The sequence below is a fragment of the Oratosquilla oratoria genome, chromosome 13 (genome assembly GCF_046742065.1).
Source record: "Oratosquilla oratoria isolate Oo_2021 chromosome 13, ASM4674206v1, whole genome shotgun sequence".
Lineage (NCBI taxonomy): Eukaryota > Metazoa > Arthropoda > Malacostraca > Stomatopoda > Squillidae > Oratosquilla > Oratosquilla oratoria.
The window spans coordinates 37341677-37413765 of record NC_134789.1 but is presented as its reverse complement, the minus strand read 5'-3'; the positions used below and the strand labels follow the sequence as shown (position 1 = coordinate 37413765).

Here is a 72089-nt window from a genome sequence, read left to right as displayed (position 1 = left end):
TATCTAGCAATTGGAACTTAGAGGATGCAACTAACAACATTTGTAACGTCATAAAGACACTGGCCAGGAGAGTAGCAGCATCTGTCAGTATTTATACTTATCTACCCTCAACCACCTTTGTTCCTCTTAACAAAAATCCAGGATATAAACCTACTGATATTGGCAAAACCCTAAAAAGAAAATTGTAGGGAAAGTGCACAATGGAAATAGCCAAAGACGTCAAGGATAGCACCAGTCACTGAACAGGGACAGAGGTAAATGTCTATACAATGAAGATCTATGGAGACGTGGACTATGAAACAGTTCTACTCATCGATTCATCTCCTCGCTTCTCACCAACCACCACTTAGTGCACACCTCTGTCACCCACGAGGCCTATCCAGGCATTTCTGTTCATGAAACTGCCCTGCCGGTTCTGAGGTTTCGCGTGCGCAGCTCCTGACGCAAGCACTGTTGACATTCTTATCCGGCTTGTCGCAGAGGCTGCCTTTGTTGTTGGTGTTCACCAGAGGGGACCAAGTGGAGGTAACGGTAGGACTTCTCCCCCTTCCCCCATTCTTCACTTCCGTCAACCGAAAGACAGTAATACATAACGCACAGGTTAAATGTCCTAGCTGAGCACACATACGAGATCCCCAACAACCTGCGTGTGAATGGTGTCCTCAGGCAAAACGTTGACTTTCGATCTAAAGAAGGAACAACTCGAGATGACTGTGACTATGGCATCTGAGGAAACAGGAACTTTATGACGCCTTAGCTCTAAGGAACAATTGGTCTCTAGAGGACTTACCAAATGAGTAGATATGAGGGACAAGTGTTGGCGCTGGTAATGCAGTGGCGTGCATAAGAGGAGATTCGTCTGCATAAAGTTACAATTACACTAGTCAACGGAATGGTTGGATTCCAACGATTAGGTTGGATTTTGTCCAAGGGTGGAGGATTTGGTTACATACATACATATACCAAGGCTTTTTCCCCCTTACCAGGGAGGTAGCCAAAAAGGACAAGGCATAAAATCACTCCCACCCATTCCATCCCCGAAAACACTCCACACCCCTCCACCCTCCCTCCCATCTTAGCACCTCCTAGATGACGGGCATCCCTGCACCCTGTCCACTGCCCTGGGTCAGAAGCAGTGTCGCAAAGGCAAAGGATTTGGTTACTATTACACTAAAATCTCCCAACCTTGGACGAAATCCAACTGAATGTTTGTAACCCAACCATTCTGTTGACTAGTGTAACCATAGCTTAAGACACAAAGAAGTAAAGTACACCGCTGCTGAAAGAAGCAGGTACAGATGTTTGAGTAGAGCCGCACATGTCACTGAGCGGAGATGTATATTTATATTCCATTATCAACGCCTCTAAATGCAAATATCAATGCTGGGGTATTTATTTCATATGGGACAACAAATCTTCTTTGATGTTAAACTCTCCAATATAAAAGTTAAATGCTCCTGGGGGAATTCCACTTGAGGATCTACACAAGAAAACGAAGCAGAGGAAATAAGGCATACAGAGAGAGGATCTAGAACGCGGCCCAAAGCCGTTTCACTTTCTATTAATATTATTACTGACTGATGATGGGCACCCGCATGAAGTTATCCCATAAGACGGTCATCAGACAGGTTTGTCTTCCTGCTGTCCATTTCTAAAGTCCACCAACACCCTCACCTCTATCCAGAAATGCAAAACCACAAGGAGCTGGCATTTGGTCTCCGGACTAAACCCGAGATCCATCTATCAACTTCCACCATTTTCCCATTTTTTTTCACAAGAATTGACAAATGGAATGGTGGCTATCTCCCTTCTACCAACCAGTAACATAGATACAGTTCCACCCTCATACAACATAAATGGTGTTTTTTTTTTGTTTTTTTTTTAGGAATCTATTGGAAAGTGTTAAGACCATTGCCAGTCATTGCGGGTTTGAGTGTTTCCCCGTCATAGACTCCCGAGACAATAATTGAATTAAATAGTGCCCCATAATGAGTGTGTACTTATCTTTTGAATAATGCTGGTAGCATTTGTAGGCATTTTTCTTCAACCATGTTATTTTTCATATCAATCTTTAGTCTCATATGTATGTTGATTTTTACTGATTTTTCATATTTATTTCCCCCAACAGTCGTTTTTCTTCAAAATTCTGTACAGTTCCCAGGTGCCCAAGCTTTGCTGCCAGGCTCTCCTTCTACAGTGAAACAATTCAATTACTGTACAACTGCTACAACTACAGATATGGCCAAAGAAAGCTTGTAGACCATGCCACCAGTCTCAACATCAACTTCTCATCAGTGCACAGGGATTTAGGCTTTTGTTAACAATTCTGGATATCTTCAGTGTTGAAGAACTTTTTTGTTCCTATGGAGGAACTCATAGTTGACAGTCATACTTCTCACACTTTATTTCATCTATTCTGTCCATTGGTTTATTATTATCATCTATTTAAGTAACATTACATGGTATAAAATGTTCTTGTTTGAAAAACTATAATTTCTTGTCATTTCATCTAAATGATAGCTTTTGAAAGTGGCTATGAAAGATACTAAGGGAATGACGAATGAATGAGAAGAAAATAAGGCTATTACGAGAGGATATAAATGAAACACTGAAAAAATACAGTATGATACCAGAATTAGATGTCTGTCATGTGGAACATCTAATAAAGAGTAGAATAGCAATAGTGGAGTGGGTGGTGAGGTTGTTCAATGTGTGTTTCTGGGAAGGGAGAGTTCTGTTTGTTGAAGGTGCCAGTAAGGGACCAAGATTAGATGGATGTTTGTACAATACCTGAGAAAGGATGGAGTAACGATAGCATGGTGGTTGGTAAGGTTTCTCAGCATGAAAGGGTCTTCAGTGATTGAAGGAATGAATAAACAGTCCCACTATACAAGAGGAAATGAAATAAGAATGAAAAAAGTAGTGAAAGTTGTTAGTTAGGTTTATGGATATGTGCTGATTGAGAAAATTAAGGGATAAACAGGGAAGTGATTACGGAAGAACATTGTGTATTTAAAAAAGAAAAAGGCTCCCTGGATCAAGTTTTTGTGGTAAAATGGGTGTATGAAAAGTATTTATCTAAACCTAAGGATATATTTTGGGCATTTATTGACTTGTAGAAAGCATATGACTGGACTAATACAGAAGTGTTATGAAAATTTTTATGAGGATATTTGTTGAAAGTGTTAAAAAAAAATTGCATGAGAAGTACAGCATGTTTGAGGGTTGAGAATGGAAAGAGTAATTTGAGTTGAATGCAAGATTGCAACGGGGTTCTGTAATGATGCCATGGTTGTCTATTGTGTATATGGATGAATTGATAAATGAAAGAGTGTTAGGTAGATATATGGAATTAGTGGGTGAGAATGGAAGAATATGAGAAACAGATATTTATTTCTTATGGATGGTACTGCACTCGTAGCTGATTCTAAGGAGAGACTGAAACAGCTAGTGACTGAGAAAAGAAAATTAGGAGTGAATGTGCATAAAAGTAAAGTTATGAATTGTGCAAGGAATATTGGTGGTGGCAGATTGAATACGAGTACTAATGGTAAGATATATAATGAAGTGAAGAGTTTTAAGTTACCTGGGGTCACATGTTGTGGTGAAATGAGTGCATGTGGGTGTCAGTCGTTAAGTAAAAAATACCAAACAAATGTCTGGGTGTAATGAAAAGTGTGGTGGATAATATATATGTATGAATGCAAAGAGTGGGTTGTATAAATGATTGTGTTTAAAGTGCTGTACATATCAGAAACTTGGAACGTAACAGAGGTGGAAAAGAACAGATTGAATCTACTGAATACAAGGTATTTAAAGCCGGGTCCACATTTGTTGCATTTCCACGTATTGTATCATCTTTGTGTACCACCTAGTGATATGATATGGTGCAACAGGGTACTGTACCCACTTGTTGTGTATCCATATACAGCAGGCAGATACGCAACAAGTGGGTACAACACCCTGTTGCACCATATCGTATCACTAGGTGGTATGCAAAGATGATACAATATGTGGAAATGCAACAAGTGTGGACCTGGCTTAAGAATTAGGAAAAGTGTTTCAAGAATGGATAGAGTGAGGTGAGATGTGTAGGTGAGACAGAGAATAAGTTTTAGAAGAAGGCTGTCTGATAGGGTGGACCATAATGTTCAAGTGATTTGAGTACATGGAAAGAATGAATAAGGACATAGACATGACCAATCATCTTGATTACTGATCTGTACTTGATAGTATTTCAATCTATTTTCTAATTACATTTCCTTTTCTTCTAGGGCGCTTATTAAGTTCCATCACTCTTACTTGAACTTGAGTTTTATAACTCGTTAACTAATATTCAAACCTGATGATGTTCTCTGAAGAGTTACACAAATTCAGTATTGTATGTGAATCATTGAATTTTGAGACTCAGTCACTGATACAGTACTGTCATGTCCATGACCCCAGTGAACCTCTAGAACTTTGCACTAACATATTACAACTAATTAGACTTTCAGATTCTAAGAACTTTCAGCAGTCAACTACTTGGCACTAGTCTATGATATCTCCGTCCTACTCTTATCTAAGATCTTTGACTTGTTTCATTCTTACTGTTTTCTGCTAAATGGAGGTTTTCAATAATAATAATAATGAGCGCCTTCAGTTTTTTGGCCTTGATACCTTCACTTCTCCCTGTACTTCAGTGAAATAATAGGTCCATATGTTGGTGCAATTTTATTTTCACCCTCCAGGCTGAGGTATTTTAAATATCATGTCTTAGTTCAAGTCACATTTTGAAATTCTGTGAAATGTTTGAAACACCCATTGCCACAAGGAACCACCATAGCAGCTGTGGCAAAATTGATTTCATATCATTAAAAGGGACACAGTGAATTTTTAACAGGCTATAATGGAATAATAGTGATCCATAACCAAGGCAAATCAAGTACTGTTCAAACAAGAAATTTTGACTTTACCTATGGTAGTATAACTCCGGTTTTTGTAATAAATTGCTTCATCTATCTGTAAGAGCCTGTCAATTGTGGTTCACAATTTGTAAAACATGTCATTGGCTACATATGATTATAACAATAAGACACCGATAATTTAGAAAACATATTCAACAATTGAGTGTTGATTGGTTTGCAAGATGTGGTTACCCCATCAGGTGGTAAAGGAGTTTATGATCATAAACGTTTCTCGAGATTCACTAACTGGAAGCATGCAGTCCCACAGTAGTCAGTAGTGGCCCATGGCCCCTCCCTTAGATCTCTGCAAGGAGAAACGTTAGATTGTTGCCTATGTTTATTTATGTAAATCTATGTCACTATTTAGTAAGAGGAGGAAAGCAGTCTCTGACTACCTTGGGGTCATCCCTCCAGATAAAGGTGAAGGTGTTGATGGGTTCTTAAATTAAAGACAGGCAGCAGGAAGATGGGTCTATGATATCCATCTCACTGGACCATCATGTGCAGGTACTCATCTATGGTCTCAGTGAGGGCATTCCCATAGCTAAATGAAAATACTTGTTTTACAGCCAGAATAGGTGCATAAGATGACATAACCTAAGACAATGATCAACCTTGGATTAAACTCATGGTGTGTCACTAGGGAGCTTATTTTTTAATTTGCCTTGTACCTAACAACTGGAATTGGATTCCTGTTATCAATGACTGTCACTTGACTTGATATTCCAAGTACACATTGGAAATGTGATGGCTATGGTCACAGACATGTGTCTACTAATGCAAACTTCTGATGTTTGCATATACTTGTGTATATGACAAGAGCAAAATATGATCTCACACTTTATGAAAATTATAATTTATAATTTACTCTTTATTCTTCTTTTCTTGGAATGAGACAGTGTGTTTGATCAAGGCAAGAAGACACTGGAAGTGGATGGCACATGACAATCTAAGGGTAAAATGACCAAAGTTAAACTTTCTTGATTTTCATCATCCTTGATGCACGTTCATAATGGTGGTTCCCATCTTTCTGCCACCAATAACAGTATTTCATGCCCACCATTGCTTTTTATTTAATTTCAACCAATACCATATGTGTATTATCAGCCATGACTGTCCTTCAAAAAATATCTTTCTCCCTTCCATCTCTACCTTGATATTGATAATATTTGTACTTAAAAGTGTTGTCCCAAGTTTGACTGGAAACCCATAGCCCAATAGTCAACAATCCTTGGGTTCTCCTTCTCCCATATTTTACCATGAAATACTGGACTATTCTGGAATTCTATTATTCTGGGTCTTTCCATGCCACTGGCTGGTAGGAGGACGAAGATGGGAGTAGTGACTGGAAATGTGGTTGAAGTTGACTGAAGGAAATCTTGGTCCAGTTGGATGTGGAAAGGTTGATGGGATTTAAAGATGGATGGAGGTGTTATATGATTCACTCCAAAATCCATCTTACAAAACCACCACATACATGTACCCATCTTTGGTCTTGCTTCGATAATTGGAATTCAAACATTGAAGACATGTGTAAAGCCCTCCTGAAAAACAATGTATCATGGAGTAATGTAGTAAAGGAAATGTGATTTGGATAGTTTTCACTCCTAAATTAAAAGATCTTTATATATGAATTCTTGTTTTATCTTCCCTCTCCCTCTCTTTGTTTTTCTATTTGGTGCAATTTTACTTTCCTTAAGACCTGGGCTGGGTTTCTGGTCTTAACTTTTTTCTTTTCACTAAATCCAGAATGTATACTGATGAAATGTCCTGTAATAAAAATATATGCAACCTATGAACATCTTTTTGCCAATTAGGGTTCCTCTAGTATAGAATGATATGATTTCCCGCCTTCCAGTCACTGAATGAGTTTGAGCTTCTGAAATAATTAAGCAGTTGTACTTTATCAAGGTAAACAACCTTTCCATTAATGTTTATGATTACTGTTCTTCAAATATATATGTACATATATTTTACTGGAATAATATAGCTAATTCAAAAGACAAGCTTAGAAAGCATATATGGAGGAGTTTTCTCTTGCTTCTAGTTTTTGTGTGATATATTGTATGCATGTTTTTGAATACGGAAGGAAATGGCACGAAGGAAGAAGTTATAATGTTTCTGCTTTTTGAAATCTTTGTGTTTCCCTCCTGACTGCTTAAGACTCAGAAGCCAGTTGTCGATTTCATTGTTTATTTAGATATTCTCAAGGTTAGACAATGATCATTAGATAAAGTATCTTTCAAATTGCCAAAGCATCCTATTTCTGCGACACCTTGGGGTTACAAAATTGTGTTAGTGTTAGCACAAGTGTATCAACCAGATCTGACTTACTATGTGGTTTTGTTTCCAAGTGTGGCAATAAATGTTAATAGTGACCTGTACAAACTGCTCCCAATAAAAGCAAATTTTACCCAATATTTTAGTTTTGTTTTCTCTTTTTTCCCAGTATACAAAATTGACCCTTAATAGTTGTTTAGGTTATGTTTCTAGCTGGTAGCATGAGTTCTGTGCAACTTCCTAAGTTCACAAATTCCTGATGCTTATCTTTGTTACTCACAACTTTCGTAAGCTATCTGTTAATATATATATATATGCAGACAAACCACTGGGAAAATGAAAGAGATGAGACCGAGCGCTTTCGTCTATTCAGACATTTTCAAGGTATAGATACATAAAAGAGACAAGTATATATATTCAGAAGGTTAAGGTGGATCTCTCCCAGTGCCATATGTATCACGCGTTCAAGTGATTTCTTCTGCATATATATATATATATATATATATATATATATATATATATATATATATATATATATATATATATATATATCATATATACCTATATAAACAGACACTGAATGGTCCCCTGTACACAGATATTCATCTTATCAACCACATTAACTTATTTCCATTTTAATTCCTTGCAAACACAATCAATACTAACAGGAGTATGTAGATTGATGGATGCTTATTAAAACTGAGACACCATCAGACTGGACTCAAACCTAGCCGATACATAACAAATGGGCAGTGACTTAACCAACTCAGCCATCAAGAGAAATATAAGAAGAACAATTTCTAATATATGTATGCTCAAGTTACATACGTATACACAAAATTTATACTCAACCCATCTCTGCCATGAACAGCTATTGGTAGTATGTACACAAGAGGGATTTTATTAACAGATACTGAACATAGATATTCATCTTATCAACCACATTAACTTATTTCCATCTTAATTCCTTGCAAACACAATCAAGACTAAAAGGAGTAGGTAGTTCGATGGAAGCATATTCGGAAACTGAGACGCTGTCAGGCTGAGGACTCGAACCTAGCCGATACATAACAAATGGGCAATGATTTAACCAACTAAGCTGAGTTGGTTAAATCACTGCCCATTAACTTGTAACTTAAGCATAATTTCTAATAAATGCCCATTAACTTATAAGTTAAGCATAATTTCTAATAAATGTATGCTCGTTACATACGTATGAATGAATTTTGTACTCAACCCATCACTACCATGATTAGCCATCCTACGCACACAAGTGGGATTTTATTAACAGATACTGAATGGTCACCAATACACATATATTCACCTTATCAACAACATTAACATTCTATTTTTTTTCTTCTTAAGAAGTGCACACCTACTCTGTATAGCATTAGAAAATTATATATAAATTTTGTAAATTATAATACATCAACGCAATATACGTTTTTCTTGGAGAAAATCAATCAGAAAACGTTGCTAAAGGCGATACACAAACGAACGGAGTCGCGGCGACTCCTTGAGACGCCATCTTTGATTTGATAGATTCGGAGGTTGAGGACGATGACGACAATTCTGATGACCTCTAGAATTACAGGTACCATATTACTAAGTGCAGGTTAGGTTAGAATAGAGAAATGTATCATATTTCTTCGACCTCCGCATCTACCAAATAATCGTTGGCGTATCAAGTAGTCGCAGCGGCTATGTTCGAGTATAGTTTTTCAGATTTTTTCTGTTATTGATTTCCGCCTATAAAAATTAATATTACGTTGATGTATTACAATTTACAACATTAATATTAATTTTTCTATTGCTATATCGCGTAGGTGTGCCTTTTAAAATTTTACCTTTTGATTCCTTGCAAACACGATCGAGACTAACAGGGTTATATACCTCGATAGAAACTTGTTCAGAAACAAAGACGGCATCATGCTGAGGACTCGAACCTAGCCGATCCGAAACAAATGGGCAATGATGACGTCACTTGGAGTGGGAGAACATCCGATACACAACATCGTCATCGTCAAACTGACATTGACGGGACCAAGATCTAAGAATATAAGGTTAACCACTTCCGACCGAATTTCGAGGGAGTTGGCGCAGCGGGCCCGTGAACGTCACCTGGCTGTTCAAAGTGGGGTTCGCGGGCCCTATAGCTGTCAGTTGAAGCTGGCGCGTCATTCGTGAATGTCGTTACCTTCGCTCGCACCGCTCCACGCAATTAGTTATATTCTGACAAATATTATATAAAATATATATATATATAAATATATATAAGATATTATAGTTCCTGTCTATATATATGAATATATAATATATATGATATATAATATATATATAATATATAACATATTATAGTTCCTGTCTTCCTTGGCGTTTCACATTTTTCTTCAGTGTTTCACAAAGAGAAAACGGACCCAGCCTAATGACGTCAGAAGCTGCGCAGAAGAATTCAAACGGTCTGACCTGTATATTTAGACCTTGGACGGGACTAGATATCGTTGCAGCTACATTCGGCAGTGTATTCCCTTTTAGCATTTTTTTTATTTCCACCAATAAAGACGTATATTACTTTTATGTATTATAATTTACAGAATTAATATTTAATTTTCTATTGCTATGTCGCGTAGGTGTGCACTTTAAAAAAAGTACCCTACTTTGTTTAAAAAAAGTATCCTACTTTTATATATGCAAGTAGGTTTGTGATTTGTGTACACATTAAACACAATATAAATATATCTTTAAATTGGAAACATTATTAAGCATGAAATATTACAAATTGAAAAAGAACAATAAAACCCACCTTTTCAGCGGATCTTAGCTTGCAGGGTCAGTGAGGAGGGAGGAGGAAAGGATAACTTGCTATGTCGACACTATGGATACCTATTCTCTTCTTGAACTTGTCGAACCACCCGTTATCACCCACAAATTGCTTATCATTTATCCAGACAAGCAACCGCTTCCCTACCTGTTCCCTCACCTTAGGTTGTTGCTTGCTGAAAACTTTTACCCTTTTCAACTTGTTACGGACAAGATCAACAATGCGAGCGCCATTGACGTGCCTCTCGCTAATCATCAATTCGATCGTGATTGCCTCCTTGTTTTTCTCTGCTTTCTTAGCATCCATACTGAACTGGTACGAGTACAATGTCACTGACAAAGCAATAACACACACACGAAAACACAAACACAGCGAATTACTTTCACGTTCGCATCTTTTTGTAAACACTGCGTGACAGGCAAGAAAGCAAGCCAGAAGAAAATTTCCGCCGAAACGCGTTCGTATCCAGGAACGAGGTTTGTATTTTTCGTTCGGGCGACGATTCATAACTTGATTTCGTTCGCGTGCGGAGGGGTTCGCAAATGGAAATTGCACTGTATTTGGCACTTTTGAGAACCCTGAAGAATTGCGAGATATCTTTAAACGTGAAATTCTGAAAGCTGCCATGGAGTACATATTACTGCTGTTTGAAGGGGTAATAGAATGGCGTTCCAATTGCCATGGATTGGAATGGTACCATATTTCCAAGAGCCTGAAGAGGCAGTTATAAGCGCAATTGGGCAGTTGTTGTTAGGATAATTTATATCCTTTCCTGGGTTGGGGAAGGGGATAATGCACGGTTGTAGGCTGGCCCAAGCCAGGGAGGGGACGGGCAGTAAAGAGAAGTACTATAATACATTATTTTGTGATATGCCTTAGACACTTATAATCCCTCACGAGGTACATTGTTTCCCTTTAAATACATTGATCTAGAGTACCCAATGAAGGGACCTGTAGTTTGTGGGAGCAGTGCAGTGTATTGGTGGGGGTAGTTAAACAATTTAAACATTTCAGAAGTGGGGGCCCATTTGTTCCCCAAAGGCGACCATGGAGAGAAGCCATTTAGGCTGCGTTTACACCAAGCGAATCGAATCGATTCATGAAGAATCAACACTGTTCATGAATCGTGTTGATTCACTAGGCGAATCGAGTAAATTCAAATAATGGCGATTCACGTGGTGTAAACGGTTACATTGAAACTAGTGTGGCGAATCAACACGATTCATGAATTGTGTTGATTCTTCAACTGAATCGATTAGATTCGCTTGGTGTAAACACAGCCTTAATGGTTTCTCTCAAGGCGGTTGGGATGGTGCTTTCCGTCCATATTTAGGTTGAAGAGGTTATGTAAAGGATGCCAAGGTTGGGTATAAGTGTCGTATGCCATAGTGTATATTATCTAGACCTGGAGCAATTGTCTGGTCCTCCTGACCATTGATATTTTAGATTTAATATGCATAAATTAAATGGGCGTGTAGGTCACTGTTTGGTGGTGAAAGGCTATAGGTTGGTCTGTATTGTAAAGTAACAGGGAGTGGCTTGTTTATAGTAAAGATGTTAGTTTGCCTCGTGGAATTGCGGTGATATCTCCCCAAAGGAAGTGACTTGAACTGGTCTCCATGTAGAAGATATGAGTAGGGGTGGGTAGATAAGGTCTGAAAGCGTTTCTAAAGTAATGTTTCCTAATGGGAGAGGTATAGAGTGGATAGTTATTGGGCAATGAAGGATTAGTTCAGCCGCAGTGGCTTGAAGAGGGGTGTGGACTGTAAATAGTGATGAGATGCCTGGACAGATAAATATTACTTTATGTCCTCATTTGGCATGGGTAAGAGATGCAGGGATAGGTAAGATATATAACCTTTTGTGTGTGTGTGTGTGAGCATGTTCCTAGTTGTTTTTCCTGTAAAGAGATAGTCAGGGGCCGTATACACAAAACTTGTTAGCACTAACAAATAGCTGTTAAGGGTAACAAATTCCTGTTAAGGCTAACATTTAGCTGTTAAGCACTAACAGTGATACAGAAAACTTGTTAGGGCCTTAAAAGTACTGTTAAGATAAAAGTGCTGAGGAGGACTATTAAGATCTTAACAAGTTCCTGTTAGTAGAGAAGATGGCGGAGCAACAACAACTAAAAAGATGACTGCGAGTTTATCGACAGCGACGGGACATATTTAACGAGTACAATGATGACGAACTCATCAAACGCTTCAGAATGAACCGTGCTGGTATAATAAAAATGGCTGATTTAGTGAGGGACAAACTTCAATCCCGAACAGAACGGAATCGACCACTGAGTCCTGAGACGAAGGTGGCAATTACCCTATGATATTTAGCCACAGGTAAAATGCAGCAGTGACGAATTTGGGACCTCGCAAGCATCAATCAGCCGTGTCATTATTCAAACAATTGATGCACTATCAGAACCAGATATTGTAACTCAGTTTGTAAAATTCCTATTGACTCGCCAAGAAGTGCAAGTAAAACAAGCAGAGTTCATGGAAAACTGTAGGTTTCCCGGTGTTGTGGGTACCATAGATGGCACAAACATTAGAATTGGGGCTCCAAGTGTCGATGAACATTTATATGTAAACAGAAAACAATACCATAGCATCAACGTGCTTTGTCATGCCTCCCTCTTATCCTTGTGGTTTAAACTTGGCTTGAATCGCCCATTTATTATTATTTTTTCTCCATAATCACGTTGATCAAGAGGAGTGTTTCCTCTTGTGACCAGTTTGGCTTCCTTTTCTTTTTCTGTGTTTCTTCTGCCATGTCTATGTCCTCTGAAATTATTGTTGAGTCTTCTGTCGGAAGATTTGTCTGTGGCACGGCCGCCTGTACAATGCGCCTTCGTCCAAAAATATCTGTCGTTGGTTAATAAGTACTTCTAAAAACCCATACATACGATATCTATGTGCTATCATGATACTTTATTAATAAATTCTGAACAACTGCATTAATAACACTGTTTTATGTGTGCAATTTTTGATAATACGTCCATTTACATGTTCATAAGCTGCTAACTTCAGCGCTGTTTAGCGGTACTTGACAAACAACTGTTTGCTAGCTAACAGTTGTTAGTTAAGCATTGGTGTATAACTTTTAGTGGTTTTCTGTTAGCTAGCAGAGATTGTTAAGGCTAACAAAAAAGTTTTGTGTATATGGCCCCTGGTTTGCATTGCTGGAGAAGGATGCAATAGTTCTTCAATTTGGTATGGGTCCTTGGCACTTCCATTGTACAATGGAGTGCATTGTTGTCTGCATTGGTATGGTATGGTTGTTGATTTGGGTTGTGGGACTTCACCAGGGATGTGTTATGTAGCCATGGTTGTTCATTGTGCACGTGGATGGGGTGGTGCAAGAGGTAAATGCAAGGGTAATGGGCAGGGGGTTGGAGGTAGAGAAAATGGAGAAAAATGGGAGAACCCAGTTGTTATTTACTGACAACACTGCACTTGTAGCAGGAATATAGGAGGGATTAAGAAAGTTAGTGATGGAGTTTGGGAAGGTGTGCAAGAGGAAAATGTGGAAGGTAAATGTGGGTAAAAGTAAAGTGGTGAGATGTTCAAGGGGAGGGGATGGCAGCAATTTGGAAGTGAATATCACAGAAGAGAGGCTGGAGGAAGTGAATAGCTTTATATACTTGGGAGTGCATGTGGTGGGAAAGGGAGTGGAGGCTGAGGTAGAATGTAGATTGAGAGAAACAAGTAAATGCCTTGGGGGGTTAAAAAGTGTAATGAGAAATGGACATTTGGAAATGGATGCTAAAAGGAGATTGTATGAAGGGTGATTGTGCGTACAGCATTGCACAGGGCAGAAACATGGAATATAAGAAAGAGTTTAAATGTATTTGAGATGAAATGTCTGAGAAGTATGATAGGGGTGACTAGGCTGAATAAATTGAGAAACAAGGTGAGGAGGAGAGCAGGGGAGAAAAGTTGGGGGATAGGGTTGATGAAAGAGTGTTGGGATGGTTTGGGCACATGGAAAGAATGAGTGAAGAAAGATTAGAAAAAAATTGTGTGAAAGACAGAGGTGGATGGAGGAAACAGGAGTGATTGACCAAGGATGAGATGGATGGATGGGGCAAAAGGGGTATTGAAAAAAGAGGAATGTCTGTAGAGGAAAGAAGGGAGAAGGCAGAGGATAGGTGTGTTTGTTTATTATTTAACTATATGTTTGTTTATTATTTAACTACGCCTATGCATTTATTTATGTATTTTGTTATTTACATTATTATAGTTTTTATTTATTATTATGATTTTTTTCGCATTCGACCTAGATATGGATCAAAAGGTCTCCTGCCGGCATGCTCCGCCTTTGTAATCCTTTGTGAGTGGAGAATGGTTGTGTATGGATGATGCTGTGATGCATGGAAGGGAGTGGGTGGGGGTAGGGAGTGGTTATGTGTGAATGATATTTTGACTCAGCCTAAAGGGATTTCTTCCCATCTCTTTTTCTGCATGAGGGGACAGAGAGGGGGGGTCACCTATTAAATGAAGCAACTTTGCTGTGGATGTTCTGTGTCTTGCTGGATTGCTTCTGACTCGGGGCAGAGGGCCAGATGCATTGATGACCAGTCATCCAGGAGCCAAGAAAAGAGGGAGGGAGGGAGGGTGGGGTGGTAAATGGCAGTGGAGTGGGTGAGGATGTAATGATGGGAGGAATTATACCTTTTTGATTTTGTTTACCTCCCTTGTAAGGAGGAAAAAGCCTTTGGTATATGTATGTACCAATGGAGGCTGGTGATTAGTTGCTGCAGTCAGGGATTCATTAATGTATTTGACTGTTCCTTGGAAAAGGAAGGAAGGTGGAGTCTGAGCTTGACAAATATTCATTCATTCCAGCTGGGTCTGGTGGAGGGTATGTTATGTGTGGAGGCTTTCATATGGTCTCGTGTCAGTAAGTATGGATAGCACTGGGGTAAAATGAATTTCTGCTCCCACCTCCAGTCACGAGGCTGCATGTGCTCTGATGGGTATTGTGGATGAAGATTTACCTTGGCTCTTAGAGAGGGAACGATGTGATGGTGCTTTTGGGATGGGGACTTTACTAGCGTGGTATAGTAGATATACCCCATTATTTCTATGGTTACGGAGCTGATGACTCAAACCGCAAGAGGCAGTTCCCCTCCTAGACCATGGGGACCACGGGGACAGCTACAAAGCCCTCTGTAAAGGGGCACCATTCTAGCCTCCCGATAGGGGGGAGTTTGTGATGTTAAACCATATCATCGTAATTTCTATGGTTTCTTTTGGGGAGCTGGGTATTTTCCTAGGGAGGTTAAGGTTGTTGGTGGTGGGGTGGGCAAGGGGAACTGGGGGAATAGGTTTGTGGGTGGGAGATGTGGTGGACTTAAAGGGATGAGCCGTATAGGTTCTTCTTGATTCACCAGTCTTGGATCACATGTTGGATTTGTGATCAACAACTATTACAGTGAGTCCTCCAGTAAATTCAGTTACGGTATTTGGTAATTACTACCCTCGATTCTATTTACGGTAAGAAAAATTCACAGATATGGTATCCGCTAGATATTTTGAAGAGAAGAGAACAGGGAGAAGGTACGTCTGCCGTATCCTATTATTACATGTTATAATGGGTTCGGTATGTGGTAATTTCAATTTGTGGTAAGGTTTTCAGGAATGCATATGTACCGTATAATGAGGACTTACTGTACCCTCTTGGATGAGAGTTCAGAGTTCCAGAGATTATCATCTCCTGCCCCCAACTCTGTCATACACTATTAATGGCAGGACTTTCATTAATAAAAAGGGAATAGAAATATTATTCTAATTAAAGGAAAAGTATTAAGTGTACTGTCAGTCAGTCACTATCTCGCACTTAACATGGTAATAATTATAATTGATCCCAGAGGGCACCAAGGTATGTGTCTAAGTAGCAGTTAGATATTCTTAACCACTTCCATACGGTGACGCCTACGTAGGCGGCATGAGGAGCAAGTGGGTACTCGATGATGCCGACGTCGCCATCTTGATTATATTTATTGTAGTCGTACCTACGTAACTTTCATTCTCTCTAAACTGGCTTCATCATATTTTCTATGGTTATCAAAATACACAGGTGAAAGAGAACAAACGATTGAGCACTGACTTTATTTTTTATAATGCTATTATTATGATGCAACATCTCACGTCGGACAGCTAATGCTGCCAGACGTGCGATGTGCCCCAGAGTGAAGAGGTTAAAAAAGGAAAATCTTGTCACCTCCCATAAGGTACAAGGTGGTGTGGCAGTAATTTCCCATCCTCTGCAGAGATGATCCTAACGCCCAGTTACAGGGGATAGTAATACTGTCAGTCACTCACATGCCTTGTTTCAAATAGGGCCACCATATGAAGGTAGCACATTAACAATCAGAAGACCAAGACTATATAAATCTAAGTATAAGCACTCCCTCTTTGCCTCCTAGTTCAGGATTCCTCACATACATAAAGGCCCTAATCCCAATTATACAGGAATTGCAAAATCAGACATGAACTCCCTGTGGAATAAAAATAATAAAAGTTCTTAGTCCTCCTATTCCACTCCATTTAGTTCCCTTTTATGACATACAGGTGGAATACAATGGGAGTCTTTGTCCTCCACCACAAGACTGCATGAAGGAGACGTAGGAGACGGGAGTTAATGAGAGTTTCTCCTTTCCTATATACTAGAATTATGTACATACATACATGTACCAAAGGCTTTTTCCCCCTACATGGGGGGTACCCAAAAAGAAAAGGCATAGAAACCACTCCATTTCCTATATATTCCACTCTCCTCCTTCCCTCTATCTTGGCACCTCCTGGATGACAGGACATCCCTGCATCCTGTTCACTGCCCTGGGCCAGAAGCAGTGTCGTAAGACACAGCACATTCACAGCAAGGCTGCTTCATAAATTTGGTGACCCCCCTCTCTGTCCCCTCATGCAGAAAAGGAGATGGGGAGAAATCCCTTCAGGCTGCGTCAAATTTTTTCTCATCCATACTTCCTCACCCCCCATCTCCCCCTCATGAATCACAGCATCATCCATACACAACCCTTCTCCATTCACCCCTATCTTCTGTCCTCTCCCGTACTTCCTCCACTTCCTATATACTAGAATTAGGTAATCAGTTAAATCATAGACGATTACTTGTACAGTATACTCTGCATAGCCATTGAATTTCAAGCTTACAAAACTTATTGATTTGTATAAGGAAAATAACACTGTCAATTGGTAAACTAGTCAAATATTTAATGGGAACAATAACAATCATTCTGAATTTACAAAAGTACCATTCACATATTAGCATTTAGAGACGACTAGGTCTTGGTAGTGGCTGGAACTGCCAGTGAATAGAGTCGTGTGAAGGAAGTACAATGCTTCAAATTACTATTGCATTCAAGGAAAGGGGAGTTGACTGCCATGCTCAAATGCAATCAAAAGATTTCAAACTCACGGGAATGAAATTAATTACACGCGTTACTATAGTGAAAATAGTTTGTAGACACAAGTCAATGAAGCACTTATACATTACAGCTAAAAATATTTAATATGAATAAATACAACTTAATGCATTACTAAATATAAGTGCAGCTTATCTTTAAATGAAAACCTCAAACTTTGAAGACCCATAAGTAGCCACCACTGCCTGTGCCCAATATAAATTGTATTTGTTCAAAATTGCTCCTCTCACCTACTTCCAAAGCTAAAGAAATTCATCCATGTTTCAAGATCTGAATATATGTGAACAGAACAATATGAAACTGTGACCTAAATCAAATGTAATAATGAGTCACCAAACCTTCAATAACTATTACTTGTTTATACCAAAAACCCCATTATCACCCATTAAGGCAAAAATTACAATGTAGAGGATACTATTGAAACTGATTAATAAGGCCTTAATTCCACAAATGACAATGCTGTTCTCCCTACAAATGGGTTTATGCACACAATAATCCAACACGACATCCAATTCCAAACCTAAACATTTCACAACCATTTCCAACATCCTACAAAATCCACTTAGCTCCTAAACACATATACAAATGTATATGTATTGCAGCCTTCTTATCTAAATAATACAAACAGTACCTTCACCTCCGTATACATATCGAGCATCCTCACTTATCAAGCACAACTTTAGCCTTTCTTGTACACATTTCACATCTGCACCGCTATTGGGTTTGGACTTTCAAATCCAAACATAAAATATCATCAATGTACACATCTTAAATACTAATTGGTTATCTTACACCTTTATTTGGTGTGGCTTATAATGATGTCTGCCTCCATATTTCTAAAAGAAATAATATTTCTCCAGTGGCATCACCTTAGTATGTCCATATCATTTTCGATGACTGAAACCTTCTTATGCTTTCCATTACCTTCTTAATTTCAATTACCTTCCTATTCATGATGTCATGGTTAATTCTAACAAGGAACTACATCTTCAATTGTCATGCTCGTACAACAAAAAATGGACTCCGCAGTCTGATTGCTCTTTTAGCATTCGGACACTTTCAGTCTGATTGCTCTTTTAGCATTCGGACACTTTCAGTCCGATTGCTCTTTTAGCATTCGGACACTTTGTGTTCATGGTTTTGTCAAAGCAAAATACAACCTATTCCATGACTTACTATAGTTGTGAGAACAGGAGTACAGAAATTATGGCAAGCACCTGTATCACGTCATCTTTTCAATTTTTCTCACAACCGACTTTATACTACCAAATTGAACACATTCTTATATTCATAATGACTGAGTTACCATCACCACAAACGTAAATCTTTTATCTCCTGAGCAAAGCCAACTGAATGGGATTCAAGACATTCCTTTCAAAACTGACTTTGAATCTAAATATGCTACTCTATTTCAAAATATAAAGCTTACTTAATGACAAGAATTATAAATGCAATTATAAATGATGGAACAAATTAAAACTGGCCCAAACCTATTTCTTATACCAAAAGGTGATTGATTAATATTACAGAAAAAGGATGAAAACAAACAACACTGAAAATCCTGCCTGATAAAAAGCATGGTTGAAGGAAAGATGAAATGCTGGGATGAAAAATTAAGTACAAACTGAATGATGAGGCTACTAGTGTGAGAATCTTTCTAAGAATCACAGAATGAGAGATTAATGCTATGACTTTACAAAAGTTAATAAAAGGAAATAATGAAATACAAAAGGACCTTCTACCCAACTTGTTAGCACCTAGCAATCCTCCAGACATTTTCCGTCTATAACCTTACTTTCCTTGCCCAGTTTACAGGGCATCAAACCATCAAATACTCTATCTTACAATAACAAACTGTTTGCCATGCCCGTGTATGAAACAACAAACAATTTGGTAAAAACGAGAAATTTAATTAGATTGTTTGTGATCAGCTATCCTAAACTCTTGGCTCTGCATAGGTTTCTGTGTTTTCATATGTCTCTAATTAGCTACCAGTACCTGTGATGGGCATGTATGAGTGGTGGTCCTGTGTGATAGCAGTCTAAGATAATTGCCACCTCAGCTCCTTCAAAATCCAAAACATCCTCGCTTCTTTTCAGAGGTACAGTCCCAAGGGGATAATATAATTTCTGGACTTGGCCTAAGATCTCAATCAGCTTCAACCACATTTCCTCCACCTTTTTACATAAGGAGAGTTGAAAACCAAAAACAACTCCCCTTCTGCTACTACAAACCAATGACACAGAAACATCCCCGCACCAACAGTCCAATATTTTCTCCCAGAGAACTCTACGGAAGGGCCTGAGGACTGTTACCAGCTGCTGTGGGGCCACAAGTTTCATCAGTGAAACTCGAGGGAACAATTATTTCAATCATCAATTTATTACCGATAAACATTTTGTGTTTCACATTGCACAAGAGCGAATTTTCAATTCAACAGATGTATTTGAGCTTGGAGAGATCTGTCCATCAGTATTCACCACTGAAGCCAAGCTCTACATGTGCTTACAAATTGAAATGATTAAAAAAAATCAAATGAACTTGCTATGGTTGTTCAAGATTAAAATCAGAGATAAAACAGGAAGGCTGAGTGATATGTTTCAAAGAACTCAGAAATTGATGGCATGTTATATGTAATCTACCCTTTCACAACTCTCATCCATGAATACCAAACTGTACATCTAAAATCCAAACATAAGTTGATGTAAATGTACATGTTCCAGCCTTAACATTTGTATAAACACCCGTCTTATGTAGAAAAGGTTTTAAGAAACTTTTGATATCAACCTCCTTAAACTCTACGTAGTGATAAGCAAAGGTTCAGACTATTTTCCCTCGAGTGATATCTCTCAAATGAAAACAATAAAGTTTGCTCGCACTAAGTAATCAACCGAGTTTTACCGATTAATTTTGAAATGGCATGTCTCAAATTCTGTATTGCCCATGAATTCTCTTACTTACTTTTAAATCACTTATTATTCCTTGCATCAAAATGAATTATTTCTTATATTTATAGCCTTAAAGAATACACATTTCCATGAAAAATTTATCAAATCAATTCCTCGTAATCTTCAATCAAAGACACATTGTGAAGCAAACACAGTGTTCCATGATACTGCTTAATTGATAAGTTCTACATAATTTGCCGGAAACAGTCCAAAGATTCCATTAGGACCAATGCCCTGCCACCATCCTTCATCAATCTGATCAATGTTAGTGATGATATCACCTGGGTCAAAGGTTATCTCTGTTTCATCAGCTGGAAATAGAAAAAGAGAAAAAAATATTTAATGATACAGTACTAATGATATTTTATAACAATAATACTTCATAATTCCTGGAGGCCATAGGTCTTCTGCAAGAGAGTTCAGGGGCAATGGATTGACTGACTGGTTTATAATACCACTGCTACATCCAAAGCCTCCATATCCTCTATGTTAAGATTATAAATAAATATATGCATATTTGTGATATGTATTATGGAGGAAAAAAGGTAATGAAATGAAAATAAATATTGGAGTCAAAAACGTATCGAGACGTACGAATGTTGATGATGCAAAGTGAATGGTTTCGAATAAGTGAATTGGCAACACTGAAATTGGGAAACAAGTTAGTTATGAACGAATGAGGATTGGAAGCAGAAAGAGACAGTGTGAACTTGGGATATTATGAAGAATATAAAGAAAAATATATGACCTGGCCAGGCATTAGTTTATGAAGAAGTGAGCTAAGGTATATGTGAATTTACTCAACTCGCTCTCCAGCTCCTTTCACTTCTTGTCAATCTTCTTATCCTTGTCAAGCATCTACCTGCCTTGATAGAAAGGACCTATTAAAGTGGGACAGAGGAAAAACAAGAGGACATACAATGAAACTCAAAAAAAGATAACTACAGAAGAGACCCGAAAAAGAACAGCTTTCCACACCGTGATAGATATATGGAACAAATTGGATGAAAAAATAGTGTGTGCAAACACAATACAAGAATTTAAGAAAAAGTTTGATCTTGTGAGATACAAAAAAAGGTCACCACGAGCATAGCTCCCCTTCCTGTATAATACAACTAGGGTAAATACATCCACTTTCTTCAACCTATGCTTTGCTTCCTCCACCCTCTTTACACCTCTCATACGCTTCCTCACAATCACTTTTTGGTGCTATGTTTATGGAGGATCTGTACTGTATTCTTCTCCCTCCACCACAGATATACAGTGAGTCCTCCTTATACGGTAATTCTTTATCCGATAAATTCACAGTTACGGTATTTGTTAATTACTACCCTCGATTCTATTTACAGTAAGAAAAATTCACTGATACAGTATCCATTTGTGTTTTGAAGAGGAAAGAACAGGGAGAAGGTACGTCTGCCATATCCTATTATTACATGTTATAATGGTGGTATATGGTAATTTCAATTTGCGGTAAGGTTTTCAGGAATGCATATGTACTGTATAATGAGGACTTACTGTATAAGCTAAGTAATTAAGACTTCTTCTACTCTATAGTCATGGTGAGACAGTAATTTTCTGTGACAGAGGCAGAGAGCTAGAAAGCTAGTGAGACACATCAGAAAAGAAAGATAAAACTGATGAAGACAAGAGGTAAAGATACGAGGGTCATTCAAAAATTTCTGAGCCCCCCCTTCACAAAATTTTAATCAGAAGATTTATTACAAAAACTTTATTTGTCACTTTCAATATATTCTCCATTCTTGGTTATGACGGCTTCCCAGCGCTGAGGAAGTTTGGGAACACCATTTCCCAGGCCTTCACGTTGGATGGTCTTCAGGCGGTTGGAAACGGCGATGTTTATCTCCTCTTCGTCCTGAAATCGTTGACCACGCAGCGGCTCTTTGAGGATTGCAAACAGGTGGAAGTCACATGGAGAGAGGTCTGGGTCTCATCCCCGGTTACTATTCTGTCCAAGAAAGCATCTCCTTCCCTCCTGAACCGTCGAAGATGCGCACGAGCCAGTGTGATGCGGCAGGCCTTCTGCTCGTCGGTGAGGAGGTGTGGAACCCACCGCGCACACTTCTTCCGCTTCTGCAGTTTGTTGTGGAGGATATCCCAAACGTTTCCTTCAGATATCCCAACCTCCAAGCTGATCTCCTGAACTGTCAGATGCCGATCTTCTGCTAAAAGCTCCTGCACCAGCGCCACATTGTCGTCTGTGGTCGCTGTTCTTGGTCGTCCACTTCTGGGGGCATCCGAGACTTCTGCTTCTCCTTCACGAAACTTCACCGCCCAACGCTTCACAGTGGAAAGGCCAGGTGCAGATTCTTCACCAAGAACTTGGGCAAGTTCTGCGTGGATGGCAGAAGCAGATTTGCCCAGAAGAACCGAAAATTTGATGATCGTACGTACTTCTTCCTTTGAGAAGCTCATATTTCCGAAATGGAACAAAGTGTGTTGATTAAGGTCGTCTTTATACTAGTAAATGATGAGTATATTTAACAAAATTCAGCTCAATGTTACATTACACATATACAATCAGGACCTATAAGTTTGATCAAGATTTGTTCACTGTGGCAAATTTTATGAAGGGGGGCTCAGAACTTTTTGAATGACCCTCGTAGCATTCTCCCAAGTATTGTATACTTAACATGCAGATCTGTATAAGATAGCTAATTACATAATATTCTCCAGTTGTCATACTTAGTGTGTAGCAAAGAACTACGCAATAAAATTGAGGATAATCGTAACTAGCAACAGAAAGCAATACAAACTCTTACCAGCCTGGTAATCATAAAGGGCGGTAGCGCATAAGCCATGTTCTGGTAGGAGTTGGTACTGCACACCCTGGGAGGAAGGATACAACAATACTACGATTAGCAAGACTACTTACAGGATGTTCTATGAAGCTTCCAATATATACATATTTCTTATACAATATAAATACATATATACATACATACATACCAAAAGGCCCTCTCTTCCTTATGAGGGAGTGGCAGTCAAAACACACCCATCCAATCCCCATACTTTACTTATCCAAAAACCCATTCATTTTTTTCCCCATCTCAGTTCCTCGTGAATAAAAGATCATCTCTATCACCCAATACACTGCTTGCTACCAGTGGAGCAAGACAATGTACCTCCACAGCATGGCACAACAGATAAAGCTGGTTCATTCTTTCAGCTTCATTACACGGAAATCCATCCCCACTCATCCACTACAATGATGTATGAGGCAGACAAGAAGAAAACCATTTGGGCCACATCTTTTCCTCCCATTCACAACTGACCAATTCACATACATCTTTTGCCTTTTCCTTTCCTTGCTTGTCAGATATTCCCCTTGCATCCAATGTCCCTTTAATCCAATCCATCACTTTGTTCTTGATCTTCTCCTCAAGTTTACTCCATCCACTTCTGCCTTCCACACTTTTGCTACTCTTTCTTCACGCAATCAGTATGTCCAAACCATCCTAGCATTTTTTTTATCCATCTCTTCTGCCAGCTCTCTTTCCACGCATTCCCTCCACATTTCTTACTATATCCATCCCCCAGTGCCCTCACCACACTTCTTGATCACTTCAAATGAAACACATTTAGGCTTTTCCTTTTTGCCTCCTTCATATTTTAAGCCTCTACTTCATACAGTGCTGTAGGTACAATCACATCCTCACAAACATCACTACATTTATCTTCTTTCCAAAGCTTTTAGCATACTCGTTTAAATAAATCCAAAAAGCTACCCCTCTTTACTTGTCTCACTATCAGGACTGTATGCATACATACATACATACATATACCAAGGCTTTTTCCCCCTTACAAGGGAGGTAGCCAAAAAGGGAAAGGCACAAAAACACTCCCACCCATTTCCACCCAAAAGAACTGTATGCACTAACAAAAAACCATATTTCCCATCTCAAATTCATTTTTGTCAACATTATCCTCAAAGACGCTTCCCTCCACTCACCATGTGCTCACATATCTTATCAGTTACTACTAGTGCCATTCCTTCCTTTCCTCAACCCCACATCACTTCTGACATTCTACCCACCACATCCTCAAACTCAAATTCACCCCTTCCTTTCAACTTAGTTTCACTCAATACTAACACATCCAACTTTCTTCTCACAAACACACCATCTATCTCTTCCCTTTTACTCTCATCTGTACCACATCTACACAGATTTAAGTATCCTCTTATGTTTATAATAATATATACACCATATGGACTTTTCTCCCCTCTAAAGGGGGTGGCCAAATCAAAACACACACCCACTCATCGAAAACCCTATCAGTTTCATGTCAAAGAGGAAATCAGCATACCATACACACACACACACATATACACATATATGTATATGTGTGTGTGTATATGTATATATATATATGTATATATATATATATATATGTATGTGTCATACTAACATGTAACAAAAATAAAAAAATAAAATAAAAATAATTCTTTCATTAAAGAAAGAGCAATTCCCATAAGCTTTGCTTCACGCTCTCCCTTTTCAATAAGTAATTTTGTAAATTTTTTTGTATATATGTATGTATAAATTGTATTTTATTTTGTTGAATAAACAACTAGTTAATGATAGATATTCTACAACTGTAGTAAAACAGATATGTAGACAAGTCTAGAATAAATAAAAACATACATATACCTCAAAGCCTTTCCCCCTTCAAAGAATACAATCATACTACACCCATCCAAAAAATAATTTGTTGTCCCTCCTGTCTTAGTTTCTCATACATGATCATCCCTATCCCTTGCCTCATGTCAGAGGCAGTGCAGCAAATAGAATATGCATTACTATATGATCATCAATTCTTCCATTTCACAGAACAGACTTTAATATAAACAATAATCATAAACAATCCAATCCATTGAAAACATGGACATCTGTATGATTGGTTAAAGTAGAGATTTACACTTAAATTCTTACTATTTAAAGCAGCAGAGAGCACAATGAATAAAAGAAATAAGCATTTTTAGGAATGACTGGGATTTCACTCCACAACTGTCAAAATTTTTTGTTAAAAGATTGCATGCATTGTTTGGCTGGATGACAGCATAGATAACTGAAGTAGGTTGGCAATAAAGCATTTATAAGAGGTAAAATATATGGGTTAAAACAATCACTACGAGACTAGATACAATATAAAGAAAATGGAATATTAATAGGTACATACATATATATACCAAGGGCTTTTTCCCCCTTACAAGGGAGGTAGCCAAAATCAAAGGCATATTCACTCCCACCCATCACCCTTTCCTCCCTAATTTCAGCTCCCCATGGATGATGGCTCATCCCTGTATCCCGCCCACTGCCCTGGGTCAAAAGCAATGCAGCAAGACACAGCACATCCACAGCAAGGCCACTTCACTCAATTGGTGACCCTTTCTCTGTCCCCTCATGCAGAGAAAGAGAAGACAGGGAGAAATCCCTTCAGGCTGCATCAAATATCATTCACATATAACCATTCCCTAGCCTCCCCCACCCCCATCCACTCCCTTCCATTAATCAGGAGTATCATCCATACACTGCCATTCTCCACCAACTAGAACGAAATTACTAAAATGGAACAGCCACAGTAGGATTGTGGTCATATATAATGGAGGAAAAAAAAAAAAAAAGTATACGAGGGGCTTGTGCCAGGAAGCAGTTTGATGTAGCCAAAGCTGTCACCTTTGCCCTATGTGCTCAGGCTGTCAGGGCATGCAGTGGTTACTGGCTGCTGTTGGGTCCAATACCAAATTGGTACAACACACAGCGAGATCCATCCAATCACCCACAGTGGCACGCAAGTTCACGTGGTAAATGGTTGTCAAAAAAAGGCTTAAAACTCGAGGACTAACTATAAAAACCCATGTTGTTTGGAAAGCATAAATTCTGAGAAAGTATCTATGTACCAAGGGACTTTTCATCCTTATTTTGGGGGTAGTCAGCCAAGGCCCCACTCCCCCCCACCTGAGAAAATATAAATTACTTTAAGTATCTTCACAATTTTGCTGAATAACGAAAATTATCAAGTGGAAAAAGAAACTAGTTAACCTCAACATGACAACACTATACATTTTGTCATGTCCAAAGACAGGTGATTCTTTGAAGTTGGGGAACATTTTGCACCATGAAAGGTTCTCAATCAGGTAAAACTACTTTCACACCATTCTGGGCTTTCAGCTGCATTAAAATCCTCATTTTTAGCCCAAGCAATGTGCATAAACACCACTGTATTGAAGGGGTATGAATAAAGTAGGTTATCTACATTTATCAATATTTTGGGATATGCCAATTAATTGGCACTTTTTTCGTGAATTGGCAGCACCAAGAATTGCCATTTACTTAATCGGCAATATTTTACCTATGCCAATTCTATATATATATATATATATATAAAGCAGATTCTTGCCGATGCCGATTCACCAAAACAATGCCAATTCTTGCCAATTCATTGGCACACCCCTACCAATATTTATGCTTTCCAAGCAAACAATTTGATCAACCTTGAAGACAGGAGTCTGTTTTAAGTAAGCAATCTAAAGATCCTTTCAATCCTTTAAAAAGATAAATGAGCAATTGCAAAAATATCCCGTACCTTTATGGAAACATGCACATCCAAGCAGAAATCTCTACCAGTAATTGAAATAAAAATTTCTATAAAATTCATATGTACAAAATTACTGATCTACCTGGGGTAAAAAAAAAATGTAAATATCACTAAGATTTCAGCAATTACACTTCAACCTAAAATTTGGAGCAAACCCCTTGTACGTTCTAATTTTACACAAAGACACCTCGGTGAAAATCATACGTACATACATACATATACCGAAGCCTTTTTTCCCCCTACACGGGGGTGGGGGTAGCCAAAAAGAAAAATGCATAGAAACCACTCCCACCCATTTCATACGTAACTTACGAATACCTGTAAATGTACATTTCCCAAGAGCAGGACATAAATATTTCACTTACATCTACTTCAAAAGTCATCGCACCAGGAGGAGTCGTAGCAGAGTTAGCATTGCTTGACACAATGGTTGGCTCATAGAGGGTCTCCTTCTCTGTGTTGTGGGGGGGGTTGGAAGAGAGAGCCTCCTTCTCCACAATGTGAGTGGTGGTGGTGGTAGTTGTGGAGGTAGAAAGGGGATCCTTCTCCATGGCGTGGGTAGTGGAGGAAGAGATTATAGTGGGCTGATAAATATTAGCCCCTGTAGTTGGCTCAGGATTACTAAGGCCATTTGAATAGCCATTCTGTAAGAGAGACTCCATCTTGAGAAAGACAGGGCAGGGTTGAAGGAGAGAAAAATAAAGAGACTAGTATGAAAAGAGAAAACAAATGTGGGTGGAGATGAGGAAGAAAACAGAAAATGGGAAAAAGAAATAGGAGACAGATAGAATATTGTACTGTATTTTGTTGTCAATTACAAGCCCTTCTATTCTTGGAGACATCATAATGATGAAGTGGGGTTATGTAAATTTATCCCCAAGTGTGTGTTTACCTAGTTTAGTTGTATTATATGGGAGGAAGCTCGCTGGCTGGGCGGGTTAGGGGGTCATTGCCTGTTGGCAAAGGTCGAGGGGATGGCGGTTCGAATCCTGCCATCGGCAAAGTTGAAAAAAGGGCGTGGTTCATTAAATTCCACGCTACAAAGCCCTCTGTGAGGGCCACCGTCCTAGCCTTCTGGTAGGGGGGAGTTTGTGACGTTAAACCAAACCATCACATTATATGGGAAGGGGAGCTATGCTCTTAGTGACCCATCTTTGTATCTCGCAACATCTAGTTTGTCCTTAAATTCTTGTATGGTGTTTGCACACACTATTGTTTCATCTAATTTGTTCCAGACATTCACCACTCTGTGTGAAAAACTTTTATTTTTTCAGATCTCTTCTATAAATCTCCTTTTGATTTCTTTTCATGTCCCCTTGTTTTTCTTTTATCCCACTTTGATAAGTCTTCTTAGTCAAGGACTTCCATGTCTTTCATGATTCTGTAAATGACCAATAGATCACCTCTATTTCTTCTTTGTTCCAGGGTTAGTAGTTCCAGTTTAAACAATCTTTGTTTGTATGTCAATTTTGAAAGTGTTGGGGCCATTTTTGTCGCTCTTTGGATTCTCTCTATTTTCCTTGTATTCTTTTTTGTACTGAGTGTCCATAGTGTCGCTGCATACTCCAGTCTTGGTCTTATCAGTGTGACTAGTAATGTCTTTACCATTTCTTCATCTAAGTAATTAAAAGCCACCTTTATTGATCTTAACAAATTGTAGGTTTCTTGGACTATTATGCTTATCTGCTTGTCTGGGGACATGTCTTTGGTGATGATTACTCCTAGGTCCTTTTCGGAACTAACTTTCTTTACTTCCTTTGCATCCATTTTATGTTGTCCTGTTATTCATTTTTTTACTTTTTCCAAATTCCATTATACTACATTTCTTAATGTTAAAGTCCACTTCCAGCTTTTGACTCCATTCCCAGACCTTGTTCTGATCTGTGTGTGTGTGTGAGAGAGAGATAGAATGAGAAAGAGACAGACAATGGGAGAGAAAGAATGATAAGAGATAACAAGATACTGAGAAAAAATGAAAGATAAATGAGAGACAGAGAATAAAAATGAAAGATAGAGTGAGTGAGAGAGAGAAACTGACTGCCTGCTCTGGCTCGAGTTCTGATACTCTTATAGTTTGCTATCAAGTTGACTCTTGATTTAATAAAATGAAAAGAATGTAGAGAAGATAGCAAACTAAAGCATAAGCACAAAAAATACTCTAGTCTATTAAGTGGTGCAAAAGCATTTTAATTCTTTTGTAGGTGCAAAGATAAATTCTTGAATACTTAATTCTACGTTAATATCTTTGGTTCTACAGTTCTAACAATGATCTCATGTCTTCACATAAACCTCCCAATACCGTGATCTGCCCTTAACATGTGCAAAATGGTTTGCAGTAATACTGTCCTCCCAATAATTTGCTATCAAGCTTAGGTGGTGAAGCACAAGCATTAAGCAAGATATAAAATGCATGAAGTCAAACAAACACTTTCGACAATTCTACCCACACACATTGACCAAAAACATCAAATGGTAATCCTTTCAAAAGTAAAACAAAGAAAACATAAATAAAGCCATAAGCATGACATAATGCACAAGCAAGGCAGGGCAGAACCAAAAATAAGTCACTCCAACGTACAGTCACTAGCGGAGGAGGGTTGACTGGGAGGGCAGGTATGACTTCTGGGTCATCAGACAGGACATCAGGAGCAGTGGTGATACCAGGAGGAATTGCGGGTGTGGGCACAGGATCAGGATCTGGTGATAACTTGGGAGAGGGAACATGTGCAGGAGTAGAGGGTGTCGTTTCTTCCCAGTCTTGCTCTTCCGTCTCGTCTTCCGAGTTCCGCTTTGGAAGGCCTTCCTTCATCAGGTTACGAATATAACCTGTTTCCACCTTTGACTAAGAGTGGCACATGCAACACACAAACTTAAAATCACAACAGGAAAAAATATGAAAAACCAAAATCATGTTGGAAAATAAAACAAACAAAAAATACTATATCTAAAAGGTTAACGGAATTTACAAGCATATCAAGCTATTGAAATAATATAACAAATGCAGTGGAATCAAAATGGCATGCTAATTTTTCAACCCTTTCAGTGAGGTGATATACTTTACATATATATATTCTGAATTAATGAAGATTCTATTCTGCTGATGAGCTTGTGATGTTAAACTATATTACATCCTCAGTGGAGCAAAATCATCTGGCATGAGTACGAATCAAGATCAAAGAAGTATGTCATCATGCCGAAAGGATTAAAAATCTATTTCTAGTCTATGACAAAAAATCCTTTTTTAATATCTGTTTTAGTATAATAACAGTATGCATCTACTCAATGTCACCAATATTACCCCTTTGCATATGGTCAAATTATTACCAAACTTCCATAAAAAAGAACTATCATAAATGCTATCACATGAAAGATAGCTTGCTACTTGTTAGTGAATTTAATTTCCATACAGCAAATGTTGGAATTAGTTGAGAATTGTAAAAAATAAACAAGTCCAAATCCTAAAATTTTACTTGCTTGAACTACTATACCCCTTCAGTGCTGTAAGTAACATGCCTAATTCTGTGAATTTACCTCAATGTAATATGCAGAACTAGAGTTGTACTCATTAGGTCCTGTCTCTTTTTCTCTATCATGTGTTTATGCATATGTGCTGCATACCTGCACAAATCTATATCATGTTTAACTTTTGCTAACACACAATCCATGTCCTTTACACTAACTACCTGGTGATGTATTGAGTCTAACGGCTGTGTTGGAGGCTGTTTGGAAGGCGGAGCTGGTGGTGAAGACTGTGGCAGGTTGCTTTCAACAGGTGGCGTTCCAAAGTTTTCGTTCACTTTGTAATCAATAACCGAGGCACCACCTGTAAGTCAAATTGATCAACTTATCAATTCTTTTATTGTTTTAATATACATGCAATTTTCCTGAAAATGATGTATTCTAAGTAGCCTGGATAAGTGGCAGAGCTTGTGTGAGGGTCAAGATTGGAGAGAGTTTGTGGTGAAGGTAAAGATTCACCACAGTTGTGTGATGTCATCATGACTGTTCAACATGGATGGGTTGGTGTGGGAGGTCAACTTGAGAGTTCTTGACAAGATAGATAGATAGATAGTTAAGGTTTATTCAACAATATAAAATACAATTTATACATACATATATACAAAATTTCTACAAAATTAGTTGTTGAAAAGGGAGAGCGAGAAGCAAAGCTTATGGGGAGTTGCTCTCCCTTTAAGGATTTTTTTTTTTTTTTTTTATTAATTTTTGTTACATGTTAGTATGATATATACATACACACAAGTATATATATACACACATACATACATACACATATACACACACACACACACAAGGATCTGGAATTGGTGAAAGGGGAGGTAAATAGGAGGTGAGCCAGATAATGTTTGTGGATGACAATGCACTTGTGGCTGTGTCAGAGGGTAGGTTCAATTAGGTGGTGAAAGTTTCAATATGAGAGAAGAGAAAACTAGTAAATGTAGTCAAAAATAAGGTGATGATATGTACAAGGAATGATGATGATGGCATGATGAATGCAAGTCAGAAGGAAAAGAGCCTGGAGGAATTGGAGAAATTAAAGTACAGGGTGTTCCATAATCATCTGACCTATACTCATTTAAATTATTTCAGCAATCACAGAAGACATAATGGTACTGTTTGTGTTTGATGAAAAAAGTGGTAAAACTTTGTTGGTTTGTAAATTTGATAGTTTAGTTAGTGAAATGACAACTTCACAAGTAAAAAGCAACATGTAATGGCCAATCTAGGCCAGATCCTTTCCATAAGTTGAGCACAACTGTCATGCACAATATGGAAGATCATTATGACAGAACTTCATCAAAGAGGTACAAGGTCCTAAAAGAAACTGGGTGTGTTTTGAAAAAGAAAAGCAGACAGCCAAGTGTATACTGTTGAACAAGTATGTGAATCATCTGACTTTCTCAGATACATGGAAGGAGATTGTCAGTAAACACAATTATTATTTGAAGATGAAGAAGAAGAAGAAAAAAATAATAATAGTAATAAAATATATATATATATAATATATATATATATATATATATATATATATATATATATATATATATATATATACAGTATATATATATATATAAATGAAATAATAATAATTAAGTGATTAAATGAAGCAGCTTTGCTATGGATATACTGTGTCTTGCTGCATTGTTTCTGAACCAGGGCAGTGGGCAGGATACAGGGATGACCCATCATCCATGAGGAGCTAAGATAAGAGGGGTGGGATGGGTGGGAGTGGGTACATGACTTTGATTTGGCTACCTCCCTTATAAGAGGGAAAAAGTTCTTGGTATATGGATTTTTTTTCCAGATAATCTTTGTCATCCTATGTGACAGCATATCTTTAGCACAGGTTGGTTTAGGTCTATCAACGGGTTTGAGTTCTTGCAGCACCTACAATTTATAAGCACAAATTTTCAGTCTTTTATATAACATCCTGTGTACAGCAGTTGTTAGTAGTCTGAGGTCTCAAGATGTCTGTTACATTGATTTTCTTAAGCTTCACTGAATTCATGAACTTCTTCAATAATATCTGAACTTGGACTTGATCAATCTGAGCTTTTGTTTCAAAAAAATTTCAGTCTCTTTAAAAGCCTTGCGCCACTGCCTGATGCTGTTCTCTCTTGGTGGTTTCCTTCCCTATATTTTGTGATAGTTGTGCATTTAGCATTTTGCTATGTGTATTTACACAATTGTAGAGTACAGGAAAGGAGCAATGCTTGTGGGTTCTATCTCTTCCTCTTCAATTATCATGCCTAACTTTGAATTAATGAGTATATAGAGATACAACAATACATACATATACCAAAGGCTTTTTCCCCCTTACATGGGGGGTAGCCAAAAAGAAAAAGGCATAGAAATCACTCCCACCCATTTCATTTCCCATATATTCCACTCCCCTCCACCCTCCTATCTTGGCACCTCCTGGATGACAGGTCATCCCTGCATCCTGTCCACTGCCCTGGGTCAGAAGCAGTGTCACAAGACACAGCACATCCACAGCAAGGCCGCTTCATAAATTCGGCTACCCCCCTCTCTGTCCCCTCATGAAGAAAAGGAGGAGATGGGGAAAAATCCCTTCGGGCCGTGTCAATACATAAAAATAATGCAAATAAAATTAAACAATTAAAACAAATACCTCTTGCTGGTGGTGTTGATGGGTGAGGAGCTGCCAATTCATCTCCAACTGGCGGCCAACGTGCACCAACACCTTTAGTAGGTACACTGCTGTTGGCTTTAGTCCCCTTCTCTTCGCTGAAGGATTCAATCACAAAAATGAATAATGTTATCACTTTTACACTTCAACTAATATAAAAAATGTATCTCATATAATTCTGCAAAAATGAACAGGTACACTATAAATAAACAAACAGATAATACATTACTATACTAGTTTGTTACAACAAGAAAAGTTAAACAAATGGATAAATGCTAAGGAGGTTTAATTTACTTTTAGTAGTTTTACAGATGTATATATATACATATACTAAAAGCCCATTTCTCCCTTACAAGAGAGATGGCTGATTCAAAGCCACTCTACACTCAACCCTAACCAATTCAAAAAACTCGTGCATTGTCCTTCCCATCTTAGTTTCCCCAGGAATGAAAGATCTGTTTAGGGCAGTGTTTCTCGACCAGATCTGTTTAGGGCAGCGTTTCTCAACCAGGGTTCCCTGGAACCCTAAGGTTCCGCAAAAGGTCCCTAAGGGTTCCGCAAGAACAAGTGAGGTAAGCTAATGCACTTTTGATTTTTAATTTAATTTCATATGTAATTATAAATGCACGACATATTCTTGGTTATTGTAATAATGTAATACAGACATCATCCTATCTAACCTATTATTACAATGAAAATAAAATGAGAAAGATATGGTATACGTGTTTTTTTGCTGCGCTTGGGGTTCTTTGAGACACGCAATTTATCTTAAAGGTTCCGCAAGGGTAAAAAGGTTGAGAAACGCTAGTTTAGCGTCAGAGGCAATACGGCAGAGTTTGACACTACATATTGGTTTACCCCATCTCTTCATTACCTGGCGACACCACATCCCTTCTTCATCCACACATATCCATGTACCAAAATGCCCTTACCCCTTGTAAAGGGATGGCCAAGTCACATCACACACACACACAGCCCACAACCATCCCCAAACCCAACCCGAAATTTATTCATTGTCCCTCCTATCTTAGCTCCTTATGAATGAAGGCTCATCCTATCTCTTACAACACTGCTGCTCTGGTCAAAGGCAGTAAGACAAAGCACCTCCAAAGCAGGGCACAACAGCTGAAGTTGATTTACTCCAACTACTTCATTACACAGAAAGAAAGAAAGAAAGATAAAAAAAAAAAAAAAAAAAAAAAAAAAAAAAAAAAAAACATATACCAAGGCTTTTTCCCCCTTACAAGGGAGGTAGCCAAAAAGGAAAAGGCATAAAATCATTCCCACCCATTCCATCCCTGAATACACTCCACATCCCTCCACCCTCCCTCTTATCTTAGCACCTCCTGGATGACGGGTCATCCCTGCACCTTGTCCACTGCCCGTCAGAAGCAGTGTCATAAGACACAGCACATCCACAGCATGGCCGCTTCATTAAATCGGCGACCCCCCCCCCTCTCCGTCCCCCCATGCATAAAAGGAGAAGACGGGGAGAAATCCCTTCGGGCTGCGTCAAATTTTGCTCACACATACTACCTCACCCCTCATCCCCCCGCCCATTCCACCTCATGCATCACAACATCATCCATATACAACCATTCTCCATTCACCCCTGTCTTCTGTCCTCTCCCGTCCTTCCTCAACAGACACTCCCATCTTCCCCAAAGCCCCCTTCACCCCATCCATCCACTCAAGAAATATATGGAGCAGACAAGAAGAAATCCTTTTACAATCACCCGCCATTCACATTTATCTTTTGCCCTCTCCCTTCCTTGCTTAACAGACATTCCTCTCCCATCCAATGCCCCCTTCATCCCATCCATCAACCTCATTCATGGTCTTCTACCCAAGTTCCCTCCATCCATTTCTGCTTCCCACATTCTTTCTGTTCATTCTTCCTCAACCATTCTTTCTGTATACCCATGTCATCCCAACACTCTTTGGTTTATCCTATCTGTACCACAGCTCTCTGCTTAACTGATATTTCTAACTCTAAACATGCCTGTAACCACCACCATACTTGTAATACTTGTCTTTTTTTATACGAAAAATAAACAAGTCATCTATAGTATGGAACAATGATTCTGATATACAAAACTTCATTAAACCATTGATCAAACTTAATTTCCACAATCTCATTCAGTTTTCCTTCTATTACAAATACAATTCATACAAACTCATACAACCCATGACTTACCCATTGAAATTAATGGGATTAAATTCCTTCAACTTTCTAGGGGGAGGACGGGTTTTTTCTACAGATGGCTGACCGGAGTGTGTGGCTCCCGATTCAAACAAGGCCCTGGCACTGTGGGTTGCGTGTCCGATAAGCGCTTCTGCCTCCTACAACACAAAAAAAGGACAACATATATATGAAAAAATGCCTAATGTATCAAATATACATACATATAACATAGGCTTTATCCCCCTTACACAGAGGCTAGCCTAGCCATATCAAAATAATATAAAAAGTGTTATTTTTAAGGTGTTCAGTCAAGAGAATCACCTATGACTTTACCTTTCATTAACCCCTACACTGGAGTACAGGCTGTATACAGAGAAGCCTTTCAATACTTTAGGTGAGATTACTGAGGGTGAAACTCTAAGCAATAGAGCCACATGGAATTCACATGTCTGAGACAAATCTCCACTCAGAACTACGCTGAGCTACTGTACTTTCTTTTCCCTTTGTCCTTCCTTTCTGCTGCCTCCCTTGAATCTATCCTTAGCCACTTGTAAGTCTTAACCTTTTTATTTTCTTCTTTTTTATCTTATTAAGAATACCACCACCACATTTCTGTGTTGTATGAAGTAAGGGGACTAGGACTCCCTCTCTCTGTTTCTTCCTGCAAAGACTCCGGGTAAAAGAAGATCTGGGAGGACGATTTCAATCAGAACCCAAGTAAACAAGTCTTTGAAAATGCATTGATATTGAACAAATGACCTATAAAGAAGAGAATGGATATGTTCATGAGTAATGAGTGACATTCAACTGAATAGGAAAGGCTAGTTTGACTTTAGGAGTGTGCTACATAGGGTGCCTCGAGCAGAGAAAGGGTGAGGGAAGGCAGGTGCGTCTCTGTTCGTGACAAGACACACGATGCTGAACGGAATTGTCATCTTAAATAATGCGAGTAATAATGAGAATAGGTTAGGAGGTACAAGTGTTTACGATTATGTTTATCCTTGGTAATAAGAACAATGTTGATAGGAAAGAAGTTTTGGAGAAATTGAATTTTTGTACTTTTTCATATATGAAGAGCTGTTAACCAGTGACTGCTTTCCTTCATTTACCATTTTCAGTTGGTGACACAGAACCAGTCTAATGCTAATACAACACAAACAATAATCCAAATTTTTTTTCCTTGGAGATCTGTGGGAGGGCATGATGATTGTTAACAGCCATGGTGAAGCAAGAGATTGACTGAACAATATCTTCTCTGTCTTCCTTATAATCCATCTCTGCTCCTTATAGCACTATAAGTACAGTGACTCCTTCACAAAACCTTCTCTTTTTATTCATTGCCAAATTCTACTTTTAAGACTTTTCAAACGAGTTTTGGAAAAAAGTGATAATTTTAATCATGTAACAAAATGAATAATCATGTGACAAGAAGCATGCAAACAAAAGAACTGTTTGATATATACATGCCATAGGATCGGGTAATTGGCCATCACTGGAGGTAAATGGGCCTTATAAAAATTATTCACTTTTTTAATTGAAATTGGTTTTAAAATATTTCACTTTTGCCCTGAATAAATACCTACCTCCATTTTACCAGAATTTTTTTTACCAGTTGTAACAAAATTTTTAATACATGAATAACTTTTATATGGCCCATTTATCTCAGTGATGGCCCGATTACCCCATCCTAAGGTACATATAAAAAAACCTTGTTTCCCTAATAAAGGGAGTGGTCACGTTAAATGTCTGCCTTGACTCTAAGTGGGGGAAAAATACGAAAATAGGGAGTCTCTTGCACTGATGCCATTTTGTGGGAATTTTCCGCAAATTTGTGGGAGAAATTTGCTCACATGGAAAGTTTTGTGAGGAAATCATATGCTGCAATGAACTTATCTGTGCATATAATAATTCCTTCTTTTTGGGGGAAAATATATGGAAATCCAGATTTCCTTGTGGAAATTTTGTGGTAAAATTAAATTCTTTTCTACAGAAATGTGTGTACCATAATTAATTTCTGTATTAATAATTGTCACCATGCTGGGCCATACATTACGGAAATATATCTTTGTTAACACTTTTATGTTGCACATATCAATATGTAAATGTCTATGTTAGTAGTAATATTCTGTATGGTTAAAATAGTATTACGCAAACCAAACCATTTGCGGTGCTCCTACATATTTATCATGTTCTTCTTGCATGAAGAATTACGTTTTGCCAAGAAGACATCAGCTTAATTCACCTATACTCCCATTATTTTACAAATAAACAAGTCCCAAGAGAATTGGAGTTTTCTTAATACCATCCATTCTCTCACTGATGAGCATTTTCACCAAATAGAATGACATACCACTACAAAAATCTCACTCATCTGTGGGAACTGGCAAAGATCACAGTGGCAACACTGGTCTCTAGTCTCACATATTAAGTCTGTGCAATGACAAAGCCAGAAGCAAGTTTAAAGCCCAAAGCAAAAAGCAAAAAGCCAAACCTTTTTCCTTTGACTCCTCATATCTTCAGCTCTTCGTGATCTCTCCATCTCCTCTCGCTGGTCATCCAAAAGCTGCTGCTCCCAGACTTTACTAGGATCGGTTTTCAAGTTTTTCTCCGCTTGCTCCTCAGCATGTCTGCTTGCATTAATTTTAGCATTTCGCTCTTTATTTAAAGCATCTCTCTGTTTTGCATCAGCAATCTAAAGCAGTGTAGAAAACCAAATTATTTAGTCTCGAGGAAATATCCCAGAAATGTATGAAACCAAAATACAACATATAGCAAAAGTTTTACAAGAAATCATATTAATGATAGCCTATATACCAAGAGCTTTTTCCCCCTTATGAGGGAGGTAGCCAAGTCAAAAATTATGTGCACATTCCTACCCATAATAATAATAATCTTTACCGGGGGCCAATGACAAGTACCTGTAAGTGATGGCACAGTGAGACCAATTTCAGCAAGAACCATCTCCCTACAGCCAATCTTCAAAACCCATCGACACCCTCACCTCCATCAGGTAGTGCATCACTGAAGGGTATTCACTCACCTACTCCACACTAATACAACACAAACAACAATCAAGTTTCTACCCAGAAAGCTCTATGGAAGAACCCAAGGACCAAGTGTTTCCAGTCAGCGGAACTCGAGACAACAATTTTCCTCCTTCTTCACTTTTACTCGCAAGAGGAGCTAACATCCAGTGACTACTGCCCTCTTGTTCTAACCTGGTGACACAGAAACAGGTCCACACTGTTACAATGTAGACAACAGTCCAATATTTCTTCCCAGACTTTTAGAGGGGAGATTGAGGACTGTTGCCAGCCAGTGTGGAGCTGAAGGTTTCCATTCTGTGATACTTGAGGCCACATCTATTATCACTGGAAGTTGCCTTCAGTTTTGCTGACAGGACATGTTCAACCCCATGGTACCCAGTAAATGTCCGGGCCTTCCCACTGATCTATCTGAGAAAAATAAATAAACTGACTGCTGTCTGTGCTGCATTAGTGTGGGTCTTTCTCTATGCCACCATATAATACCAAGAGGAGGGTGAGGAGGAAGAGAAAAAGGAGGAAAAGGAGGGGGAGGAGGATGAGGAGGGGTGGAAGAGGAGGGGAGGAGGAAGAGGAGAGGAAGAAGAAGAGAGGAAGAGGAAGAGAAGGGGAGGAGGAAGAGGAGGGGAGGAGGAAGAGGAGGGGAGGAGGAAGAGAAGGGGAGGAGGAAGAGGAGGGGAGGAGGAAGAGAAGGGGAGAAGGAAGAGGAGGGGAGGAGGAAGCGGAGGGGAGGAGAAAGAGGAGGGGAGGAGGAAGAGGAGGGGAGGAGGAGGAGGAGGGAAGGGGGAGTAGAAATTAGTGGGAGAAAGGGAAGGGGAGGAACATAAGAATGGGGGAGATTGCAAGAGACCATAAGGCCTACACTAGGCAGTTCCATGTCCCTTACCACCTGCCATTCCTATCCATAAAGTTATCTAACCTTCTCTTAAAAATCCAATTGTTTCAGTGCTCATTACATGGTTACTAAGTCTATTCCATTCGTTAACCACAGTTAGTAAACCAGTCAAAAGAATTCGGCACTGCTATCTATGTAATCTAACTACCAAAAGTTAACATGCCAAGACCTCATGGTCCTTCTACTAATGTATAATTGATAGAGAATTGCACACTGGACTTTCATAACCAATATTAACCCTTTTGACATCATGTAGCCTAATATGGATGCCGAGGAAGAGTGAGAGGACAAGAAAATGAGAGACAGAGAGGGGTAGGAAAATGAAGAGAAGGAGGATAAATTGCCAGATGTCTGCTGTCCTTAAGTGACAAAGTCTGGAGACCAATTGAAGTTGAAAGACAACTTGGGACCTGATGGAGTGCCAACCCCTCAAGGCTGCACCTCCAGATAAAGGTGAGGGTGTTGATAGGTCTTAAATATAAATTGCAGGAAGATGTTTACTGTACTGTCTTTTGAGCACTCACGTATTGTAAGTCACAAAATAACTGTTGTGTACGTATGCAGCCATCTCTATTTTTTTTTAATCACCATCACCTTTAACATTTGGTTACTGTGAGGCATAGTATACTTTTCCTACATTTCACATATTATCTGTGGGCATTAATAAACAGTAACTGGGCATCATTAGAACAAGCAAAAACAAAACTCGTATTAATGACTGTACACACATACCTCCCGTTTTTTGCGTTCTTCTTCCAACTTTTTAGCTTCTACTTGCTTCCGCTGCTGTTCCTCCGCTTGTCTTGCTCGCTCCTCCGCCTCCTGCTCTTGCCAAAATTTGTTTCTCGAATTTGAATCAATTTCCTTCAGAGGGTTGGTTCTCTTGTAGTTGGTCCCCTAATATAAAAGGACATCTTCACTGTGCAAGTGTACAGGTGAGAGACTTGTTGAAACTATATTCTACACTTACGTTATTTGGTGCACTGCTTGAGAACACTGTATTGAGGTGGTTGTTTACTGAGTAGTCACTACTATCAACACCCTTAGACACCAAACAAAGTTTGTGTTAGGTTGTCACTTCAGCCAAACAGCACTCAAATCTTTCATTCCCAAAGCACCAGTCATCTATTTTGCATAGAAGCCACATGAGCAGAAGGATTAGCAAAGTTCTGGCATATATTATCCAACAATTCCTGAAAACAATGTACTTTGTATATGCTAAGCTTGAGCCACAGTAGCAGAACAGCCCAAAATACCCAAGCATACATAAAAAAAAAATTAATCATTCAATACAAGTTCCTGACAATAGAAAGTAAAGTGTGTTGCTCTGCATGTGAGAGTTCCTGAGGCAGTTTTTTTTTTCTCATATTAGAATTAAGAAGTACAAATGTTAATGCAAGTAGCTCCATTAGAAATAATTGAAAAGCATGAATAATAAGGGACTGATGTCAAGGAGAATACATTGGAACAAACAACATAGCAGCAGACTTACCAGTTGGAGTTTAAGATTAGGTTTTTGCTTTTTAGTGGGATAAGAAGGGGAGCCTCCACCACTCTCTACGCCACAGTCTCTAGAGCCAGGCTAAAACATAAACCACTGCATTCAGAGTCTGTAAGGCTTCACACTTAAAACTTGAGAACCATCCCATTCTTCTCTCAGCTACAAGACAAAAAGTTATCTATATACAATGACTAGCTCATTTCTGCACATTCACCAAAGGCAGATCCAAAGAGGACAAGTTAGATTTTATAGCATGGCAGTATTCAGTCATATCAACATGAAATGTCCCTTATATTCCCCAGAGTACCCCTGTTGGAAAAGATAATCTGTCTTGTCCATGGTTTGAATCTGCTCTTTGCTCATGGATGCTACACAAACACATAAACCACATTGCCACTGGACTCTGAATGCAATGTAAGTTTAAAGGAAGTGCAAATTACTATAGGAACAAGAAATTAGGAGTAGGATTAGCAATCAGGTAGTAGCCATTAGAACCATCATGGCTGCTATTTAAGACACCACAATATGTTAACTTAGTAAAGAAATGTAGACCAATACAGTAAACTTGAAGACAATGAAAAGACAGAATGTGAAGTGAGGCTTCTGGGCATACCAATCATAATTATATCAATTTTTTCTATCCTTACACCCAAATCATTAAATATTACCATATGCTGTTCTACCCCTCCTTTCTATTACCACCCTTTAAGTGCAAAAACACCTAATCTATGAACCTTAATGCAGAGCTGCATGAATAATTCACGAGTCTCTGCCTATCACTAGAGGCAACTAAGTCACACACTATGTCAATATTCTTACGTAAGCTAATACTGTGAACTACAGACACCACCAAATTAATAATCTTCGTTGGTACACAGCAGTCTGGCAATACATTTCAATCTCTTTATTTGTAGCTTCAATAGTCAGTCTTGTGATTTGTGAGTACTTGTAGGGGGAAAATACAGGCTCACTCCAATCTATGAAATTTTCAATTACGAGTTTTCAAAACTAAAGAAAATCACCTGCATCTTTGTCCCAAATTTATGAATGCAGGAGTCATTTCAGAGTAAAAAGTATATATTATATAATTTGAGAAGAAAAAGACAGTTGGGGAAGAATATATGGACTAGGGAGTGGTGCACCAGGAATGAACTGAGTAATGTTGGGGAAACAATAAGGTGCAATCTTCACATGTTTAAACAACAAGGGAGGAGTGAAGGGGAACATGCGTAACAGGAACTAAAAACTTTTCCTCTTCCATGCCTAGCTGCCTTGCTTTGAAGGTCATGGCTGACTGGAGGGGAAAGTTGTTATTTTTGTTATTTTTTTATTTTTTGATCATTCATAAATGGGGGAAGCCTGTATATCTCTACAATATTTCTACTAAATACTCCTTTACGTAGCATACTTTTCCTACATCTGTGTGCAATTACTGCAATCGATACCTGATAGAAATTTCAGGATCAAGGTAATTTGTACTTTGTTTCTGATAGCCAGAACATATGTCTTTGGGGGAAAATAGTTCACAGAGAAGGTGGAGTCTTACATGTGGTATAGGAAATATATAGAGAGCAGTAAAAAGGACGGATAGTAGAAGTAGAAAGTAATATGCATAAAAAAAAAAGTATTGTGTGATTCTGGTCTGTAGTGGACCCAGGTAACATAAACGATAAAATCAAGATAGATGTTGAAAAACTTATAATGAAAAGAAAGTGTAATAAGCAGATAAGTGATGGATATTACATAAGTCCTCTAAATATGAGCTCTGTTCTTTGAGTAGGAATGCAGAGTTTTGTCTTTACCACATAAGTGAGCTATGATTTAGTTTTCCAGTAAGTATACAGTATGGGTTGTCTAAAATGTGATGATACCATTTCTAATAAGGGGGAATTAACTATTACAGTACATTGTCTTAACTTTGGCATGAAATGCAAATCAACAGCAGCAGTACTGTGTACTTGTATCATTGCTCAACTTTAAAAATTGAGTATAATTTTTTTTCTTAAATTCTTAAAACTGTAACAAATCAACCTGTTGCCCGGGCTTACAGAAGATCTATCAGCCCCATAGAAGCAGGCTATGGCATCAGTCAGGCCTGCAAGTCACTCAATGAAAATTTTGTTTTGCTGTCTGATGAGAGAAAGTGTGGAAAAGTGTAATCTATATATCTATATATATATATATATATATATATATATATATATACACACACACATATATATATATATATATATATATATACATACATGCATACATGAATACACACACACATACATACATATATATATACATACATACATACATACATACATACATACATATATATATATATATATATATATATATATATATATATATATATATATATATATATATATATATATATATATATATCTCTCTCTCTCTGAAGGCGGAGGAAGTATACGAGGAATAATGGAAGAATTTTACTGCCTTAACGTTTCGATCATTAGAGTCTTGATCACAAAGCTTAACAATAAAGTACAACATGTTCCAAGCATGATGACCTTTCCTAGGCACCCTGTGAGATGACAGGCCTGTGTATAAAATGTCCATGTTGTACTTTATTGTTAAGCTTTGTGATCAAGACCCTAAGGGTCGAAATGTTAAGGCAGTAAAATTCTTCCATTATTCCTTGTATACTTCCTCCACCTTCAGTTACATTTGTCACAGTTTAAATCAATATATATATATATATATATATATATATATATATATATATATATGTATACATATATATATATATATATATATATATATATACATAATGTGCTCTGTGCTTTGTGTGGTGACTGCATCTGTATTGGAGCTATTTCAAAGCAGGGTGGTGACCTAAACGTAGGCATGTAATTGCAATTCTTGCCTGTCCTGGGTGTAATATTTGCTAGGCTGATTTCTGGGGGATTTTGGTTAAAAACAGAATTTGGCATCATAATGTGAAGTGTTAGTTTTGTGATCTGGGTATGTGCGTGTGTACCAGTGTGTTCGGATGGTCGTGTGCACTTGGGTCTCTGCCCAGTACAAGAGAAAGTGAGAAGCCTATGCCAGGAGGTGCACAGCTGCAGCTAAAGCTATCACCTTTGCCCTATGTGCTTTAATTCTTGGGGCAAGTAACAATCACTGCTGGGAATCTGAGAGGCGTGTGAAGTTTGAACTCGTAACTGAGGGTGATACCAGTATGCTTCTGATTAAACCACCAATACCCAGTATAAGGTTTGTTAATTCATCGAGTGACTGCAGTTGAGATGTGTATCCTCTGGGTGTTGTTGGTATGCAATTGTCAGAGGTACGTTGTCTTTGTGTTTGGCTGTTATTTCTATTGTAGATTGTAATAACCACAAAGTACTAGTTTAGCCATAGTACATGCAGATCACTGTATCACTGATACATCATATCCGCAAAAACCATTGTACAATTTCTGACCCTACATACCCACTAATGAGGAAAAAAGTGAACCTTGTTCTGGCACTACACTTCTGTGCCTGTAGCTACTAGTTCTGAATAGCCTATGAAACAAAACAAATAAGAACTGCACCAAGTATTATTTTTCTATTCAAAATATCCTAATTACCTTTGTTCACTTCTACTTTGGGGGAAGCTATGGATTACCTTTGTATTAAAAATGTGAATTAGTATGACCTTTAAATTGTCCAGTCAATGCCATACACATTCAATGTAAGCCCATATCATATATGTATAACATGGCAAAGTTCAAGGCAAAAGCCAGGCTGAGAATGCAAGTGCAAATAAAAGCTCATTCCATTTAAAATGAGGCTCCAATTCAGTCTTATGGCATGACTAGCCTCAACACAAACATTTCTCCAGCTTCTTATCTATACATGCCACACCATCACTAAGACCCAGTGCTCTACCATGAGAAGATAACTACCTCATCATACACAATTCTTAACGAGCCAATCATACAAGCATCACAACAATGAAAGTTAAATAATCAAATCTTAAAATGCATTCAGTATAATTCTTTGCTCTTAAAAATTGTGCTTGTTTAACTTTAGGGGTTATCACTGGCTGAGCAGCTTAGTGTGTTGCTATTTGGGTGTGAGGTCAGGGTGTAGGTGGAATGAACCCTGCCAGCAGAAAACGAGCTCATAGTAAGGGTATTTCATACTGAATTCTCTGCTTTATAAAACCCTTCATAAGGAGGTACTGTCTTAACCTCTCTGAGGGGGGGAATTCATGACATTGAACCAAATCATTAACACAATTACAGCATGATACTATCATTACCCAGGTTCCTATTAGAGCACAACAGTATTTGCAAATGCTCAGAACCTCATAAGTATAGTGTAATATATACACTTAAATTACCTTTTGAATTTAGATGTACAAATTCTAAAGATTCAAGTTGCACATGATATCAAAGAGCTTCTTAAAAAAAAAATCCTGACAATAAAAAGAATAAAATGATCCGCAAATCAGCCACCAATGTCCAGGATTCATATATTTGCAGAAAATTAGGCAATTTAACCCCTAGGTGCTGAGTAGGACTTCCCAATCCACGACAGTGAGTTCCACATTGTTGAACGAGACTAGTGTGGCCCGTATGTGGATTAAAAGTGTGAACCACTTCTTGAATACAATTGGGTCATACATAAAGGTAAACATACCATATGGCTTTTCCCCCTTCCCCCTTTATATGAGGACGGCTGAGTAAAGAACCCTACATCTATTGAAACTCGCTCGTTGTCCTTCCAACTTTCACACCTTGTGAATAAAAAGTCATCCCTGTCCACTGCAACACCACTCTGGTCTATCGCAATACAGTAAGGTATAGTGTTTCCACAGCAATGCTTGACAGCTAATGCTGGTTTGGTTTACCACTACTTCATATATAGCAAACCTTTCCCATCCTCCGCCACCCTAATACACTTGAAAAAACTTACAGAAAAGATAAGAACATCCCTTTGAGCGACTTTTTCTCAACTATTTAAAACTTTCATTCACTCCTACCTTTTGTATTCCCTCTTCCTTGCTTGACAGACATTCCGCTTGAACCCCACTGCCTCTTTCGGTCCAACCATTCACCTCGTTCCTGCTCTTCCCTTCAAGTTTATCCTGTCCATTTCTCCTCTTCACACGTTTTTGCTAGTCTTTCTTCCAATACAGCACTCTTTGATCTAAATTATTCCACAGCTCTTTCCACCCTCTCTCACTGCCTCACCTCCACATTTCTCATTCTATCTATCCTTGTAATACTCTGCTTCTTAAACACTTCATCTTAAATATATTTACCGATAACCTCTTCCTTTCTGCCTCTTTCAAATACCAAGTCTCTGCTCCATACAGCTATGGATGCAATCACTCCCTCATACAACTATATGCCCCTCACACTAACATACCCCAAAAACATCACCAATGTACTTTTACACCTCAACAAGTGTTGTCATGGAGCCTGGAAGCAAAAATAAATTCTATGTTTCAACATTTCTTGCATGTCTATGTTGTGTTGTGTAGTTCAGTTATCATGATTTCCAAGAAAACTACTTGGTCAAATGGAAATATTATAATATAGTTGATTTGATGTGAAAATGTATATACACAAAAAGACCCCCCTCCCCCTCTTATAGAGGAGGTAGCCTAGCCAAGGTATACTCCCATCCTTCACACAACAAACCAAATCCCACCCGCTAACTATCCCCCAATACCCACAATCTCATCTCCCTATAGATGAAGGATTATCACCTTCCCCTTACTTACTGCTTAGGTCAGAAACAATGCAGCAAGACCTAAGACCTTCATTCCAGGGCCCAACAGCTGAAGCTGGTTCACCCCTACTACTTCATTACATGGCAAAATCATTCCCAACCTACTTCCAAAGTCGTAGTCAAGGTGTGAAATCCTCTTCCTAAAATTCTGGTTACACCCGTTTTTACAGAGAACTTACTTGAAACTTTGGTGACCATTTTTTTGCATCATTACGTGGTGCCATGCAACATTTGCAACACTAAGGGGTTAAATAAAATATTAAGTAATAAATAAAGAATTGCACTGGATGTATGGTACCAGAACAGCCAGGTAATGCAAGACATGAGAACATTCACAGCAATGGCTGATGCAGGACGAGACACCACATATGAAGACTCCACTTTAACCCGATAAGCTAAGCAACTAAACCAGTTCAGCACAAGAATGAACTGCAAGTTTCTCATTCATGTCACCAAATCTACCTTACAGTCCATTTATTCACCTCAGTCAACAGAGTACTGTGCTGTAAAATAAACATAAAATCTGTTCTTGTTTGAGTCACATTCAATAGTCCCCACTAAATGACAGTAAATGTTCAACAAATATAAAACAATTTCTTTGGTGTTGATTTGTTGTTAAACATAAAATTATCTACATCTCTATTTCTCCATGATATATGATTACCTATTTTCTTAAGCAAATGTCAATTAGAGCTTTAACTTCTACTGATATGTTCTCATTACTACAACACTATCAAGTTCAATTGGTTTCCCAGACGACAAATGAGGAATAAATACTTATGTGGTATAGAATTAAGTATTGGGGTAAAACATATCTATTTGGATGATATCATAACCAAAACTGATACTAAGTCTATGAACTGACAAAACATAGAGAATAGTAAACAAAAATAATCACATGCTAATTAGTAATTTCTCATTAGTATCACTTGAGGAATGTTTAGCATGGTTCAAATAACCAATCCAGTCTTGACAACATCAAAGTCACACTCCTCACTATTCTAATTCACTTTACCATCGCACCAATGTGGTCTCCAGAAACAAATTGATTCACTAAACTTTTCTGCAAAAGAATAAGTATGGAAAGAAAAAATAATTTAAGAAATGTACCAAATAGTGAAATGAACTGTACCTTAAGGAAACATAGAAAAACAGAATCATCTAAATAAAACAACTATAACTAAGAATTCATGTTTACAAATTCTAGCAACTGAAATCCTACTTATGCAAAAATATCTCAGACTTAATTGAAACATAAATAAATAAAAATAAAAAAATTAAAATGTGAATCTTTCCACTGTAATAGACCAATAATACCTTTATGTACAGGCTACATCACCATGAAATGTACTGTAAGCATACCACAGGTGTATTATGATCAGCAATTTCAGCTCTCTCCTTGAAATTGTAGGTAGTTGCTGATGATCTTCCCACTGCAGCCATTATGGTGTCAGGTTCTACTTCTTCTTCATTACGAGCATTCACTGTCAAGTGTGCTGCTGAAAGCAGCTTGTGAACTTCCGGCAGGTGGCGGGCACATCTCCCTTTCAATATTGTTGGTGCCCCTTCTCCTTGCTATTTGGAATACGCAGTAAATATACACATACAATCAAAGGATAAATAGTTAAGTTTTGATACAACAGAAAGATGATTAAGTCACACAACAGAGAGATTGACAGATTTCTTAGTTGATGTTTCAAAATAAAAAATCAAGAGAAAGATAAACCAAAACACAAAGGACACTCACCCAATTAATAAGCACAAACTTTGCTCTCGAGGTCTTTGGGTCGATGACTCGAACAAATGCGTACATAATCTTGCTACTGTTCAGGTCATCCGCTAACTCCTCCAGCCCATCCTCTGTTCGTGTACATTACAAAAAGTCATTATGAATCAAATCTTTAAACACAATGACTGATGATTTGGTTTAACATCACAAAACTCCCCCCTCAGGAATCTAGGACAGTGCCCTCTTACAGAGAAATCTGTAGCACGGAATTTAATGAACCATGCCCTTGGTATGACTAACTCTCAGCAGGGTATGAACCACTGTCTCCTCAACCTCCGTCGCAAGTAACAATGCCCTAATCCACTTGGCCAGTGAGGATGTTTAAATTTAGCACCATTAAACGGTAAATCTAATATAGTATAATACAGCATAACACAGACTGATTAAACATATATGCAATAAAAATTAAATAACACAGACTGATTAAACAGATATGCAATAAAAAATAAATAAATAAAACAAAGTCTTGAAGATGTTGAAAAGTATAATTACTTGGGCCGAATACTGGAACTGACTTTGATCATGACAATGAAATAAAAATGTATCACAATTGGATGGAAAATGTTTGACAAATATAAAAACATCATGTAAGGGTCTTTACCAATAAGCCTGAAATTCAAAATCATGTACAATGTCACCTATAATGTACAGATGAAGGCAATTGAGTCAAAGTTATGGAGTGTACAGAAGGGAATGGAGAGATCAATCCTGAGAATATCTCTGAAAGACGGGAATAGGCTAAATTGAGTAAGCAAGCAGACTGAGTGAAAGACATTGGAGCGATAAACGAGAGATGATAGAAATTGGCACAGAAGTTAGACCAAAAGAATGGTGGTCAGTGGAGTAAATGTGTTACTAATTGGAAGTTGCATGATGGGAAACATGGAAGTGGGAGACCAGACAGATGATGGAGAGATAATGGAGAATTTTACAGGATTGATATAGCAGCAGTTGGCACAGACTACGAGTCATAAAAATTGTTTGGGAGAGGTTTTTGTTCAGTAGTGGACTTGAAATGGCTGACTGAATGATTTATATATATAGATATATATATATATATATATATATATATATATATATAATATATATATATATATATATATATATATATATATATATATATAAAGTAAATTAGCAAAAATATGCGAAAAAGTTATCTAAAGTAAATAGATTAAACATTTGGAAGAGAATAATATACTAAATCCAAAACAATCTGGATTTAGACACGGAAGATCATGTGCCACAAACTCTGTTTGCTTCTACTCGAGGCTAATAGAAATAATACAAGAAAAGGATGGATGGGTAGATTGTGCCTTCTTTGATTTACAAAAAGCATTTGACACAGTACCATATAAAAAGCTACTAAGAAAAATTGAAACAATAGGTGGAGTACAAGGAAAGTTATTGGAATGGATGAAAGATTTCTTGAACAGGAGAAAAATGAGGGTGGTACTTAGAGACAAGAACTCAACCTGGGAAGAAATGATAAGTGGAGTCCCACAAGGTTCTGTATTGGCTCCGATAATGTTTGCCATATATATAAATGACATGGATAAAGGTGTGGAATGTTATATGAACTTCTTTGCAGCTGATGCAAAACTACTAAAGAGTAAGTACAGAGGAAGATTGTAAATTACTACAAAACGACCTGAACAAAGTCTGGGAATGGAGTCAAAAGTGTGAAGTGAATTTCAACATCAATAAATGTAGTATAATGGAATTTGGAAAAAGCAAAAATAGAATATAGAAACAATATAAAATTGGTACAAAGGAAGTTAAAAAAGTAAACTCAGAAAGGAATCTAGGAGTAACTATCAGCAATGACATGGCACCAGACAAACATATCGACAGAATAGTCCAAGAAACTTTCAATTTCCTAAGAGCAATGAAAGAGGCCTTTGACTACCTGGTAGAAGAAATGGTAAAGAGAATATTAGTTACATTGATAAGACCAAGATTGGAGTATGCTGCGACACCATGGACACCCAGTACTAAAAAGAACAAAGAAATTAGAAAGAATTCAAAGAGCAACAACAAAGATGACACCAAACGCTCTCCAAAGTGACATACAAAGATTGGCCAAACTCGAACTACCAACCCTGGAACAAAGAAGAGAAAGAGGAGATCTACTAACCATATACAGAATTATGAAGGGGATGGAAGTCCTTGATAGAGATGATTTACTAAAGTGGGATACAAGAAAAACAAGAGGACATGAAAATAAATTTAAAATGGATAGTTACAGCAGAGATCTGAAAAAGAGTAGCTTTACACACAGATTGGTAGCTATCTGGAACAAACTGAACGAGGAAACAGTGATTGCAAAAACTACACAAGAATTTAAGATCAAACTGGATGATGAAAGATACAAAAGTGGGTCACTATGAGCATAGCTCTCTTCCCATAAAATACAACTAGGTAATTACACACACACACACATACCGGTACATGTATAAATGTTTGACAGGGATACTTACCTCCAGTTGTAACCAACTTAAGTACATTGCTCTGGCCTTCATAGCCAAAAAGGGCCCTGAAAATAAAATAAAAAAAATAATGTAATGATTACAGACTAAAACCATATAAAGGAAACTATGAAACTGATATTACATTTGATAAGTCTAATAAAGGAAACTATGAAACTGATATTACATTTGATAGGTCTAAATATATCCAATGTTGTCAATTGTTTGCAGATCAACCAATACCTAGAGCTGGTACCACATACAGAATGGTTTATAACAGTTTATAATGGAACTGCCTCTGTGGAAAGTGTTTTCCATTCACTCACTGTGCATAGTTTTGTATTTTGTTAATACTCCAGTTAACTCTACATTTACACGAGTTTTACTTGTACATTTTTAATCAAACCTGAGCCAAAATAATAAGATATTTATTTGAAATATGTATTATTTTAAATTCATGCATTTTAAGTGGTCTTGCTATGTGAAAAACATATACAAATAGTGTATAAAGTGTAAATAAAAAATGAGAGTTTACGTTGTTTACTCAGTCTAGCCAGGCACGAATAATCATCAGAGTAGTAAACCCCTCAAACAGGTAGACTTTTCCGGAGTTCAAGAATGTAATATCCACCGCCCCATTACCATTCTTTCTTATGAGAACATCTAAAATACAATTTTGAGGTATATGACCTGTTTAGAAAAATAACCCTCACATAACTCAAGAATTAATTGTAATTCACCAATGCTTATTTCTGTGTAGTTCAGTTTGAAGCTTTAAGATTCATTTAGATAAACACCTAAGCAAGATGCTGTAATGCCTGCCATTTTATATTATTTGTTTATTTCTTTGTTATTGTCTGTTTATTATTATTTGCTTGATTATCATTTATTATTAGTTATCCGTCAATTCATTATTATTTACTATTTACCCGTTTGTTTATTATTTAACTTTACATATTTTATTATTATCTATATTATTAAAAACTTTATTTATTTATTTATTATTATTAGAATTTTTTTGCATCCGACCTAGTTACAGACCTAAAGGTCTCCTGTCGGCATACTCCTCCTTTGTAAATCATACTGAAACTGAATGAAATAATTGGGTCATGAAAAGATGGAATTGGGCACAGGTTAATTTGAGAAATGTAAAACTAATACGGGTGCATTAGGCAATCACAGTATAGGAGCAGTAGTATCACTACAATAACAACAACAATTGTTGTATCGACTAAAAACCCTCAGCCTAATGTTGGCTAACAAGTCTCCAGGTCTTCTCATAGATTTCTCGGGGGAAGAAACTTTGGACTGTTGTATTTGAATATTTACCTACCTGTACCATACAGGAAGTGAACTATGTTAACAAGGGCTAATCTATTATGTTCAACTAACATACCTAGTTTTAAATTCATGTATGATTCTAGCTAGCATCGTACATGAAATTAAAACTAGGTATGATAATTGAAGAATATATGACAAACTGGGTTTCATTAGCATAGCTCACTTCCTATATGCTACAGTTAGGTACATATACTAATATAACAATCCAAAGTTCCATCCCTGAGAGATTTAAGGGAAAATCTTAAGACTTAGTAGCCACTATTAGGTATAGGGTTTTTTGTCAATCAAACTTGATACAGAAATTACTGTTGGGAGTGGGAGTGTGTCTTTGACTTCATTGCTTCCCTTTTAAGGGGAAAGATCCCCTTGGTATATAGATAGAAATTATTCTAGCTTAAGCTATATCATCATCTGGGCCATTTCAGGAGTTTAAGCATTTCTGTGGAAAATGTATTTTTTCATATCCTTCAGACATGTGGGACTCCTTACAAGTCACTGGATTATACTGTAATAGTAGGACAGAAGCAACCAGCTGTCAGCCCTTTTATGTGAAAAGGTGAAGGAAATACAAAGTTAATAGAGATACAGTAAGTTCTCGTTATACAGTACATATGCGTTCCTGAAAACCTAACCGCAAATTGAAATTACCATATACCGAACCCATTGTAACATGTAAAAATAGGATATGGCTGACGTACCTTCTCCCTGCTCTTTCCTCTTCAAAACACGAATGGATACCGTATCTGTGAATTTTTCTTACCGTAAATAGAATCGAGGGTAGTAATTACCAAATACTGTAACTGTGAATCTACCAGATAAAGAATTACCGTATAAGGAGGACTCATTGTATCTTGGGCTTGGTTCAAAGACAGTGTTGGTTCTTTGGTGAGAGTGTTGATAGGTTCCAAAGATGAATGGCATGGTGATGATTCTTATTGTTGGGAGAAGGGAGTTACAATATGAGAAAGATTCCTGTCCAAAGAAAGGAGTGAAGAAACACAATCACAGATGAAGATTCGCCTGAAACAAGGTGTAATGGAAGTCATTTCAGAGGGAAAATAAAAGAGAACTAAACAACTGTAGGAAGTTGAGCGTGAAAGATATTCAAGAACATATAAAATGGTAAGAGGCTGATAACTGATGTCTCAAGTGTCACTGACTGGAAGGACATTCAAGAACATGGAAAATGATTGGAGGATAGTAATTTCTGCCTTGAGTTTCACTAACTGGAAACCTACAAACCTACAATGGCTGGCAATAGCTCTTTGGGTCTACCACAGATTTCTCTGAGAAATCACTGTGAGTCAGTTTCTATATCCCCAGCTTATGAGTATTAGGAAGAGAGCAGTCACAATTGTCATTTCTCCTTATGTGAAATGGTGGAGGAAATACAACTGAAGTTGGGTCTGATTCACAAACTGTCAACTCCCCTGAGGAGCACCTCCAAGTGGGGATGAGGGTGTTTGAGTTTTGAAGATGGGTGACAGGTAAATGATTCTAACATCCACTTCGCAGGACCACCACTTATGTGTATTCATCATTAGTATGAAGAATATCACAAGAACAACATGGAGGGTCATCACCAAGAACAAGAAAACCATGGGAGATGCAAGAATGACCAACCTTTAGAAATATCACAAAGTCTCAAAGTATTACATTGATGAGAGAAGAGACAGGGATGAACATGATACTTAACCTTCAAGTGATTCACCAGGTGTTCCTATCATTACTTCTGCCACAGGTCCACCAAGACAAGAAAGAGAAGTGGGTGAAAGTCCAGCATAAGCACAGTAGTGGATGCATTTAAGAAAATAAATTCTGCACCCCAAAACTGTCTTGTTGGCTTGTTCATGAGATGAAAACCAGTAAAAAAAAAAAAAAAAAAAAAAAAAACACAAATGCAAAGCAGGAAATAGCAAATAAGTAAAAAAAAAAGTAGATATTGGAGCAGTGTGGTTAAAATGAAAGGTGGAAGAGCACTGCACCAATCTGAGATAAAAAAGGAGAAAGGAGAATGAAAGAAAGTCAACAAGAATAGCTGAGAACTTAGCGGATAAAAAACAGAGCAAAGGAAGGAAAAGATCTAGATTCAAAAGCCAAAGCAGGCACCACTCCTTGACCAACTGATGGTCACAATGGAAGCCATCAATACAAACCTGAACAACAGAAGAGACTGGATGACTGCATTGTGGACAAATGCCCAGGATGTAACACTTCACCCCATACCATTCAACACATCATGGAAGACTGCATTATACACAATCATGCACGCAAACAACACAACATATCACTCCATAAAGGATTTGTGGGAAAACCCCGTTTTGGCTGTGGCATTCCTTGGGGAGACGGGACTGCTCGGATAGACAGTCTAAGGAACAACAACAACCTGAACAACAAAAAGTTGGGAAAATAATTTGGAAAGTTATTTATGTCAGAGAAAGACAAAATGTTTTTGAACCCTTGAGAGCAAAGCTAAAGCAAAGCACAGGCACCAGTGGGAGCATCTAGGGAGCCTGTGGGGGTGCCAACACTGGGAAAATTGTGCCAGTTACATCTAAGGTGGACAGTGATATTTCAGCTTTTATCAAGGCTAGTGGGTGAACACAGTGGGGTCATCTGTCAAAACCCCTAAGGTTCTCAGAGACATGTGGTTGAATTATGGACGGAGAGATTCTATCACTGTATTTTTCAACGAAGTTACACACCATATTTTCACTATCAACAGCAATGAATCAGTCGGTCGTTTATTCCAGGTCTCTCTTGCAGGAGACCCATAAATCCCAATTAACTGGCTATGGCCATCAAGCAGGCCAATAAGCAACTCAAGGAAGAAATACTGTGCTGCTGTAGAGGGATTGCAGGATGAGGTGATCTGTACCGTCTGTTTGATGGTTTTAACTTATTAAATATATAGAGGCTACCCAACTTATGAACAAGATACATTCCAGAAGGCTGTTTGTTTCTTGAATTGTTTGTAAGTTGATATTTTGGTCGATATGGGCCCTACCAGTTTACAGGCTCACACCAATGTACAGTATTATGCACATACATGCTACTACACATATAAAGTAATACATAACACAATAAAGTAATAAATTACCCTCTTTGATATGATGATGCCTACATAGGTGTCATGAGGTGCGAGGGGGTATACGATGCTTCCGGTGTCAGCGCTTTGATTATATCTATTTTGTAGTTGTAGTTGAGACCCCCCAAATTCTGTGAACTGGTTTGATCATGATTTCTGTTTATTATTACTCAGAGTGAAAGAGAATGAGTAGTACAGCAGCGACATTATACCTTATAATGCAAGTAGTGTGATACATTGTAAGTTAGGCATCTGATGCTGTGTGTGAGAATTCAACTCGTACTGAAGACTTTGATCAAAAATGATCCAGTCACTCATAGACTAATTTTTTCAACCAGTGCCTTCAACATCAAAAGCCTCCCTTCCCCAACCTCTGGTGATTAACTCCTCATCATCATTATATGCATGTGCCACATCGACCATCTTTGCATCACCATCTAATTTTTTCTATTATTGTCACCTTTGTTTCCATTGAGATGACCTGACACTTTTTAGCACTGGGTTGGACGGCCACTGAATTATAGGGAGTTCATCTGCCCTTTGAGTGATCTTAATGTTGTTCTGCCTGAGCGTCCAACACACCCTTCTTTGTGGTGAGACGGGTGAAGCTGGTTTAGTTGCCAACAACCTGACCATGTAGCAGTGCTGTAATAATATAATTACTGTTGCTTTAAGTTTCAATAAGTGGAAATCCTGCCTCTACATAGTAGCTGGCAATCTGCATGACCTCCCACATATCTCTCTAGAAAGAACTTTTGGACTGGTCTGTGTTATATTGCTATGGGATTGTTTCTATGTCACCAGATGAAAGTACTAGGGGGCAGGGAGATATCACCAGTTGTCAGATATCCATGCATGCAACAGTGTAAGAAATATAGTTGAAGTTGACAGAAGGATATATTGAACCCAGTCCAGAGAGTGTTAGCCTCTCAGGGCTGCAGTCACGAAGGTGAGGGAGATGGGGTTTGAAAATGGTCACCTCCCTTGACAATCTTACAGGCATCCACCATTTGTTCCTAGTATTGGGTTACATGGTAGTACATTATGAAAATGATTACTTCAAATTACTCATTTTGGCCAGCTATCTGTTTAACTTGATTAATTTTTCAATCTTAAGAGATCTATTCTTTATGGAAATTATTTTTAATACAAAATAAATGAAAACAATTGATATTATCTAATTTCTAAAGAAATAAGATGTATATATTATTCGACAAAGTTCATGCTGTTTTTGTCATTACTATCTATCTATATACCAGTATCAAGGTATTCTTCCCCCTTATAGGGGAGGTAGCCAAGTCAAAGCCACGTATACCTACTCCCATCCACCACCCTTATTTCCCTCTCATCTTAGCTCCTCTTGGATGAAGGGTCATCCTTGTCTCCTGCCAACTGCCTGGGTCAGAAGCAATGCAGAAGGTGACAGCCCATGCACAACAAAGCCACTTCACTTAGACGGCAACCCCTCTTCTCTGTCCCTTCATGCGGAAACTAGAGAAGACAGGGAAAAATACCTTCGGGTTGTGTCAAAGTACTGTCCACACACAACCATTATCCACTCACCCCTATCCCCTGCATCAAAATATCATCTATACACAGCCACTCTCCACTCTCCCCTATCCCTTCCCTTCTCCCTTCCTTTCTCAACAGACACTCCTCAATTGCTCAAAGCCCCCCCTTCACCAAATTCATCCGTCTCATCCTCAGTTGTCCCCCTCAGTTCACTCCATCCACCTCTGCTAAAGACCTATGGGTGGGCCCAAGTGCCAATGCCAGCCAGTGTGGGGCTGTGGTTTCCATGTCAGTGAAACTTGAGGCAATAGTATTATTCTTCTGGTTCTATTCCAGTATCGTGCAACCACATCTTTCACTTCTTTCTTTTTTTGCATTTGAAAGTTCTATATATATTTTTTCCCCTATGGAATGGTTACATTAGTTTAGGTTGGGTAAGGTTAGGAGGTACTGGACAACATGAGTTTCTTGTTAAGTATTTGTGTTTGCGCCATTCTTGAATCTTACCATTCTTCCTTGTTCTTTCCACCTCTATGAGGGATTGGATATGTGGCAAGCTTATAGTCAAGCATGTGATGTATCAACTTCCATACTAAAAACTCCAGTTATTTAGGTATTTGTTTAGATAGGTACAGAAATCCTAGACAGACACTCAATCCACAAGCACAATTTCCTTCCCATCCTTCTGCTACTAAACTAGGCCAAATTTCTTTTGTTATGAAAACATTATTGAGATAATTCAATTCTATCCAAACAAACTCATAATAATTTAGATGTGATATAGCCCAAGCTGAAACAAATAATTTACATGTGATACACCCCAAACTTAAACAATACAAGAGACCAAATCTAAATACAAAGGACTGTACATGAATCCAAGTCTAGGTAAGTTAAACAATTAGAGAACAACAGACGGGACCCAAATGAGCATTGCTCCTTTCTTGTATACTACAATCAGGTGAATATGATTAGGCAAATACATTTGTTTTTGGAAGTTAGTGATCTGTATTATCCAAACATTTACTGTTACTTTCCTAATTTCTTACTCAACATAATTTTCTCAGAAAACCTAAGATCTCTCACGAGAATAACAAGGATGAAACTCATTTCCATCCAAATATAAATATCAACTACTGTGCACTTTTGAGCTGTCAATTATATCTAATGTCAGTGATTAATTAAAAACAACTCAGTGCTAAACAACTCATTTTCATGATCAATACTGCCATGACAGCAAACAGAATCAAACTGACCTACTCATATCTAACATAATTTGTAAGGGCGACACAACAGAAGTGATCTGCAAAAACAATTAGCAGTAAAAACTGGAAGGCATCTCTTTCATTTACTACACAAGTTTACTGTACCATTGTTAACACAAAATTTCAGGAAATTTGCAACTTAACAAACTCGTTCATGATGTACCGTGTGTCTAACCCCTCGCATTTATGATGTCAGATGGAAATTTTGACGACTACTCTTCTGCATTCCGTTTATGCATTATGCACTGAACGTTTTATACAAACAATAATCCACTAAGATGACAAACGTTAATTCATGTTTTCACTCTATCATATTCTCTATATTACAACAATAAAACGAAAATATTGGGGCACAAGAAAAACATTTAATTAGGTTCATTCAGTATCGTGCGGAAGTTGTTAAGCCATTTTCATCTCGAGTACTCCCTCGGTTGTTGTGATCTAAGATAGAGAAAGCCTCCACACACCATAGGCCGCTGCCGTGGAGGAAGTTTTAATATTTCATCGCTTCCTCTCTATATTTTGATGAATATTACGTACCAATCTGTAGCCGTCTTGTCACTGAGAACATCGTTGTAAGCCTTCAGGATTGAATCCTTGTTCTTGCCTAGATCTATGCTCATTGTGACGAGAAATATTGTTACGTCCTCCCCTCCACCTCTAAGATCTGTCACTATCAATGGGGGCACGGCTTCAATGAAAATGTAAACAAATCATAATGATCCTGTACTCCAGTTCTCAAAACCACGAAAAAACAAAACAACGAATACAATATAGATAAATATCTTTATCATAACATTTCAAGAGAGGAATTCTATCAAATACACTTAATTCGAATTCGAGTTGTTTGGTCTACCATGAAAGTCTCGACTCCAGCGATGGCGGTTTGTTTAAAAATCAAATATAGGTACGGACGTCTCAACAACTGCGTTTTGAAATATTTCCATTATCTGATCCATAAGTATTTTGTCAAATAGTGTGTCCTACTCCATTGGCTATATATCTTGCCGTAGTCCACTCAAATAAGCTTTTTTTCAGGTCAGATATTGTTAGTGATGGAAATGTATTTTAGGAAGTAGGGGGAACGCCCAGATCCGTGAAGTATTTGCATTGTGTATGTGACAAACAGAACATTGTTTGGGGACAATATCGCGCCAAAGAGACGGAATCTTAGTATCAGTAAAATATATATTCAAGGACAATAGCAGCAAGGAGGGATAACAAAAATTGAACTGATCGGCATTCTTTTTTTAATGGATATTAGCTTTCAATTATATTAGTGATCCGTGACTCTGGTCATGATGAACATCAGATCATGAGGAACCTAAAACATCGACCTCTTAAAACTTATGCAGTCGGTACTCAATATGGATGGGTCTGAGATGATGATGTTAAAAATGACAGGGCGAGGCGAGAGTGGCGGGGGAAGGTTAGACGCCATAATCACCCCTTTTTTCATTACATTTTGTCGGCCTATCATATAACCAGTAAGTCTGGGTGAATGTTGCACAATAATGTGATAACTTCACTATTCTATATATCATGGTGGATTTAGGAGAGTCCAGGAATACAAATGCACATAAATAATCACACTCACACACCCAAAAAGAACAATGCTTGATAATTGATCTTTTTATATCACTTTAAATCATTAAACGTGAAGCCGTTTTACATCTACACATAAATGTGTTATAATATGATTTGAAAGGGTACAGTAGACACGAGAATCCACTTGAAATCTAAAATCGACACCCTCATATATATATATATATATATATATATATAATGTATGTATGTATATATATATATATATGTATATATACATACATTATATATATATATATATATATATATATATATATATATATATATATATATATATATATATATATATATATGTATGCACAAATTTCACAAGTCACACGCGAATCACAAATATGCAGAGTCCACTAGGAAAAGGAAAAACACACGGAGTCCGAGCGCTTTCGTGATATATTCACATTATCAAGGAGTACAGAAAGATAATGTGAATATATCACGAAAGCGCTCGGACTCCGTGTGTTTTTCCTTTTCCTAGTGGACTCTGCATATATATATATGTATGTATGTATAATATTAATAAGTGTTGTGAGTTCCGTGTAGATCGTGAGGTCCCAATTGTTGATAATATAATTTGGCATCGCTTCCCAAATATTTACATTACATCACTAGGATTATTATTTTTATCCTATTTACCAAAATATTCCGTACACCCATTGAACGACTAAATATTATGAACGAGTGTGTGTTGTAATGCCAGAGGTCATGGAGACGAGTATGTGATTTGGTTTTATTGATTATTTTTTATTAATTTATTTTCTTATCTTTTTGTTTATTGTTTACTTATTGATTTACTTATTTATTTGTATATTCATCTACTCATTTATCTATTTACTTATCTATCTATTATCTTGTTTATTTTTTATCGATATTACCGTGGACTACCTTGTTTTTTCATCTATGCATCCATTTGTTTACATATTTATTAATTTATTTCTCTTGTTCATTTTTTATCGAGATTATCCTGGGGCCTAGACTACCTTGTGGGCTGTCTGCATGCATGTCCTTATGATGTTGGTCCTGCAGGGTCAGTGATCGATGACGTCAAAGTCACGGAGGAAATTAACCGCCCTCTTAACTTCTGGCCAGAGGTTCTCCAACTGACTGATGTGTAGGTCATATATGTATACTGTCAGTGCAAAACAATATGTAACTATGTGTTTGATCGTGCGTAAGGTTGTGTATAATTGATTTCAAGGATACAGCTAAGATATTAATTTAGCTTAAGAGAGACATTTAGGGAATATGATATGACGACACCCAGTGTTATCAAGAAGACTGCTTTCACATCTTTTGCTGTCTAGTGATGTATGGTGGCCGTAGTTTCGTCTACTTACAGGTGAACTGTGGTCCGCTTAGCTGAGTTGCTGATTTGTGTGTTGGTGACCAGGTTTTTTGTTTGGCCCCAGGAGCTGGCATATACTTCTGTTCGGCTTTGCACCAGCCCATAGGAGGAAGACGAGATTTCTATACTGATTCACAACACAAATCGACGGGGATGGGGTGGGTGGGCATGGGGGGGGGGGGTTGCCATTTTGCCAACGAATCCCCAGAAGTTTACCATCAGTGACGTCGACAGCCTGATGATGATGATGATGATGATTATTGATGATGATGATGATGATGATTATTGATGATGATGATAATAATAATAATAATAATAATAATAATAATAATAATAATAATGATAATAATAATAATAATAACAATAATGATTAATGATAATAATAATAATGATTTTAGTTGGCAATGAATTAATATACATAAAGTGCAGATGAAGAGAAGAACACATAGTTCGAAATAACAATTACAATTGCCGAGGATAACACAAGAAAAAGCATGTAAACTAATTTCCATTGTGATTTCGTACCATTCTGAGGACGTCACAGATGCCAAATAATCGTAAACTTTTGTGATAATTCATGTATTGTTTATAAGAGCTGAGCAAAATATATGATGATTATAGAAAATAAACAAGTCATTTCTAATTACTGGGCACTTGACGATGGATAGCTAATGAACATCTCTGACTTCTTATTTATAGAAATTGGACTTAATTAAAAGAAATTTGACGCCGTCCCATTGCGTCCCACCCCCTACTTCCATTATTACATAGTACTTGTGCATGCGTCTAAACCGACTTTTTATACCTTAGGCCTGTTTTCTTCACTGTGTGTGTTTTCACAAACTCCTACATCATTTATCATATTATTTAGGCCAGCGATAATATAGTCTATTATATGTATTCCTATGCTTTTTACATGTTGCACCGAATGAGTGTCACCGAGGAAATATATCAAAGTGTTATTTACAATGTCCTGTTTTGTTACTATCTGATTAAAGTCTGTGAATTTGAAAACTGACATTATCAGAACACCACAGCTGAGAAAGTTAGATAAATTTTGGAATAAAAAATGTTATTGTATGTCAGTAATGGTTATGACACACACACACATTTTGAAAAAAGAATAGCTTTCCACCCAGAGTGATTGATGTCTGGAACAAACTAAACGGGGAAACAGTGAGTGCCAAAACTAACAAGATTTTAAGAACAAACTGGATGCGGAGAGATACAAAAGCGGGTCACTACGAGCATAGCTCTCGTCCCGTAAAATACAACTAGATAAACACACACACACACACACATATATATATATATACATTCAACGTAGCTGCCCATCTCACTTCGATGCCTAACGTGCACACGCGCGCACGCACATATATGCTACAACGTGGTAGTCTCGACAGCGGTGAGAATCTCCCTTGAGACATTCAATGTTCAGTGACCAAGTTCACCGACTTTTCTTGACAACACCCGTTTGACGAACAATAGATTCTCAGCATCTCAGGTAAGCCCTCTACTTTGGAGAATGGTCTTCCTGCATCTTGGGTCAGCCACCTGCATGCCACCGGCCGGCGCCTCAACCGACGCGACCAGCCTCCCAAATTTCCCTTATAACTGGTGTGGCAACAGCCTCCTTATTCCATGATTTGTAACCTTTGTTAATATGTATATAGAATATGTTTCTGGCAACCCTCCGAGTTTTCCTTGGAGCTTGCCGTGTATATTGTAGCCAGAACTAAACTTGGAAGATTAAAGCGAAGAACTCCGCCCAAGTTTCTTTCACCACCAACTCCAATTGTAGTACTCTACAAGCTAAATGTTCGTTTGAGCATATGCGTGCGTGCGCGCGTGTGCACGCTAGGCATCGAAGGGAGATGGTCAGCTCGTTGAGTATAGAGATGTTAACATATATATATATATATATATATATATATATATGTGTGTGTGTGTGTGTGTGTGTGATATGTAATATATATATGTGTATATATACTTTATATATATATATATTATACACACACACACACACACACACACACACACACACACACACACACACACACATATATATATATATATATATATATATATATATATATATATGCAAAGTAGACCACTTGGAAAAAGAAACTAACGAAGCAGAGCGCTTTCGTATATTACATCTTCAGTGCAACAAGTGACTTGTTGCACTGAAGATGTAATATACGAAAGCGCTCTGCTTCGTTAGTTTCTTTTTCCAAGTGGTCTACTTTGCATAAGTGAACACACGTACCCGTGTTCTTATTAGCATATATACATATATATATATACATATATATATATGTGTATATATATATATATATATATATATATATATGTGTGTGTGTGTGTGTGTGTGTGTGTGTGTGTGTGTTTGTATGTGTTGTGTATCACCTCTACATTCACTTGTCATGCTATCACATTCACTTGTATATTGTACTCTTCTTAGTTCACAGGCGTATCAGATATTACACACACATACATACAGCATGTATATATTTCTATTCCAGTGAAAATGTTTGGATAAAATATCAAAGTTATTGAATCCAGTTCACATAACGGATTGGAGAGCAAGCTGTTTGTGGTTTCTGATTGGTTCAAACTTTTGACTTTCAATTTGGTTGGTTCGGGTAGGGCCATATGGCGAGGAGATATACGTGTAGAGACCTACAGTACAGTTCGAAAATATTGTATGCCTCCCAGCTGAAATAGGACTGCCCGTGGGTGTCGTTTTCTGTTAATCCTGGCTAGCAAAAAATTCTATTTGGCTAGTAATAAAAACCTCAATTGCTCCAGGGGTATTGTAATTCAATTCTGGTGACCATCAAATTATTCTATTCGTTTCAAGGATTTTTCTGCATCTCCAAGGTATACTGTTAAGTCTTTTCCGCATATTCGCTCTAAATTTATCCCCAAATGATACGTGCGAGTTTGAACGAAATGCAACGTCTCGTGACTGCCTGGCAACTTCATCATTTGAGTCACACGAATAATGAAAACGAGAGATATTCAATGTTAAAAATAAACAATTTGAACATTATATTGTTATCATACTCCATCATTTCTATTTTCAAAAGCTTGATGACGCAGTAAGTCCTGATTTAAATTGTATTTATACCAAGTGTGACCGAAGTTAAATTCAATGTCGTCCCTGCATGATTCATCTCGGAGAGGCGGGTCCGTCTGGGCATCGGAGAGAAAACGGGCTCGCCCCAAGATTTGGTGATAGGGCAAGGGCGGATGAGCTGTTTATAACTTTCTTTATGCTCACACTCACAGAATTAATGAATATTTTTCAAATAAACCTTCTATCTAGATCACAAGCCGATCTAATGAGAGATAATCTGGAAAGAATAACATTATGACTTCCGCGCCGAATGTTATTAACTCGAACGCAGAATGTTTTTATTGTAAGTCTGGTTCAACAATGCCCACGGCGTGCGTGCTTGCTGGTAAAGTAGAGAGCGCGCCGGAAAGGGAGACTAGGCCAACCAAACCTCTACCCAACCACCACCCTCATCCACACTCTACGGACATACCAGAGTCACGTCCTCTGAGGTTGACATTGGAGTACAATGGAAACAAAATTCAACAAGAGACCTTATAACTACAAAGCTTAATAATCAAATAACAAATAAACAGATAAATAAAAGTATGTCAGGTAGATAAATAAATAAATTAATCAAATAAATAGGTATATAAACAAAAACTTGTCATATACCACGTTTGAGTTCTTGTACACTGCCGTTAGTATACTATCAGTAAACATAATAACATTCTATTAGTGACCTATTGAATGAAGACCTCTACAAGTTTATACTCATGATATTGAAAGTAAATCAAGGCCTAACTAATAATTTACTACTATTGTGATGTATAAAATCATGATTGAAGAATAGGAAATATGTAAATTTGGTGTTCGTTTAAAGAGAACAGAGATTGTTTTTAGGAATTTCAAACATCGGTTGTTTATGTCTTTGATGACTTTGACCTTGACCTAATTATTCATCTTCAGAGTTTCTTGTCGATGGTTTTATCCATTTCACCGACATGCTGCAAAGTAACAAAGAAACAAATCATAAATATTAAAAACGAAAAGAAAAAGAAAAAGAAAAATAATACAATAATTACGAAACAAGGAAATAAACAAAAAAGACAGAGAAACAACAAAGAAATCAAGAAAAAGAAGCTATGAAACTGATCAAACAAAGCATCAAAGAAACAGAAACAAAAACAAAATATCGCAGAAAAAAAAGAACGCAGGACCAAAAGAAAACAAGGAAAAATCGAAATAGAGAAACAAGGAAACGGAAAAAACAAGAAACTTTTAGAATTAAAACAGTGTGTGTGTGTGTGTGTGTGAAACATTACGACGCATTGCCTAAGTGAATAAAAACAATCTAAATGCATCAGGCGTGATCGTCTCTCCTCCACAGCCTGACGCGGCGTGGCATTCGGGAGATCCATTGCATACAATATCTAGATTTATACTTCTTTTTGCGCCTTCTCCCCTCCCTCCCTTTCTCTACTTCTCTCTACACAAGAAGTCTGCTTTCTTAATATTTCAGATATTTTCTTGATTAAGTTACCTTTGATGAAATCTTTCTTTGCCAATCTCGAGTAGTCTTGTGAATTGTTGTTTCCACCATAATGAAACGACATTCCTGAACATGCTGAGGAATTTGTTCTGACTGACGCCCAAATGATTTTTATTCAATTGTCATCGTAAAAAATAAAATTTCCATCGAGTTCTTCAACACGGTTACATATTTTCAGGAATTATAAGTTGGTTAAGACCATGCGATAGTGTTAAAGCGAGGGGACCGATACCGTATTGAAGAGGTTTATGGCTCGGGAGGAAATACTACAACAATGATTACAACTGATGTCGACAGATACCTTTGGGTTCACAATGAAGTCGGAAGTGGATTTATTTTGGTCAAATTATTATGCTCAAGGATGGTCATAGTACAAAAATGTACCTGTTTATAGACTACTAATGACACACAGGAAACTCTCAACTTATAAACTGACGGAATTAATTACGAGTAAGAACAGTTTAACACCAGCCAAAGTGAGGGTGTTAACAAAAGAATTCCATCCAAATTATCGCATCCAGGCAAATATTTACAAATATTAAGAACTACTTGTTGATGTATGGTACCGCAGGACATTCAAGACAGTAGTTCAGCTAAATGTTAGCACAAGGGGCGATTCGCAGCCCCCATGACTGGGCACGTCCATCTGCCACACTGTGCAGTTGCCGGGTCTGAGGCGGGCACTCACTACAGTGTACTCGTACCGTCTTGCCAGAAGTCCACTGCATCTGTACGTATGTGGAAGAGGAAGAAAGTTCTCGTAGTGCTGAATGGACAGACTTGGAGCCATCTCAGCATTGCTACGGTGGCGAGTAGGGAAACAGGGAGTTTCTAATATCATCTGTTTGTTAGAGGGTAGGAGGGCAGTAGCAGCTGGTGGACCTAAACTATTCTAGTACAAAAACGATAACCATTTACAAGTTGTTAGTGACACTTAAGACACTTTCGAACCATAACTAACGACCGCCAAAGTGCAGGTGTTGCAAAAGGGTTACTTCCAAATGATCACCTCCAAACAAATATTTAGAAACACCAAGAATTGATTGTCGATAAGGTATCAAAGGTGCTACCGTGGGACACTCAATACAATTGTGTTGCAAATTGTTGGCATTAAGGGGTCGGAAATGGAAGAAAAATATAAAATAAAAATACACAGACGAAAAAAGAAAAGAAAAGAAAACGTGCAAATAAAAATAACCAACAGACAGGCAGAACTTCATGATGCTTAGGCGTTCCTTCGAGTGAATCTTACAAACTTTAAATTTTCGTCGCGTTCTCAAACGCCATCTTTAGAGATAATTTGTAGTCGACAACGACGCATCCGAATTCATCGACTAAATTGAAATTCCTCCGTCTTTTATATACTTCAATATTTATGCTACGTTTTGCAATCTTACTATCCCTTCTAGATGCTATATATATTTTTTTATTCAAATAGAAAAATGTTGATATTTCGAACCTCTCGGTTTTTTTGCGTTTATACTAGCTGCCACTAGGAGATATGTATATGAAGAACACACTCCTTGTTGTGAACCTATTTCAATACTCATTTATTTCTGTAACTGATTAGGTCCATATCCCTCCTCTACCGGTTTCCTTGGGGATGACGTCTAGTTTAATAAATTACCCTGACGACAGGCAAAGTAAAAAGAAAAGTGCCCAACGGTAAGGAAGGACGCTGGGTATAATTATACTGGAAGAAAAATGGTGATGTCGAATTATTACCATGCAAAGTGCGTGTCCAGTTTCAAATAGATAAAAAATAATAGATAGATAAATTATAATAATAACAATAATAATAATAATAATAATAATAATAATAATAATAATAATAATGATAATAATAATAATAATAATGATAATAATAATAAATAATGATAATAATAATAATAATAATGATAACAATAATGATAATAATAATGACAATAATAATAATAATAATAATAATGACAATAATAATAATAGTAATAATAATAATAATAATAATAATAATAATAATAATAATAATAATAATGATAATAATAATAATAATCATCATATTCAGTTCGCTCAGTGGAGTTCCACACCAAAGTAGATAGTATAAGATCTCAGACTGTAGACGAACTAAAATAGTTTAGTGTATAAAAAAGAAAAACAACTAAATCTATCTATCTATATACCAAGGGCCTCTTCCCACCATATAAGGGGGGTAGCCAGACAAGGCACGCACCCACTCCTACTCATTCCACACCCATCCACCACCCATCATATTCCCTCCCATCTTAGCTCCTCCTGGATGAAAGGTCATCCCTGTATCCTGTCCAGTGCCCAGGCCTGAGACAATGCAGCGAGGCACAGCACATCCGCAGTAGGACCAGTCGCTTCATTTACACAGTGATCTTCCATTCTCGTCCCCTAAAAATAGAAAAATAAATAGATAAATAAATAAATAGATAAATAAATAAATAAATAAACAAATAAATAAAAATCCCTTCGGTCTGCATCAAAATATCATCCATACATACACAACCATTCTCCACTCACGCCTATTCCCTGCCTTCTCCATTCCTTGCTCAACAGACATTCCCCTCTTGATCAATGCTCCTTGCACCCCCATCCATCTCAATTTTGGTCGTCCCTTCAAGTTCACTCCTTCCACCTCTGCCCTCTACACTTTTTTTTGCTAACCTTTCTTCATTCATTCTTTCCATGTGCCCAAACCATCCCAATAATCTTTCATCAACCCCATCTGTCAGCTCCCTCTCTATTCCCTCTCTCCTACTCACCTCATGGAAAATATATAATATCAATAAGATAAGATAAATGAATAAATGCTCAACTAGAAATACAATTAATCCAGAAATTCTTGAGGAACTCAAACCGACAAGTGGCAAAGACTGATACACTCGTAGAGACGCATACATATCCACACTGCTCGTTTAGCACACAATGGGCTCATTTCTATTCCCGGACACGCTCGCATCTCTAGCGGCGACCGAGCGTTGGTTTACAATGGATTTGCGAAGGGACAACAAACCAGCAACTGACCTTTACCTTCATAAAGACCTCGGATAGAGATTGAAAAAGAAAAAAGGGATCAAAGAGGACACAAACAGGTAAACAAATAGAGGAATGGATAACTAAATAAAAATGACAAGTAAATAGGTGAAAATTGATTCGGTATATATAAATGAGTAGACAAATAGATAAGTGAATAAACAAACAAACAAATGAATAAATGGATAAGTAACTTTGTAAGTATACCAATAGGTAAGTAATTAGTTTGGTAATGACATTGATACATAGATGAATAGATAACTGAATACATCCATAGTAAACGGATTAGCAAAAAAAATGAATAACAAAGAATTCACAAAGTAAATAGATAAACGAATAAAAACATGAATAAACAAAGAAACAGGTTAAACAAATGAATAACAATATGAGTAGATACATGAATAAATAAATGGACGAATAAACGAATAAAGATAATATAGAGACGGCATAATTGTTGTATTTAGATATATGAAAGCTGTGACCAATTTTGCAAAAGAATATCTTTTATTATGGGACGAAAGAATACTGTATATATAAAAAAGACTGCATTAATACGCGGAATAATCTAAAAGAAGAAACAATCTAGATAGATGAAATTAATAGAATTAAAGTAAAGTTTGGCAACTGAAGGTAAAGAGACAGGACCTCACGAACATAGACCTCCCAACAAAATACTTTTGTGGTGTATGGAGAGAGATTTATCAGACGTTTAGATAAGAAAGAAAAAATAAATAAACTTGGGATCCTAAGAGAAAATCGATTACTTCAGCTAAGCGTCCTTACACTGCAGTTCACTACTTTATCACATTTCCATACACAAGACGGGTCCAATGCTCTGTCAGTTGTGGTGCCCCACGAAAACTTCTTCACCAGGTACGATCTTCGTCAAGTTCCTCTCCTCACACACTCTATTGTTAATCCTCTTGTTTCAAATGCTCCCCTCACTCCTTCCCTCCATCTCTTTCTGCGTCTACCCACCGGCCTCCTTCTCTCTCAACTTCCATCGAAAATATTTAGTACGGTACCTGTATTGATCCATCCTCAATACTCATACTTCTAATTCTTTTCCTGATTGCCGCCAGGTGATTTTATTCAGTCGAGGGAAACACCTGAGACTGGTCACATCATTTTCATATTACGCTACGTGCCGGTGACGTAGATCTAGACTAAGCTGCAATCGATCTAGACAGAAGCCTAACGTTTCTTCCCGTAAAGATCTACTGGTACATCTCTTCCGGGACGTAGAGCCTCGAGACAAATATAGACTGTTTGAATAAACGTGCTTCCCACAATCGAAAATAACTACTCATAAAGAATAGAACTGAATAAGAATAAAAAGATAAGTGAGTTTCTCTTGAGCGCACAATGGTCCTCCACTCCCCCTCTCTCTCCCTCCTCCTCACTTCGCCCTTCAAGAAGTCCCACTCCAACGCTCTCAAGTTGCACTCCAAGCATCTATAGCTCTCTCTCGTCAAGTTTTTCTTGCCCGAGGATCACTTTCCTCTCCCACCACGAGATCACAGAGAAGTTTCTCTTCGTTAAATCGCCAGGCATTGGACGGAACCAGGAGACTAAATGCTTTTGGACATGGGTTTTCCACTTGGGGTCCGGAGGTCCGTAGGGGTACCCTTGGTGTCCCTGGAGGTACTCCTGAGGTCCCTAGGGGTCCGATAGATCTCCCCAGATGGGACCACTAATCGAGAACTAGTGGCGTTTAGTGGATGTTTAGTGATACAATTCAGTGTTGAAGTGATCTACAGGAGCCTAAGGAACAGCAGTCCATAAATTACGGGATATGCTTTAACCCCTTCAATACGGTGACGTTCCTTGTTTATTTTATTCTGGTTAAAGACAGACTATTTTATGCAGCCGAGGGACTCCTCCCTGAGAGGGACCTCAGAGGATCGCGACCCCCACCCTTCAATGTGGAGTCTGCACCCATGCAAGCTGAATAAAATCACTCGACTTTAGACTGAATTAAATCAATAAGGTAAGTCACCGTGTTGAAGATATTACACCTCTTTGGTCCCTCTCATTGATTTTCTCCCGCTGTGGTGCGTTGGTTTCCATCTCGCTCCACAAGATGCAAACCCGGGTTCGAATCCAGTAGCTATCGGTGAGAGTCCCCTCTACTCTCCTTGCTCTGGCAATCCAAGCATTCTGGGCACAGGTTGAGGTCATAGACAAGCGTCTCCTGGTGGAAGCTTCTCATTCGTCTTTAGACGTTTGATCTCAATCGTGGTGAGGTGCAGGGGCTGTGTCGTTCTCCAAAGGGATAGCCCGGGGATCCTGCAGTGAGTTCTCAAGGGCGAACACCTGCCTTTCTGGTTTGAATCTAGTAACTCCCGGTGGCTTCTGTCTCCCCTTGACGTCCTAACACAATGGGCAAAGATGACGACCTTAGTTGCAAATAAGTGTCTCCTGGGGTAAGATACTTGTTTTGTTTATCCACCGATCCTTTCTCTCTTTATCCTCCTCTTTTCCTCTCTTTTGTTTCCGTACACGTGTTCCCTCCTCTTCCTCTTCTTCCTCGTCCTTTCCTCTCCTCGCCTTCCAACCTCTCTTCCCTCCTCCTCCCCCTTCCTCTTCTTCCTCTTCCCCGTCCTTTCCTCTCCTCGCCTTTCAAGGCATCTTCCCTCCTCCTCCTCCCGCTCCTCCTCCTCCTCTTTCCTCTTCTTCCTCTTCCCCTTCCTTTCCTTTCCCTGCCTTTCAGGCCCTCTTCTCTCCTCCTCTTCCCCCTTCTACTCTTCCTCCTCCTCCTTCCTCTTCTTCCTCTTCCTTTCCTCTCCCTACCTCCCAGCCTCTCTTCCCTCCTTCATCCTCCCGCTCCTCCTCCTCCTCCCCTTCCTCCTCCTCTTCCTCCTCTTTTTCCTTGTCTCTGTTTCCTTCTTCCCATTGTTTACTTCCTGCCATCCCAGCTTATCCGCCTCTTTCTCATCACCGAAGGACACCTGTTTCGTGTTTAGCTGCCGGCAGGCGATTTTTATCCAGACGTGTGATTACAAAGGATTACAAAGGCGGAGCATGCCGACAGGAGACCTCTTGGTCCATATCTAGGTCGGATGCGAAAAAAAAATCATAATAATAAATTGATAAATAAAAACTATAATAATGTAAATAACAAATAAAATACATAGATGAATGCATAGGTATAGTTAAATAATATACAAACAGGTAAATAGTAAATAATGATAAATTGACAGATAACTAATAATAAATGATCATAGCAAGCATTCAGTGGGAGAGTTTTGGCTGTGCTTGTATGCAAGCAGGGAGAGAGAGGCTCCCATCTCCCAAACTCCCAAAACTTGTCGATCTCATGTAATGCTACGTTTTCTCTCTCTCTTCCTCACCTCCCTCCCTCCCTCCCTCCCTCTCTCACATCTTCTCTCTCCTCTCCCTTCCCCTCTTCCTCTCCTTCCCTCTTCTCTCACT

General features: G+C 38.0%; 2 protein-coding genes across 16 annotated transcripts in view; one reads left to right on the top strand and one right to left on the bottom strand.

Annotated features, from left to right (window-relative positions):
- Window positions 1-7364, top strand: part of Tk (Tachykinin) — a 223448-nt gene extending 216084 nt beyond the window's left edge. Inside the window, exon 6 of one of the 2 annotated variants that reach the window (XM_076197090.1) lies at window positions 2155-7364. The gene's annotated coding sequence lies outside the window, so the exon portion shown is untranslated. Of the gene's footprint in view, window positions 1-2128 lie in introns of both variants that reach the window. The other variant, XM_076197089.1, reaches the window with a different exon arrangement.
- Window positions 7365-17264: 9900 nt separating this feature from the next.
- Window positions 17265-58746, bottom strand: Abp1 (Actin binding protein 1). Of its 14 annotated transcripts, none has more exons than XR_012967110.1 (15): window positions 58602-58746; window positions 50871-50926; window positions 48352-48464; window positions 47967-48179; window positions 40852-40941; window positions 40092-40256; window positions 37912-38112; window positions 35433-35578; window positions 33218-33333; window positions 30750-30889; window positions 29645-29908; window positions 27432-27728; window positions 23229-23295; window positions 21251-21311; window positions 17265-20756 (listed from the first exon to the last, which is right to left on the bottom strand). XR_012967110.1 is itself a non-coding variant. In XM_076197071.1 (14 exons), the coding sequence occupies exons 1-14, from the start codon at window positions 58682-58684 to the stop codon at window positions 20617-20619; spliced, it is 2049 nt and encodes a 682-aa protein (XP_076053186.1). In that variant the 5' UTR covers window positions 58685-58746; the 3' UTR covers window positions 17265-20616. The 14 variants fall into 14 exon arrangements, 12 of the variants coding, with proteins under 12 accessions (XP_076053186.1, XP_076053184.1, XP_076053185.1 ...); XR_012967109.1 differs by lacking the exon at window positions 21251-21311 and having other exon boundaries at window positions 17265-19815; window positions 19849-20756; XM_076197071.1 differs by lacking the exons at window positions 21251-21311; window positions 40852-40941 and adding an exon at window positions 47620-47667.
- Between the last annotated feature and the right edge of the window lie 13343 nt (window positions 58747-72089).

Coding starts and splice junctions, on each gene's coding strand:
- Abp1 (XM_076197069.1), bottom strand. CDS start 58,684: ATGAGCATAGATCTAGGCAAGAACAAGGATTCAATCCTGAAGGCTTAC. Junction 33,334..35,432: donor AATCCCATTAATTTCAATGG/GTAAGTCATGGG, acceptor TGAATCCTTCAG/CGAAGAGAAGGGGACTAAAG. Junction 23,296..27,431: donor CGATGACTTTTGAAGTAGAT/GTAAGTGAAATA, acceptor CCTTCCTCCCAG/GGTGTGCAGTACCAACTCCT.